Genomic DNA, 72,089 nt, shown 5'->3' with positions numbered 1-72,089 from the left:
CATGCCCTTGGACATTGTTCTTAGAGACAAAGGAACTGATCAAATCCGGCAAATCTTTGACGACATTTCTCTTTGAGTGCAATCCCCACATGTAAGAAATCAAGCACAAAGATCAGAGACAACCAGGATAGCTGAGCAATGACCTGTTGGTCAAACTGAGGTGTAAAAAGGAAAAGCGCAGGCAGTGGAAGCAGCGACATGGGGCCTGGGAAGAGCATAGGGATGCCATCCAGATATTTAGGGACAGCATCAGGAAAACCAATGAAGATGAACAGATGTGAACAGATGAACACAGCTTGGCAAGGGATGCAAAACTCTTACTAAAATTAAAGAATACTCTTACTAAAATTAAAACCTCAAATTGTGGTTCTTGTGACTTTCTTTCTCTAGATGAGCTTTTATTATTGTTTTCTAGGAAACATTTAGAACAATAGCAGGTGATCTTCCCTTATGAGAAAAAAAAAAATCACTATTTAAGATATAAAACTGCAACTGTTTAGAGTTCCTTAATTAATACAAAAAGGCCACTAAATGCAAGGTCATACTGATTTCTTTATATTTAAGGATGATTTGGCTTATATTGCCTTATGTAATTTTGTAATTTAGTCCTATGTTCAATTCTAAAGGAAGCTTTTTGTGGTCTTTTTTTTTTTTTTTTTTTAACCACTTTCCTATTTCTCAAAAATTAAATAATCTATAATTTTTTAAGGCCTGTTATCAAAAAGAAAAGCTATATGACACTGTGTTTATCAACTGGAAATCAAAATGCATTATGTGTATATGATATATTAATAAGTATGTTCCATTTAGTTTATGTTCTCAATACTTTATTATTTCTATGTGCCATGAAGAAAAAATGGTTAAATAATAGAATCCATTGTTTTCTTGATGTCAATAATTATTGTTTACATTCATTAAATTTTATTTATACTATTTTTATTGATATTTATATCTCATTTATTACAATAAAAGTAGGATAAGAGTAAACTAAAACGGAAATTTAGATAACTGTTTGGACTTCTGAAATGCAAATAACTCAAGACACAGTTTGCCTAGATAAATTTAGAATTTATCTAGGCAAAAGTAAGCTCCTACATTTGAGATAGTTACCTTACTTTCCACATGGAACAGCCAGTAGAGAGAAATCAGTACTTTCAAATTTCAGGTTTCAAATAAGACATGCAGAATAGCTCAGGTGATTCATTCGTTTACTGTAAGTTTAAGGTGATTAGATCAGATGTAGATGTCATCACCAGACAACTAAATTTAACTCAGATGTATCAGACCAAAAAAAAATAAACAAGTAACCCTTCATGTTGTCTATTACTATTGATGTAAACAATATTGATGTAAACAACAAATATAATGTAAATAAATTATATTTGTATGACAGGATGTGAAAAGTTACAGTGTTCACTTAAGTTACTAGGGAGAAAAATGAATAAGGAAAACCTGGGAACTCTATAGAGAAGAAAAAGAATTGAGGTGGTATTGCAAATATTGCAATACTGGTATTGCACATGGAATTATTCGTCACAGGCAAAGAAAGATGGGTTCTATTCAGTTCTATACTGAATCAACAAACATTATTTACCATGAAACATTTTCACTCGTTTCTAATCATGGTGTTGTTCCACGTAAAGGAGTTAGTCAGCGCTGCTGGTATTAATAAATCACCTTCATGGGCAACAATCTGCCTCTTAAGTGCTTATAGGTTGCTGACTAGACAGGACCCACTGTAGAATAAGGCCTAACAACTTTTCTAGCAAAGTTCCAAGGAAGTTTGGCTGTGAAGTAAGGAGTGTAAATATATGTGTGCATGTTTTGTTGTTTGTTTGTTTTGTCTGTTACAAAAATATTTTACAAAATTGTGGAAAAAAATATGTATTTTGACTAACTTAGTAAGTAGAAAACAAAACAAACAATAAAAAATATTATTAATAATAATAGTGATTAATTAATATAATTATTATTAATATAATAATAATTATTACAATATATTATGTATTATATTAATATATTATTATTTATATATAATATATGTACATTATATAATATATTATATAATAATATAATATTGTATAATTATTATTTTTATTATTTATTGTTTTGTTTTATTAATAATAATTATTATTATTATTAACAACAATAATAAACAACTAAAGAAACAACATCAACAAAAAAAAAAAAAAAAAGAAGAAAGTGAGTCTCCAACTGCATTTCATATCCTGAGCATTTCCCACCAGCTGAATTTCATAGAGGAGAGGTACCTCCTGGCAATTAAGTGCATTAAAATTTACTTCTAAAGAAATGCAAACAGTATTTGCTTTTGAAGTAAAAAGGTAGGTGTATTTGACATGATATTATTATTATTATTATTATTATTATTATTATTATTATTATTATTATTATTATCACAATTATCATTATCATTATCATTATCATTATCATTATTATTATTATTATTTTATATATGGTATCTTAAGACTAATATTCTAATTTAGGCCATGGAAATGCTGACTTTATATCTATCTTTACCTTACTGAATTAAAATCTAGTAACTCAACAGCACCAGCTTTTATTGTACTCTTGAAGAAGGATCAGGGAACTCTTTTGTCTTCCTACTCAAGTTCAAACCAATTTCAAATAATAGCTTTTTTTGTTAGATAGGTGTTCAAGGGTGTTTTGGTGCTGGTTTTAGGTGTTACTTTTTGCCTTTTGCCTTGTAAAAGCACTGATCAAATATTTAAGAAGGGTGATGAGCTGCAACCCACTAGTCCTCAGATGAACGTACTAACTAGTAGAAAAGAAAGCTAGGATTACACATATTTCTTCTGGTTCCAATGCATTCTCCTTTATTTTTTTTTTTTTTAATTTTTTTATTATTTTTATTTTTTTTCCTTTATGTTGGCTTAATACTACAGCCATATTACAATAAGGCATTATTTTATATTTTATAAGAAATGTGTGACTTGAATTCCTGTCCAGAGATACAAATTGAGTTCAGGTCTCTTATCTGATCATAGTAAATATATATTACATATATAAATTAATAAAAAAGACCTCTATATCTTTCCTTTGAAAAAACAAGTTTATGCTTCATCCATGAGGAAAACTATCTCCTTATCCTTCAAAAAGGAGAAATGTTAAGTTTTAATGAGTCTGTCAGAGTTTACTTTTGATACAGCCAAGTTTCTCTCTACTGTCAAGACCAAGGTATATGCATAAGCAGTATTTCTGGGATCTAAGCAACTTCAGTGTAAAACCGTAAAAACTTAGGCACCAACCATATCTCTAACCACCTAAATAAAGACTCATAATTTGAAATGCTTTGGTCTTTTGAAATCAGGAAACTTAAACCTGAGTGAGAGTCTACTGCTTTACTGGATGTCCCGGTTATTATTGTGAATATTTGATGCTCTCTTTTGATAATTCCCACTCTTCTCCTGGGCCAGTTTGTTTGGGCATCTTTATCTAGGTATGAATACCTAGATAAATACCTGCAAGTGTCCAGACTAAAAATATGAAGCAATTATGCATTGGTTAACACTGATAGGATCTAATAAGCTATGAAGCTAGGCCATGATGTGTCTGAACTCATGAATGGCACTCAATGAGCCTTCACCAGCTGGGCAGGCATCAGCAAGGAGGGAGTCAGTGATGACAACTCCTGGGAGCTGTTCTCTGGGCCTTTGTCCTGCCAAACAACACTGATGGCCTCAATGGCTAGAGTTACTAGCTAGAGTGCCCCCAGATAGCCTTCCTGTGTTTTTGTTTGTTTTTCTTATTGTTATTGTTTTTTATTCTCACTTTTAGATTGTTATATGTTTTGGTCCTCGAACTACTAACTTACATCAACAATACTACCTTTGTAATTTTATTTTATTTTATTTATCTATTTATTTATTTTTAATGTAGACTTGAGATCTTTCTATAGATTTGAAAAATTAATTTTGTGGAAACTGAAGTAACGACTGCTTTCATTTACACCTCTGTTCCTGACTGTTTGTTAAGGTATGTCCATTGCAAAACAGCTTGGCAAGTGACCCCAGACACTGCTACTTGTTGATAAAGAGAAATAGTGAAGAATAGGCAAAGTCTACAAGTTTCACTTGGTAGCTGCACATAACTCTTAGAAAATTAAAAAATATATAAACATCTAAAAACACTGAACTGTTCATCATATTAAGACTGGGAACATGTTCAGAGCTCAAAGCTCTGATAAGGTCGATAAGGCATGCATTGTACAGCAATCAAAAATTGATTATCAAACAGTAATGTTGGTACTAGGTGTCCTGTCCAAAAGGAAAATGGAAAGAGGAAATACAGATTTCCTCCTACAGATCAAACTATGATAAACACTGACACTGGGGCTCTCTTGTTGTAAATGTATAATTAAGGTAACTTCTTGCTCCAGTGGGAGTCCTGCACATGAGATTTTATTGGAGAAGCAATAGTGTAGCATTTTCATTCAAATAACATATGAGAGACCATCACCTGAAGTGTCCAGCACAGTCTGCAAAATCATATATGACATGTAAGGATACAAAACAGAACATCTCATATCTGTTAACAGACTGGACCATCTCCTAGATAAAATGCTCTCAAATTGTCTTTGCTAAAACAAACTATGAAGAAGTCCTGGGAGGTCTAATGAAGTCCTTACCATCCTCCTGTGTTCTTTCCACACAAATCTTCCAGTGTTCACAGTCCAATTCAAAGACAATTGAGGAGGTGGTTGTGAGGGAGTGCCTCAAAACCACCAGGAAGGCAAGTGTAAATGTAGTCTATAAAATTTCATCTTAGATTATTATTATTATTATTATTATTATTATTATTATTATTATTATTATTATTATTATTATTATTATTATTATTATTATTAAATATTTATTTATTTATTTATCTTTTTATTTATCTTTCACTTAATTTTTGTGGTGGTCTATTAATTTTTCCACGCAGACATAGACTTCAGTAAACCACTTAGACTCTGTGTATTTCTATCCCCAAAGCCATTGCATTTAATGGGAAATAATTCATTTAATTCCAGACAGTCACACCAAATGGAAGTAAACTACCCAACATGATTGCTGCTAAGTTTTTCATCTCAGTGTATTGATTTTAAAGCTTGTACCAATTTCTCCCAAATTAACCTTTTATTTTCTTGAGTTATATAAATAAATAATGTGAAACAAATGAAAGCAAGTGAAACCAAAAGGAGAAAAATCACTAGCACGGCTTTGAGATCCTGAGCAGACTATTCTGAGCTTTCTTAAAGGAAAATTACTTCTGTGTCTCTCATCTCATTTTGCTATTAGATACATCAGTTTTACTAATTCTAATAATATTAACCTGATCTGAATTTAACATGGATAAATATGAAAATTTAAGGCAGAAACAAACAGAAAATAAAAATACATACCTTCATCTGCTGGAAAGCATTTAGTTATATATAGTTCTCTGATAAGAGGAACTTAAGATGTTCATTACAAAATTGAATTAGTTACAGAATTTATGATCAAAACTCAAACTTAGCTTACATGTCTCCTGATATACCCTCGAAGAGCTGATTAGCAATACTTTATCTTGAAATAGTCACTGTCTACTGAGTACTGTGTCCAGGCACTGCTGTAAGTTCTAGCTATGAAATATATATAGATTACAATCAGAAATGTTCTATGACATGCCTGCTAGGGAAAAAAAAAAAAAGGAAAAAAAAAAAGTCAAATATTTTGGTATAATTACTCAATTACTCTAACCTATTTGTATTTAACTCAGTGCTGGATCCAAAGTTTTGCAACCCTTTTCTCTTTTTCTGAAGTGTGTTGCTACTGCAGGGTGTGGTAAAAGTAATTACACACTTCAATCATAAGAGACAGAAGCAGCAATATGAGAACAGTGGTATGAGAACAGTGGTTTAGAAAAACTTAATCATGAATAAAAAGGTGATTTAAAAAGTTGTAACGGTAAATGTGACACCAATGAGATTTGTGATGGCAAGGTCATCTGATTAGTCAGGGTCAGAGGTCAGGGAGACCTCACATTGAGTCCACAAGATTCAGAATGAAGTCCCTTTTGCCATCCAAACTTCAAGAAGTCTAGCTAGGAATATCCAAATTCCAGACTTAAAAGTTTAATAATCCTAAAGAATTATACACACAATCTTTTATATCACTTAACTAAGATTACAAAGTTTCAGCATGCTTAGCAAATTACTTGCAAAGTTTCAACAAGCTAGTTATTAGTTACTTACTGAGTATCCGTTACAGGTAAGGAATGACCTCAGAGAATAACATAGAGTGGTATCTCTCCCTTCTTCCAAGGGAAAACTGTAGCATGCAGCTTGCTGCAGTACAGGATAGCTCAAGGGGCTCAAGGGTTCAAGAAGAATGTGGAAAAAAACAAATAAAATAAAATAAAATAATAAAAAAAAAAAAAGGGGGGGGGGGGGGGGGAGGTGCCCAGGAGGTGGATTTACTTGGCTGGCCAAAACACTCTCACATTCTGTTTTTCTTCTCCAAATTACCTCAATTTTTCCCACTTGTTCATATCATCTGTCTGTTCTGTCTTGTTCTTATAATTATTTCCCTGTAGAGTCTGCAGCACTTTGCAGAATAGGGGTGGATCCATATTATTTTACCCTCTGGCTAATGTTCTGAAAGCTTTTCTGTTTCTGGCTCCACTTCAGGGCTTACAAACCCCATTTCCATTCTCATTTCTGGGGTCATTTCCAGATTTGCAACCACACTTCTGTTTACATGGTTATTACCCTAAGTGGGATCATGATTCCTCATGTTTGAGAATCTCTGTTCTAGGAACTACAGCAATATAAAGAGTAAATAATAATGAGGTGAACAAAGAGAATGAGAAAAATATCATTGGGAAAAAGAAAGTCATATCAGAAGACAGAGAATGAAACGGACAAATGAACAGGGAAGATGAATAAAAGTGAGTGCTTTGGAAATGTATTTCATATTTTAAAGTCCTTTTAAATTAGCTTCCAAAACAGTTGCATATCAACATCCACTAATATAAAATTTCTTTCATAGTTTTTACTTAGAAATAAGGGGCACTGCTTCAAATAGTTTTTGAATGATTAGAAAATTCTTGAAAGCATAGAATGCTTTTCTTGCACTATTTTGTCCTCTAGGTGAAATATCCACAATAAAACTAATTCCTCATTCCATTGCTTTTAGGAACAAATATACTGTATTATTTGTACTGTATTAATTGACATTTACTTTATCAACGCTTATAGTATTTCTGATTATGATCAGTCTAAAATCCTAAATAAAAATGTGAATCACTACTGAATGCCCCTATGCTATCATTTTCCTCAAATACTGCTGAAGGATAACTACAACTGAAAACATCAGTCATGTCAGCTTTTTGTTTGTTAGTATGCAAAGTAAATTAAAATATCACATTACTACAAAGAAATCTCAAATACCTCCAGTGCCAAAGATTATTTCAGGTATCTGAGTATTGATAGGAAATATGTTAAAATGATCATAAAAAAAGATGCCCACATGTTAATGGTTTTGATGTTGAGGTTTAATTGCCTTAGAAATACACAATAATATCTCAAATTTTTAGATAGTGACTTTACAGCAAAAAGTAATAATAATATTTAAAAAAAAATAAAAAAAAAATCCCTTGTTCCTATCAATTCTGGTGACATAATCAATAATAACTAGAAGAAATCTTTAAAATGTTGCCTACGCAGTTAAGACACTGTTTCACTTCAGCAAAATGCAAATCTCTTCATGAATGGGAAAAGTCTTTATCTTCCTTATATATCCTGAGAAAAGAAGGTCCTTCATATCTCAGACATGGGCAACCTGATCTCATGGGTGGCATTCCTGCCCATGGCAGGATGGATGGGACTAGATGATCTTTAAGGTCCCTTCCAAACCAAGCCAAGTTACAAGTGATACTCCTTCCTCTGCAAATTCTATAAACAGGTACCAGTCCGTATACCGTATGTGCGTATGACCTATCCTCCATTCAACAGCCCTGGAAAGTAAATCTGCCTGCCCATTCTGTGCACTGATCAGCACAGCTGGACATATTAAGACTATAAGACACGAAGTAAAAATCCATGATAATATGCAAGGATAATTAATTTTATTTATGCTTAAAAAAGCTAGTTCTATTATACATGCTGCTTCATTTAACAAAGCAACTGTGATCATGATAAAAGCATTGCCCAATTTACAAATGAGACTTCTCAGATTAAGTGGGTGAACACTATCTTGTCCTAGCCAAGGATGTAACATTCCTAGCAAAGGATTATCAATCCTTTAGTAACAATTAAGTAACAATTAAGTAACTTAAGTAAAAATTAAGTAACAATCGTAGCACAAGTATTGTAATATGAATGATTTACAAAATTATATTCAGCTCTGTCCATCTTGAGGTATTCAGATACTAAGAAATTAATTCTTTTGGCAATCATATGAACTAGACAAACAGCTCCATGTTACATGTAAGGAAGCTGTGGACACAGAAATAGGCTATGATCAGCCAGTCAAAAAGTATCTGAGGTTTTGCAGTTTCAGAAGCTATTGTCCCCTAATCTCAGATGAGATAACTCTGCAAGAACATTTGTCATCCATTATAAGTCATATAGTTTAGTTCCAACTCTCAGAAAGCTAAAATGATAAAAGTGGTGAGTGTGTTGGATCATTCACAACACATATGAAAGAATTTTAAGTATAGGGTAATAATTTCCATTTGAGAGACACTAAACTTCTGAAATAGTTCTAACCTGACCCTCTAAATTGATTTTGTATAATCTATATCAGGTTTTAACACTAAAATTAAGAATTCTTTCTTCTATCCTTCCCTTCCATTATTAGACCATTTAAACCACGTTTTTTTTTTTTTGTTTAGAAATATATATAGTATGCATTATATACACATATACACACACATATATGTATTATATATATGTGTGTGTACATATACATAATCTAAATAAAAAACAAAGTCTGAACTAAAAGTTGTTAAGTTATGAAAGCATCCAGAAAAGCTTGGAAGTTATGTTATGGTATGATATGCAGTATGCAGTAATAAACTAAAAATCACACAGAATTTTTATCATATAGTGTGTTTCTCCGTATTTGCAAAACAGGCCACTTTTGTCTAGCAGCTTATCACATACAAAATCACCTGTTTAATTTGGGGATAAACACTATTATTTAGAACTGAGAATGTGTTAGAGTACTTCAGTGTCCTGAGCTCAGATACAATATCTTTGTTATTACATCCTACAACTGCAAAATCTCAGAGGACAGTGGTAAATTCTCTTCTGTTAGTTTGTTATCCTTCAAAACAAGTTCAGGGTATAATTCATAGAATCATAGAATGGCTTCAGTTGGAAGGGTCCCTAAAGACCACCTAGTTCCAACCCCGCTGCCATGGAAGAGACACCTTCCACTAGACCAAGTTGTTCAAAGACCCATCCAGTCTGGCCTTGAACACTTCCAGGGATGGGGCATCCACAACTCCTGTGGGCAACCTGTTTCAGTGCCTCACCACCCTCATAGTAAAGAATCTCTTCTTAATGTCTAGTCAGAATCTCTCCTTTTTTTAGTTTAAAACCATTACCCCTTGTCCTACCACTAGATTCCCTGATAAAGATACCCTCCCCATCGTTCTTGTAGTTCAGTGGTTATATTGTGTTACTGGTAACTGTCTTGGTAACTTTTCTCCTGCAGCTAATTTTTGAATAAATGCAAAGAGAATATTTTTGTTTCTTCCTTTGTGTGTGTTTTGTTGGTGGTGGTGGGATTGTTGTTTGCATTTGTTTGTTTTTTGTTCTTTGAACTGTTCTAAGAACAGTTTCTTTTGTTGTTGTTTTTTAATCTGTTCTAAGACATTCTCATTCAGAAAACCCAAATATATGGTATAATTGTAATAATGTCCTCATTTGAGCATAAAAAAATCTGCTACATTTAACCCACATTTGGCTACAGTTCAAAAGCGAGTGAAGTAAAACTTAGGTATTCTTTATCCAACCCACTGGGGTAATTTAAATCTCAATTAACAGATGCTAGTATGTGACTTTGAGAACATTAGGAACTATTACTCTAAAAAAGAAGAAATAATGACTAATTTCCCGTAACAGTTTTAAATATGAAAAAAATAATATGTTAAATGTGTGATTTTGATCTCTATATAAAGACACTTGCAAGAAATTTATTTTTAAGATACAGATTATGTGTTGCAATATGTGTTCAGCTACACTTGTAGTTCTATTTTTAAGAAATCAACTGCAAAGTTGCTTGTACAAAGTCAAAGTTGCATTTCTAAGTGATAAATATTTATTTTATTTTATTTTATTTTATTTTATTTTATTTTATTTTATTTTATTTTATTTTATTTTATTTTACTTTATTTTACTTTATTTTATTTTATTTTATTTTATTTTATTTTATTTTATTTTATTTTATTTTATTTATTTTATTTTTTTTATTTTTTTTTATTTTATTTTTTTTATTTTATTTTCTATTTTTTTATTTTTATTTTTTTCCCCTGGGTATATATACAGACTTTGCCACTATATTTAAGCACTTTATACTTTCAAATATTTTTTCTTTGAGGCAAGAATGCCGCGTTCTCGCTGTTGTACATGAGAGACCAACACTGAAGCAAATTTAAGAATGTTTATATCTAATCATGGAAACATTCATGTTAACTACACTCTGCTTGACCAGATATGCAAAGTTAAATGGCTGCATAAGAATCTTGCTGAGTCAGGAGCTAAATGACCTGTCCAATGAAAGAAAATTTACATGCCATAAAGCCTATTTATTTTAGATACTTCTGTTATCCATCATCACTGGATCTAAGAGCCTCACAAATCTTAATCTCTTTGGTGTTCACTCAGATTTGAAATACTCTAGCTTATATTCAATGCAATATAATGCAATGTTTAGAGATAAAGCAAATTAATGTAGGCACTAAAATGGGGCTATACTGTTCCAAAGTCCAGAGTCATTGCTTCTCAACTAATGTCAATATTTGCCCATTGTCACCACTAGCAAATAACATCTGCATATTTAACTTTGCACTAGTGACTTTGCCATCTAGTAGTAAAGAGTAGATTCTATCCATGTAAATTTTTTACTGAAAAAGTTTTGTGATCTCTTGCTATCTACCTATAGGCTTAGATCTCCTTCACAAAAGAAAAACAAAAACCAACAATGAAAACAACAACAACAGAAAAACAAAACAAAACAAAACAAAATGAAAAACACTACAATGCCTTTCAGTATTTAAATTAATACTTCTTGTCAAGGTTGGTGACACAATGGTGTGTTTTGCTCTTTTGCTTGATGACATTGCTTTTTTTTTTTTTTTTGCTTGATGACATTGTCCACTGCTAAGAAATATTTTTTTGTGTTGTCTCAACCTGCTTTATTAAATAAACTGGTTTGATGAGGATGTCACTGCTTAGACAGCTGCTATTTCTCTTTTACATAATTTTCTTCTATTAATAGTTGAAAGGCTCATTACATTACAAATTTTTCAAAAGATATCCAGAACATTCCAGAGACTGGAAAATATAGAAAGCTGTAAAGAGTAATTATAAAATCTCCAATCTCTGGAGCAGGGGTTCCTGATTTTCTTTTCACTCATGATGATATATTTAAGAAACCATTTAATTTTAAATAAATTGAAATATGTTATAATAATAAGAGAGGAGACTGGCACAAGTTTCCCAATTCCTTCTCTAGCATATGAACTTTTCCTTTAACCTTGAGATACGTAATATAGACTACAATATACTGATTTCTAAGACCCAAGGCTATCTGGAAAACAAATATTGTTTCTTGACTGATTTTGAAGTTTGCTTTCATTCCATCTCAGCAGAAAATTGTCATCCTTTTGTGACAAGGTATTCTGAGATAATATGGAGACTTTCATGGAAAATCTCTCTTCCAAAGCAAGCGGTACAGATTCATATTATCACTTTGTCAAATAAACCTTTGTCTCTCCACAAACATTTTCACTCCAGACCTGTAGCTGATTTTGAACCATTCCTATTTGCCAGCACAATTTGTTAAAGATAGATTTTAAACTATTCAGATTTTCCTAGTAGTTAAAATAATTTAATCACATTACAATAACCTTTAAGTTTAATAATAGCTTGCTCCTCATTTGGCTGGTCTACAACAGAATGAAGAGAATGTAATTGTTTATTTTGAATTATTACTATATTTACATATTATAGTGTCAGATGTATACTCACATTTTTTTTTTTCTATTCAAGCAGCAATATCTTGCCACACAGCAGCAGCCCAGATGGGTTTGCCCCTGCACTGCCAGTTGTTTTGCTTCCATTGCTGTAACCATCCCCACAGGGCATTTGCTACCATCCATGAATCAGTGTAGAGATAGAGAACTGGCCATTTTTCTCATTCAGTAATATCTAAATCCAGCTGAATGGCCTTCACTTCTGCAAACTGACTTGATTCACCTTCTCCCTCAGCAGCTTCTGCAACTCGTTGTGTAGGACTCCATACAGCAGCCTTCCATCTCCAATGCTCCCCCACAATACGACAGGACTCATCAGTGAATAGGGCATATTTCTTCTCATTCTCTGGTAACTGGTTGTACAGTGGGGCTTCTTCAGCACGACCCATCTCCTCCTCTGATGATATCCCAAAGTATTTGCCTTCTGGCCAGTCCATAATCACTTCCAATATTCCTGGGCGACTGGGGTTTCCTATTCGAGCCCGCTGAGTAATCAGTGCAACCCACTTGCTCCATGTAGCATCAGGTGCATGATGTGTAGAGGGGACCCTTCCATTGAACATCCAGCCTAGTAGCGGCAGTCGGAGTTCTAGGAGGAGTTGTGCTTCAGTACCGACCACCTCCAAAGCAGATCGAACTCCTTCACATGCTGCCAATATCTCCTTTTCAGTTGGAGTGTAGCGGGCCTCAGATCGTCTGTATCCCCGACTCCAAAACCCCAGGGGTTGACCTCGAGTTTCCCCAGGTTCTTTCTGCCAAAGGCAGAAAGAAAGGTGGGGCCATTTTCCCTGGCTGCGGTGTAGAGCACATTCTTTACACGTGTTCCTGTTCGAACTGGCCCAAGGGCTACTGCATGAACTATTTCCTGCTTGATTTGTTCAAAGGCTTGTCGTTGCCCAGGGCCCCATTCAAACTCATTCTTCTTACGGGTTACTTGGTAGAGTGGGTTTACAATCAGACTGTAATTTGGGATGTGCATTCTCCAAAACCCCACAACACCTAGGAAAGTTTGTGTTTCTTTTTTGCTAGTTGGTGGAGACATAGCTGTTATTTTGCTGATCTCATCCATTGGGATTTGACGACGTCCATCTTGCCATTTTATTCCTAAAAACTGGATCTCTCGTGCAGGTCCTTTGACCTTATTTTGGTTTATTGCAAAACTGGCTTTCAGAAGGATTTGGACTATTTCCTTCCCTTTCTCAAAAACTTCCTCTGCTGTGTCACCCCACACAATAATGTCATCGATGTACTGCAGGTATTCAGGAGCTTCCCCCTGCTCCAGCACAGACTGGATCAGTCCATGGCAAATGGTAGGGCTGTGTTTCCACCCCTGGGGCAGCTGATTCCAAGTATATTGGACTCCCCTCCAAGTGAAAGCAAACTGTGGCCTGCACTCTCCTGCTAGAGGGATGGAGAAAAATGCATTAGTGATATCAATTGTGGTGTACCACTTGGTTGCCTTCGATTCAAGTTCATACTGAAGTTCCAGCATGTCTGGCACTGCAGCACTCAGTGGTGGCGTCACTTCGTTCAGGCCACGATAGTCCACTGTTAGTCTCCACTCACCATTAGACTTTCACACTGGCCATATGGGACTATTGAAATGTGAATGAGTCTTGCTGATCACTCCTTGGCTCTCCAATTGTTGAATTAGCTTATGGATGGGAATCAGGGAGTCTCGGTTGGTGTGATATTGCCACTGGTGCACAGTTGTGGTAGCGATTGGCACTTGCTGTTCTTCAACCCTCAGCAACCCCACAACAGAGGGTTCCTCTGAGAGACCAGGCAAGGTAGTCAATTGTTTAATGCTCTCTAAGGCAGCTATACCAAAAGCCCACCGGAATCCTTTTGGGTCCTTGAAAAATCCTCTTCTAAAATAGTCTATGCCAAGGATACACGGAGCATACAGGCCAGTCACAATATGGTGCTTTTGCCACTCATTCCCAGTCAGACTCACTTCAGCCTCCAATACAGTTAACTGCTGAGATCACCCCCCCCCCGTCACTCCATAAATACAGATGGGCTCTGGCCCTTTATAGCTTGATGGCATTACAGTACATTGTGCACTGGTGTCTACTACAGCCTTATACTTCTGTGCATCTGACGTGCCAGGCCATCGAATCCACACAGTCCAATAAACTCGATTGTCCCTTTCCTTCCCCTGGCTGGAGGCAGGGCCCCCCTAATCCTGGTCAGAATCTTCTGGAGAGCAAGAAGCAGAGACATCCTTGGCTTGGTGTAAGCACTGCTCTGCAACAATTAAAACATTGGGGTGTTATCAGCACTCTTCTCATCCTAAGCCAAAACATAGCATTCTACCAGCTACTAGGAAGAAAATTAACTCTGTCCTAACTGAAACCACGACAAATGTAGACCTCAACAATGTAGATCTTAATATATATATTTTTGCATTGTTTATAATTAATGTTTCAAAGCTGTGAAGTGCATCTGCTTATAATAATATTTTATAATAGTATTTTACTTATTAAATGGCTTTTTATGAATATGCTTAAGAAAATATACTTTAAAATATCACTATGTTTAATATAAAGTAAACCATCTATATCAAACCATTTATAAGATAGATGAGAGCCAGAATTGCTACTCTCACTTTGCTTATCCCCTTAATAATACAGAAGCTTCCAATTTTTTTTAACTATTTAACATGCCATCTGTATAACCTTATGTAAATATAGCAGAGAGAAAGGAGAAGAAAAATAAGTAACATGTATGAATGTATAGAATGATAACGATATAAAAAAATATGCAAGTTTAAATTGGCTGCATGCTTACATCAAGTGATATGGAGAAAAGGTCAGAAAGTCTAACCTCTTAAATTCTGGTGCTTGGAGATTAACGTGAAACAATCACTAAATCTCTGCAGATCTATGGACATCTGCATAGTCTCTTTGGCTCCCTCTGTCATTGGAAGGATGGTTGGCTCTGTGGCTACAGTGTTGTGGTATCCAGTCCATGTGATATTCAACAGCAGGCAGGAGTTCAAAATCACCTGACTTGACTCTGGTGCTCTGACTCTATTACATTGCCATGGCACAGGAACTTTAGTCACAACAGAAATGTTTGAAATCCCTACTACATTCAGTGGGGCAGAAGCTTGAGTGTTCTATAACTATTCTATGATTCTAAGATACCAGCCAAGAGGGAGAGAGAGAGAAAATTAAAAATAAACAAATGGAAGAAACAACCAAAACATTATTTTACTCTGTTAAAATCATAAATGTGAATATTGTAAGAAGATAATAAATAAACAAATACAAATCAAGCTTGGTTTATGTGGCTGGACAAAATAACAAAAATGTGTGTCTGTTACAGAAGAAATAAACAATATATTGTATTTTATTTTTCAGGAAAAAGAAACATGCATGCAGTGCTAAGACCAACTTTGAATCAATTTACCAGTGTTACCCAGTGTAAATAGGTTAGACAATTCCCTTAAAAGATTTTTAATTCTTGTTGATTTAAAGCCCTGAACTTCTGAATTTTAAGAATATAATGTGTACTGCATTTTAAGCATAAATAGTGCTATGGATATTAACATATCAGATAAGCATGTGTTTAGGTATTTTATTTGGATCCAAAACTCATGTTCTGTAGCTCTTTTAAGCAATTTCACCATTTTTCTTCTCAGCATGTTCAACGATGTGATTCAGTGACAGATCTTTTTTGCTGTAAGACCCATCAAAATAAACCTTTCTTGTCTGAATCATCATGAAGATGTGCACCAGTGGAAAAATGTAGCTATTTTCTATTTGTAAAAAAATTCAGTTATTGACTGCACAGGCAGAGCAAATAGGGTAGGTTCAGCATCCTGATCTTGTCATAAGGGTCCCCTTAAGAATGTGGAATTTTAAATTGATGGCAGTTTTGTTCTCTGCTTCAAGTGCTCCTTTTGTCTACTGGAGTCCTCCAGATCCTCATCTCTAAGAGGTATTCACAGAAGAAAACACTGACCTCTTACAGCTAATTTCCCAGGATATCTTCCTTAGGCGAAGGAAAGGGATGTTTGCTAGAGGACTATTCATAGTGGTTGATTTAGACACATTCTCTGAATAACTCTTCCAAGGACCTATCCTTGTCCCTTGACTACTGAGGAAGCCAAGGGAGATTAGCCTCATGAGGCTAGTTAGCCTTTATGATTACTGCCTGTAGCCTTATATTTTATCTATATATCATGAATCACAGCTAGGCCAGTGTTGTCAAGTGATGAGATTTGGACCATTAGTTCAGAAGACAGTAAATTATTTCTGCTTCAGGTAACTTTCTTTGCACCATTTCATGAATGACTGCTTAAGAATCACATGCATATTATTAAAAAATTATATATCATGCCACAGAGTTTATTCAAAAGATATAGTAATACACACTCTATATCATATATTTGTAATACTGTGTATCCACAAATATTAATAATTTAAAACTACCAAAAACATAAAATTTAGAACTATGGCCACAAGCATAAAGCAGAAGTCTTTGCTATTTTGTGAAAGGCATGAAGATCTGGAGCAGAGTCAAAAGCTCTAAGTGGCTTGTAATCTTCAGAATGTGAGAAGATAATAACTACAAGTTAAATTTTAGGTCTGGAACTGTACCATGGAGTAGGAGCATATCAGTTATTCTGTCATAAACCTAGAGAGTTTGTCAAAATTATATGTGCATTATAACTGTAGTATTTTCCCTAAGCTTCACAGGTGATAAGGGTGAAAAACAAAACAAAGCAAACAAACAAAACTATTTTCAAAGGGATATCTCATAGTTGTTAAACCAAACACTTTATCTGAAAGACTCTCCCCCAAAATGACTACTGTCTCATAAAAAAGTCATACATTGTGACTGACAAAAAATGACTTAAGATGCAGCTCAGCAATAGCAATTATCTATGTATTACTTATATAGCATTTTCTGTTTAAAGGTAGGCGTTTCATATGGATCCAATGAATAAGCTGTATGTTTACATACTTTTGAATATAACAAACTAGACTATATTGTATATATACATATATGTACAATGTAAAATTTATACACAGAATAAACTACCTTCTGTCATTTAGTGAGGTGGACAATGAGGTGGATTGACAATTGGCTGGATGGCAGAGCTCAGAGGGTTGTGCTTAGTGGTGCAGAGTCTGGTTGGAGGCCTGCAGCTGGTCGTGTCCTTATGAGGAAAGGCTGAGAGACCTGGGCCTGTTCAGCCTGGAGAAAAGAAGACTGAGAGGAGATCTCATCAATTTGTATAAGTACCTGAAGTGTGGGGGATGGAGGGATTTGGCCAACCTCTTTTCAGTGGTTTGCAGGGACAGGACAAGGAGTAATGGCCACAAGATGGAGCACAGGAAGCTCTGCACCAACATGTGAAAGAACTTCTTCACGGTGAGGGAGTACTGGAACAGGCTGCCCGGGTAGGTTGTGGAGTCTCCTTCTCTGGAGATATTTAAGGCCCGTCTGGATGCTTACCTGGGCAGCCTGCTCTAAGGAACCTTCTTTAGCAGGGGCGTTGGACCCGATGATCTTTTGAGGTCCCTTCCAATCCCTTCAATTCTGTGATTCTGTGATTCTGTGTCCCCCAAGGGTGTGTACTGGGTCCAGTGCCATTCAACTTATTATTGATGACCTGGATGATGGAACAGAGTGCACCCTCAGCAAGTTTGATGATGACACAAAGCTTGGAGGAGTGGATGATACTCCAGAGGGCTGTGCTGATACCCCAGGGTGACCTGCTGGAGAGCAGCTCTGCAGAGAGGGACCTGGGAGTCCTGATAGACAGCAGGCTGACCATGAGTCGACAATGTGCCCTTGTGGCCACTGGAATCCTGGGGTGCATTTGGAAGAGTGTTGCCAGCAGGTCAAGGGAGGTCGTGCCTGGAGTATTGTGTCCTGTTCTGGGCTCCCACATATCAGAGGGATGGGAGCTCCTGGAGCGAGTTCAGAGGAGGGCTACAAAGATGATTAAAGGACTGGAGCAACTGTTATACGAGGACAGGCTGAGAGAGCTGGGCCTGTTTAGCCTGAAAAAGGGAACACTGAGGGGAGACCTCATTAATATATGGGTGGGTGGGGAGGGGAGGGTGTCAAGAGGTTGGAGATGGTCTCTTTTCAGTTGTTCCCAGTGGCAGCACAAGAGGCAACAGGCACAAACTGAAGCACAGGAGGTTCTAGCTCAAAAAGAACAACAACAACACTTTCTTCCCCATCCTGCATATGTCTGCATTAAGGTTAGCAGTATGAAGTAATTGCCCAAGGACATATTGTTTTACCCACCTGGTTTGAGGACCATTACTAGCTCAGTCATCGGATATTATATTCCAGCATGGGACAGAAAGTACATCTTTTGCCCTACACTTGCATCAAACTTCATATTTCCATGGTTACATTACTGGTTTTTAAATAAGATTTTGGAACCAAAAGATTATTCTGTCTTTAAAAGTAAATGTGCTGAGAACCTCACAGCAGTTGGTAAATGTAAGAAATCTACATTCCACTAAAATATGTAATTTTCAAAGTAGTTGTTTAACCTAGATATGTAAGCATTATAAGAATTTTTCCATTGATGTTTTTCGCTAGTCATAAGAAAATCAAACCCCGCTAGTATCCTGTCAAACTACAGAACTCATGGAAGGAAAATTAAAAATAATAATAAAAAATACACACACACACAAAAGCAGCAACAACAACAGCAAGCAAACAAACAAACCAAAACCTTTTTACTACAAACATTAATAATTTGTTTGGTTCACTTGGAAAGTACTTTTCATGCCATGACACTGACAGAGTACTTTTACATTTAGATGCTGTATTGTAGAAACAAAACACAAATGTTAAAAATATTTCTTCTTTGGTTACCTATCATTTTGATTCAAATAGCTAACAACGTAGGCCATGCAACATTGTCAACCAGGGTCATACTGCTTTTTCAGCTGATCTTTCTTATTCTTGTACTTACAAGATATATGAAACAATTCAGACCATACTGTATGTTGATTGAGTCTATTTCTAATGTCTATGGTAAAAAGATGTTGCAGAAAAATGTACAGCGTTCACCAGTAGAAACTTTTTTTTTTTTTTTTTTCTGTTGTCAGAATAAACAATACATTATTTAATGAGAATGGTCACATTCACCTTAATCTCCTTGCATATCATACATCACATTGATTTTTATTATCAAATATCAAATTATGTTTTGGTATCAGAAAATATCAACATATTGAAAAGTGGTGTTTGAAAATGACAAAAAAAAAACACATCTTTTTACCAAGATTAAATGGCTTAGCTTACCCTTTGCATGTGAGATGGTCAGGAAAACAAGACTACTTCTAATTTCTTATTTTAGACAAAACAACTACAAAAATATCACAGTCCATACAAATGGGACTAATATTATGAGCAGGCTGACTGGAATTATATTTGCAAAGCAACCAGCTAAAGTGTTTGTACTGTCACATTAATTAATGTTCAGCATCTGTGCCAAGCAGGGTTGTAAAACTGTCTTTTGTTTCCAGTTGATATGCTTATATTCAGGATAAGAAAATAGGTGCCATCTTCTTCCCTGAAGAATAGCTTTATCTATAGCCACCTGAATTAGAGTTTATTTCCCCATAGACTGTAGAAGTTGAAGACAATATTCCATATTGGAATTTCACATTGAACTTCACAAGTGGGAGTAGTAAAAACATTTTTTTCTTCAACATGATCTGATAGCTTGACCTTTACTTAAAATGAAATTTACATAAATGACCTTAGTATTTTTGGATTTCATTTTATTCTCACAGTTTCTGTGCAGATTTTAAAATCTAGCTAATTCATTCTCTGTTTCAAGCTGTTTTATCATAGCCTGAAATTCTATAGGAAAATTGATTTACTTAAACGTAAGTCAAAGGTAAACAAGTTATTTGGAGTAAGTGCAATGATGAGAGTTTTAATGCAAAATCTAAAAAGACTGATAAAATTTAATGGTCTGCTCTACAGGACACAAATTCAGTAAGTTATATGTTACTGTATGTTAGTTACTGTTCCAAAAGTTTGCAAATGTTAAAAAAAATAAATGGAATTAATAATTGCTACTATAATTGACATTTCCTTCTAAACACTAATAACTTTGCAATTAAGTTTGGTTTAATATTAAACCTAGCATTTAAATTATCATATGCACTGTTTGGTAAATGATTAATCATTTCATATTAAATTATCAGTACTTCAGATATATAGAAGTTCCATCTGTGTATACAAAGAAAAGGTTTGACTATAACAGAAAACCTAACGAAAAATAACAGAATACTTTTGTTTCTAAGTCCTCTTTTACAAATTAAGACTGAATTTTCCTAACATCTGCCAAGTAATTGTAGATCTAATTTATCTGCATTTAAATCTTTAACACTGATGAAAAAAGTGCTCAGTCATCTCCTCTTCTGTTTGTGTTTGGCCTTCCATGGAATTGAATCCCGATCCTGCAAACTTTTCTGAGTTTAAGAGAAGCTGTCAACCAACATAACATTATCTGGACCATTTACTCAGAAAGCCAAGGATATGCGTAAACATTTGTAGATTCAAAGCTGCAAAAGTTCAAAATCAATCCATCTCTAATTTGTCAACATTTTGCTTAGTAGACCCTCAAACACTCAGACAAAACAACAAAATATGATGCTGAAACAAACAGAAAGGGGTGATTACAGAAAGTTTTAAAAACCTGTGCTAAAATAAATTTATATGCAAAGCAACAGAATCTTATTTGAGAATACAGAATCTATGTCATAATATGCTTGAAGATTCAAAAGTAACTCTTTATTTAGAAGTGTACATAAATTTTACAGGAGTGTTGAAGTTGTTTTTCTTGATCATGTGAAGTTCTTCCATGTTAGATGATATGAATGTATTTGTTAGCAGTTAAAATTGCATCAAATGAAAATAACTCTGAAAAGCGCACTTTTTTTTTTCCTTCATATTAGATTGCACAAGAGTGACGCATTCTTAAAAACATAAAGTTCTCAGATTTACAAAGCTTCAGTATCACAATATATTACCAGTATTCATGGAACAGCTTTGTATAATAAAAAATAAAAATTGTTTACAAATTTTGTTAATGACACTTTATTTTGGAGTTGATTTTACTTCTCATATTGTTGAAAAACTAAATAAGCTTATTTATCTTGTAAAAGGACAAGATTCTGTTCAACTCTATAATGCCTGTTTGCCTAAATTTGCATCAGTAATATACAAAAGCACCACCAGATATTTTATTTATGATCTTTATTAAATGTTGTGTATTTAAAATGCAATCAGGGTGGGTTGTTAAACCAAACACAGGCATTAATTAAATGAATAATATTATAGGATTTCAGGGTCATTAATTTTGTATAACCAATTATGGAGTGGTTACACCTGTACAATTAATAGTTCTTGTTGTTGTCTTATATGTCCAGCTATACTATCAGTTATAAGCAGCTTCATTAAGTTATGCAGTTTTTTATCAAAAATTGACTATTTGTCTGTACAGTCCTGACACCTCTAGCACTATCCCGTGCCTGTACTTGCAATGTATCTATTTTACATGCGTTATAGGCTTATGATGGATCACTTTCACATATGTTCTTATTCTAGTGTCTGTGTAGTAGTTTAACCCAGCCAGCAGCTAAACACCACAAAGCCATTCGCTCACCCTCCCCCCTCCCTCTCTGGGATGGGGGAGAGAAACAGGAAAGTAAAGCCCGTGAGTTGAGATAAAGACAGTTTAATAAGACAGGAAAATAACAATAACAGTAACAATAATAATAATAATAATAATAATAATAATAATAATAATAATAATAATAATAATGACAATAACAATAACAATAATAACAACAACAATAATAACAACAACAACAATGATGATAATAGTACTACTAATAATAATGTGTACAAACAAGTGATGCACAATGCAATTACTCACCACAAGCTGACCGATGCCCAGCCTAACCCTGAGCAGTCTGGCCCCCTCCCCCAGCTAGCCACCCCTATATATTTTTTAGCATGATGTCAGATGGTATGGAATACCCCTTTGGCTAGTTTGGGTCTCATGTCCTGGGTCTGTCCCCTCCCAGCTCTTGCTGCACCCCCAGCCTGCCCGTTGGCAGGACAGAGCAAGAAGCTGAGACGTCCTTGGCTTGGTGTAAGCACTGCTCTGCAACAATTAAAACATCGGGGTGTTATCAGCACTCTTCTCATCCTAAGCCAAAACATAGCATTCTACCAGCTACTAGGAAGAAAATTAACTCTGTCCTAAATGAAACCAGGACACTCTGACAATTCATTCTACACACCTGGTGTTTCTAAATATATATTTACACACATCTGTATCTGTAGCCCTTTCTGAACTACTTGCTATTGATATCTCACTACAGAAATATTAATAGTGATCATTAAAGCTGATTGCTTAAATTTGCTTGACTCTTTAAATTTGTTTTAACTCTTTGAGTTAAAACATAATTTATTAAAACATTGAATTCATTGAATTCACAGTACCAATGAAAATAATCATAATAATCACATAAAACTGAGCATGATATAATGGGTACTAAAGCAGCTGGCAGTTTAATGCTGTACAACTGATGTCCAAAACCTGCTGTTTCTCCATTATTAAATGGTTATACTTACATTCAAAACTCCTGTTTCTCTATTTTCAAATGGTTATATTTGTGTTCATTTCCAGATGATGAAACAAGAATTATATGACAAGCAAGAATTACATGGAAAATTAATGATTTTTTTTTTCTTTTACCACAGGACTAATTGAAAACATCCAAGGCAGGCATTTGTGCTACCTGACCAGTCTAAAACAAATATGTGCAATATAATTAACTGACTGAAGTCCCAGTCTTTGTTTCTTTTCTTCACGTTTATATCACTTGTTCCATAAAATAAGTGATGAGAAACTGTATGAGAAGTTCAATCTGGTTAAAAATATGCTCCAGTACCTCCAAGGTTAGGAAACCCTAAAGCCCTGTAGGCATTTGCCACATGATTCTTGCTTTTTACAAGGTGAGGACACCTAAGGTCATTAGTTTTTGACTCTCATTTAATAGGACTACTATATACTGTATATTAGAAAATATAAACTGCTATAGGTTTATAAACTAATATAGGTTTGCTACTACTCCCACTGAAATAGTCAGACATTTGCATGTTGACTCCAGTGGGAGTTCAATGAGATTCTTAAAATAATCCCTATTCTATTGTCTTTTTTTCTTTTTTTTTTTCTTTTTTTTTTCTTTTCTTTTTTTTTTTTTTTTCCTGTTCTCCTTTTAGTCACATTATCCTCCCAGTATAAGAAGAAACTGAAAATATAAGAAGAAACTGAAAAACTTACAATAGTGTAGGAGAGACACTGCTGATATTTTGTAATTTAAATAATTACAAAAATATTTAAATTACAAAAAAAAAAAAAACAAACCTATAATTATACATTAACACTTAATATGTCAACTTCATGTAAAGTCATAATTTTAATGCTTGTTCATTAGAGAGAATTAAGTTGACTGATCAAAAATGTTATCATGTCTTTTTGCCACCTTTCTGTTTTGTAAGTATTTATTTATTTTATGAATTTCAGATGTGTTTAACAAGAGTATACTTAAAGTGTCTTCTGCTTACATGAATCATTGTTAATTATAATACTAGTGTAGAAAATACACTGGTAATAATTATTAACAGTTCATTCACACTGATTCTGATCTCAGGAAAGGAATTAAGTATTTTTTTCTGTCTTTCTACCAAAGTTTAAAAAGTACATCTCATTCTCATTCCAGTTCTACAGCAGTAAGCACTGCAACTTTCCTATGTTTACACACATACATAACACCAAGCTTTTGCATTTTCCTCTAGTTTATAAAACAGAAAAGAATCTGAGCTTGAGACCAACAACCAGTGCTCCAGACTGACTTATACATGTAGCAGTGGCTAGTACAAGCTGGGAAGCATTCCCAAGTGGAGGGGTGGATACAGCTGCCCTATTTTGATGGAGTAGAGTTTAACGCATTGTGTGCAAGTAATGTGCCACTTTGTCTCACCATTAATGGATAGTACTCAGCCCGTTTTCAGTAATAATACAAATATATCTTTTACCATGACCACTAATCATGAGACAAGAAATAGCCCAAACAGGAGGGAACGGATTCCCAAAAGAGTTCTCCACAAATTTTGAAGACTTCTAAATGTAAAATGATATCTCCAAATCTAAAACCCAATTCACTAAGATTTCTGACTAGTTTTGAAGTAAGCTATCTTGCTCACCAAGAGACAAAACCTTTAGAGTCTGATCTTTTGGGCTGAGTTAAGAATTGCAGGATTGAAGAAGCTGGTTCAAGATTCCAGAAGCTCTAGGCAAAATATATGGAAAATTTAGCACCTTTAGTAGGACTCAGTGTACTTTAGATCTTCATTATAGTTGCCAAAGCAGGGTGTTAAATCTGAGTGTCTCCATTTAAGGTTAAGAAAAAGAAAGACACTTTATGTTGTGACTTATCTAATGTCTAGATTTTGAGGTGTTGAATTGTACCCTAGAAATTCTTCTTTTGCTTCACTGGTTATAAATGGAACATTTGTGACCAATTCATGTATCAATATCTACACTGAGTGTAACTCAAGTTTTTGAAGCTGAGAACTCTAAAATTTCCATACATTTTGTTACTTATTGACTTTGCTCCCCAAAGCTGACAAGAATAAAGAATAAGCTCTTGCACAGACCTGGCTGTGATTATGTTTACATACTGAGAAATAACGTGGCATTGTGAAAATACTAATTCATTTTGAGAACTTAAAGAAGTTTGCAATTTAAATTGAAATGATGTACCAAAGAGCTTAATTAGAATATTGGAAATTAATTGAAAATAAGAGCACACAAAATATGTCTATATAATGTCGAAAAAAAAAAATATATATATATATAAAAAAAAAAAAAAAAGAGAGAGAGAGAAAGAAAAAAAAAAAGAAAATCTTTTTGACGCAAGTGTTCACTGACGTTACAAATCTTTACTAAAGAAGGTGAAGAAGAAGAACCCATCTTGGGAATATGAATGTTTTAATTAAACAGACCATCTCAGTAGAAGCATAAGCTGGTTTTAGTCAGAGACATAAGATTTCATTTTGGTGACTGTATGATGATTTAGTTAAAGCTGTGACAACATTTACACTCCTGAAATATGGGTATTCTTTCCAGATTCTAAATCAGATTATAACTCAGTGATTTAAATTGTTTGGAATTTTAATTCTTCAGATAATTGTATTTTGCATTGCTTACATTATTTCATTTTTGAAAGATCTCTTTCTGACAATTAAAGTCGCTTATCAAGCAAATATGCATAAAGCACTGCAGAAGTATACTTTCTTTACAAAATATGAGAAAAAGAGGAAACATTCCTTTGTATTATATTTTTTCTAAGCAATCTATGGAACCTCTCTCCAGAAGAATTATATGAACTGGCACTATTTTGTGGAGGAGTCATTGCCTCTTTCCCACTGTGGCTCATTTTTTTTCACATAACATAATTCATTGTTTTGGAGCCTACATTACAGCCTTTGTTTGTTTTTAATGAGATTAATGTAAATGGGTTCATGCACTACTTGTCAATCTCTTGTCTCTTGTCCATCATATGAATGGAAGTTAAATTCTTGCATGCATTTTATACTTTAGCTCAAGCGGGAACCTTATTGAGAATTCTGATTTTTACCTTTAATCCCCAATAAATTGCTGGTCTCTCTAGAAGACAAACAGGTTTGCTAATCACTCTACCAAGACTCATTATATCACTTCACAGTTTCCAGAAGATTGGACATTCAATGTTGTTTTCACTAATGAGCATCCTTTAAGTACAGAAATGGATGCACCAAGGTTCAGTTATGAGGAAAACAATAAAGTAAAAAGAATCCTTTTGCTCATTCAAGAAACCCCTAGACAGTCTGGAGCCATGTTTTAAAAATATGTTGAATTACCCACAACTGGGGCAGACTAACAGAGCACCGCATTGTTGCAGGAAGAATAGAGAAAGAAAGTTTTACAACTACATTTTGGAAATAGTTATATTTTGGATGTTTTTCTAAAATTAAATCACTCAGCCTTCAAGAGATTATGTCATCCTACAACATGACTCTAGCCTCAAATATAGGCAATACTTATTTTTAGTTTCATTGCTCTACCTGTATCTGTTGGGCTCATTAGCAAACAAGAAATTTAGTCCTTCACACTCCCAGATCCTGTTGAAATGTTGTCTGAATATATACACTGCATTTGTAAATCCAGAGGAAAAAAAAAATACATAAGGAAAATGCCAATACAGCATAGCCATGCCAATATACTAAATACTGTTATTAATAATAACACTTTAAAGCCAGTTGTTAACTTTGCTTACAAACTCTCAATTAATTCACTTTTTATGGGCAATATACTTTGCCAACCACATGTTATCTAAAAGCTATTGTCATGTTGTGGCCTGGCGTTTAATCACTATAACCTTATGCCTATTACATGATTTCAATCTTCCTCTGACAGATTATATCATATTATTCAGAGATAAGTCTAAATATATCTTTCTCTAAAGCTCCATGTCTTTTTGAAGTATATAGTCTCTACTTGCAGCATATATGCATCTCCTAATAATGGCATTTTATGCATTTGTTGATAAAGAATATAATTTCAGGACACTAAATATTTATATGTGGTATAGATACCAACAGCTTAAACAATTAAAGCATGTAATTTTAACTTTATTTACAAGACAGATCTGGACTTAGGGTAATTTGATATTAAGATATTCAGCTGCAGAGGGGAAAATGTGAAACTATCCACAGAAATAATCAGCCGGCTTGATTATTATCATCTCCATCACAATTACATTCCATCCATATTCTTAAGTTCATAAAACTGGGACAGATCCTCAAGCTAGGTAAATCAAAGCCTTTTTCAACAGAATACATTTCTCGTGATAATCTAATGTACAGAAAATGGAATCCAAAAATAGTAGCGTCTCATTTTGTTTTCAGTCCTTCCCAAACTGCTTCTAAGATCAAACTTTTCTTTTAGGTGTATGTATAATTGTTACTTCTGCTGATGTCAGTGAGTCATATATGTGCTGTTGTTAATTTATTGAAATCACTAGAATTAGGTCAGTTTAAAAAAATAAAAAATGTGGGGGGTTGTCCAATAGAAGCATCAGCATGTCTTGGACAAACATTGCTGTGTCTTGGAGCACAACATACACTTGCAATGAACACACCACAGTCACATTCATGTGCCAATTGGATCCAAAAGGTTACTTGATTAACGGATGTGTGGCTATGAGTGAAATGTTTAGAATTACAAACATAATATATTTAAAATTAAAATACGTGGTTCAGCAGGTGTTGTGTACTTATTTTGCCAGATATAAATACATGTATACCAATAAGAGACACAAAAATCTTAGAAAGTCCTAATAATCAGTGAATTCTTAGGAAAATCAAGTCTAAATTCTTAGTGGTATGCTTCATCCTCACAGATCGTAAGAAACTTCCTTTTCTTACTGCCTCACCTTGACTTCTAAACCTTTTCTCTTTGCATTAACAAGATTTCTCATACTTTTTACATTATTCCTTCTCCCATACCTGCAACTGAAATTCCACTTCAACATCATTTACAATTATAGAACTTAAATAATGCAAGTAGCTTAGGAAAATTCCTTTGGAGGAGCCATGTATAGCCATACCCAGAGATCAGGGGACACTAGGCACCTGGATTCAATAGGGAATGCTATGGGGTATCTGAGTGGGGGGCAGCACATAGCATTTGGGGATTGCACAAAACTTATTATGGGATCTTTAAGGGAGGAACCAAAGACTGGGAAAATGATGGATCTAGATCATTTGGGGAGGAACAAACGTGAAAATAAGGATAAATATTGTTAGTCAGCATGTATGTCTGACCATGTCCTGTGCCTGATCAGTGCAGTCAGCCTCCCCTTCATATTAATCTCTGTAGGGACTACCTAATTTTGTGGGGAGGTGGGAGAGAAAAGTTTTGTGTCTGAATGCCAGCAATGGAAGAGGGACCACAAGACAGAGTGCATCTCTCCAATGCGTATGGGGGTCAACAAGTGGAAAGATGGGGTTGAGTTTTTTTTGGTTTGAGTGCATGTCAGTCAGTGCATAAACACTAGCAGACACCAAACTGGAGTCTCCAGTGAGCAGGATAAGAGTCTTTGGAGGCAGGTACTGGAGCTGCCCTACTTCTGGGCTAGATATTGGAGAGATCAGAAGCTCTGTGACTTGGCTAGTGAAGGACAAGGAGGTCTTAGCCAGAGAGTGGAGAGTCTGTGGGATCTGAGAATAAATTGGTATACCCTTTTGTATATGTGTGTCAGCATGAAGCAAATGGAAGCAAGATGATTCAAGGGTCTATTACTTAGTAGACTGTATTTTATGCTAACCACTGGGGGATCCATACCGTAAATGTAGGTAAGGGAGATTACACCAGCAATTAGAGTGAGGCTGTGGCTCTTGGGGGTTTATTATACAACTGCCTGCAACTGGGGATCCAGGGACCAGTTTTAAATTGATCTCATAATTCTGAACCTCCTGTAGTTATTTACATCAATACATTCTGAAAATGGCTGGCTTATACACGATGATAGATTAGAATAGCAAGTTTACACTTCCTTTGCACAGCAGACAGAAAAATGGAAAATAGCATAGATGTACTCATATTTTGTTCAATGATTACAAATCCAATTTACCATTTATTTTAATAATAGTAGGCAGTTTAGCTATTATAGTCTAACAGTTATTACAAAATGTACTTCTAGCAGCATCTGTACATTTTTATGCATCTAACATGCACTTGGGTTTGATGTAAACAGGTGTATCTCAAACTGCCCATGGATTCTGAGAGAACATATTATTTCATTAGTACTCTTGCAGTGAAAGCAGCCGATATTCTGAAGGTACATTAAATCATAAGTATTTTCAATAATGAAGTGCATGTGACCCCATGTATACATTTTACAGTGTGGTGATGACTACTGTAAAAAAAAATAATAATAATGGAAAAAAATAAGCAAACAAACAAACAAAAACACATAAAACCACAGAAACATATAGATATTGGGTGGATAGCATGCTCTCCCTTTGAGTTTCTCTGTACTGTTCTCTAGGAAAGAAAGAGAAAGGCAAAAAACACATTCTGGAAACCTAATGTACTCAGGTAATATTTAAAGTGTCAATCTATTTGTAATACCACTGCAAACTCGTAGCTATAAGGCATTTATGCAGTTCCAGTAAGGTATTACAAAAAGATAAAAACATGCTGTCATAATTGCTTAAAATATATGTTTGCCTTCCAACATACCCTTTTTTGCATCAGTACTCGCATCTGCAAACTACAAGCTTTTACACATAGCAAGTAGGAAAATATAAGAAACCATTTTAACTTCTCACAGTATTCTGACAAGCATGAAAGAAGATAGAGTCTGTCCTCAGCAGCGAAGGCTACTCTCAGAAACCTCCATGACAGAAACTGCATGTTCTCATGGGCAGGTAGCATGTAGGCTCCTAAGCAAGAACAAATAAAGAGCTCCATGTCACACTGCTCATTGTTCAGAAGAACAGCAAGAAAACATTTCCAACTTGCTGAGACTTAAGACAGTCCAGGAAAGTTCCGATTTCTTCTCAGTCCTGTTAAGCATGACTGAAAAATTATAGAGCTGGATAACCTTGCTTATTATGAAAAAAATGTGTCTTGGAAAATCAGTTCCACTCCATTCTGGGAAAATAACAAACCTTTAGGAAGAACCATTAATCTTCAAAATTCTTTAAAAAAGAAGTCAGCCTCCTCTATTACCTGTTCTGTTTGTTTGTTTTGTTTTGTTTTGTTTTTCCATTGCAACTTCTGTTCTTTGGGGGGAGGGTGGGGCTGGCAAAACCATTAGCTCACAGCTCTGTCCTGAGCACTCCTAAATCTGAGCACTTCTGTGGGGCCTCTTCTGTGATGAGAGGCTGGGCTTGCCCCGTGCTAGCCCCAGCTGGTTTCAGCCCACTCCAATGGCCCCCCACCTCAAGGCATGTCTGTGCCCGGCAGCCAAGATGTCAGGGCCTCTGGGAAATGTGTTTAAGAAAGGTGAGAAAAACACCAGAGCAAAAGTATCGAGGAACAACAAAGAAAGAGGAGAACGTTATCAGAGGGCACATGAAGGTCAGAGTGCTCCATGGCAAAGCACCTTTATCCAAATCACCCTATTAGCAAAGTGAATATTTTATCATGCTTTGCCAATGAAACAACTCAGGAATTTCTCACTATCCCTCCATGTGTTTTTCCTGCCACCTCAGTGTTCAGTATTCCATATTTTACTTCTCATGTTTATGGGGTCATAATGCACATTGACATGAAAACTAATCCTCCATGGTGAAGCAATAGATATCTATCTGCAGTTGGTTAAGATAGCCTTCACAGATTGTGACTGTGAGAAAACAGACTGGAGCATACTCATGATCTTGACAAAACACCTGTGGTTTAACTTTCCAGAGCAAAATGATTCCCATTGTCTCTTTTTCTAAGATAAAAGAAGCAAGTTATGAATGCTAAGGAAATAAGAAACATACTCTTAGACCCTGATCCTGCTAACAGTTCTGTATAAAACTAATGTTAAAACCATATATAGTCTCATGTATTGATGCGTAATGTTCTTCACAGAAAACTGAGACTTTGTATTTGACTGCCTAAATTACCATTTGCACCGAGTGCTTTCTCTCCAATAACTATTCTATTTTTAACTTATATTTACCACCTACTGTTTCTCAGAATGAAAAATTAGACTGATTGCATTTTTATATTACATCCATTTACAGCACTAGAACTATTGCCAACAGCTAAAGTGATTTTTAAAGATAAGGGTTGTGGAGAAGTAGCTCTTTAAGGTTATTTTTTTTCTCAGTAATGAACTTCTCTCCAACTGTCCTCCCACTTACTATTCTTTTTAATACCCCAATGAGAGAATTACTATTAATTATGGGATGCAGTGATAGAAGCAATGTAAAGTGTAACTGTATAATACAAATCATTATTATCCATAGATCAAGCTGTTAGTTGGGATTTATGTTAATCAATAGATGTGTATTACATAGTACCTTCTGATGTAAAACTGAGAGTATTGCAATATATCACACTCTTTGTTAATTAAAGGATTCTAAAACTTTCTTTTGAGGCATTCAGCTCCACAGAACACTGTCTTTATCATCTCTGTATCCATTAGTGATGTGGTTTCCCCTGTATCATGATGATGTCATAAACCAACAATCTTCATGAGGTTTATGACTCAGCTAGACAAATTCAGTTTAAACTCTATCACCAGAGTCATCACCCTGCTATGATATCTCATTTTCCTTGTTGATTTTTACTCAAATTGGCTTAAACTGTTAAATTAAGGAGCCAATTATGATTGCATTCATCTTATACAATAGTCCCTTTGTGTGTCAGCAGTCTATCTGATTTTAACTTACCTTTTAAACCATTAGAAGAAATTATTATTTTTTATTTGTTTCCTAGTTCTTTTAATTATTTTCAAATGTAAAAGTGACGGATATGAAACATGATGTGTTGTCAGACATTTTAATAGCATCTCCATAATTAGGTTATTGCTGTTTATTTGGCAATTTTCCCTTTTTGTCTCTCTGTATTATTGAATGTGGATGGTAAACAGAAAATACTTCCCATTAACAGTTTATGAAACAGGCTAATCAGACTGTGTAAAGAACTGAAAGAGATCATATAGGAAGGATATAGACAAACTTAGGATAGCACGTTGTTGGCTGGCCAATTGCAGCTGTATGTGTTCCAGTTTTATGCAGCAAAAACATACAAAGTCAACTGTTTTGGCTTAAGTGCCTTTCAGATAAGTTTTGTCTATTATATCAGAACAGGTTGCTGTTGCACTAGCAATATGTTATATAATTTATACCTGTTATTTATTACTTTTTTTACTCTGAAATATGGTAAGCAAATACATACTGCCTTTAAAAATATTCATACTCTCAGGCTGAGACAGTTACCTTCTCTTTTAAAAAAATAAATAAATAAAATAAAAAAAAAAAAAACATATTTAGCATACTGACACTGCTACTATAATTTCTATTTGACTACTTCTTTCCCTTTGAAACCTATGACTGATTTATAGTCTTCAAATTTTAAAGGGAACCATATTAAAGGTTGAAACCAGAAACCTTCAAATTAGATATTTCAACATTTTATTTCCAAATGTGAGGCACAGATATTTCTGTCTCATCATTCTGTAAATCACTTCTAGTTGTAAAAATTTTCATGTTGTCACCTATATGTTTTTAATAGATCTAGCAGTTACATCTGCTCTCCCTTTCCACTGTCCACTTTTCTACTACCTAATAATTTAACTGGGAAATTTACTTTCTCTGCAAAATATATTCTGAAATGCATAAACACTCAAAAAAGTTTCAGATTTGATAATCTGTACCTATTCTCTGTATATGTTTTAAAATGTATTTATTTTAATGTATTCTGATTCATTGCTCAGATTCTTTAAATTGGGCATTTCTTGTTCTTTAATTCTTTTTGGTCTGCTTCCTTGTGACCATTTCTGACCCAGTGTGTTTTTGTTTTGTTTTGTTTTGTTTTGTTTTGTTTTGTTTTGTTTTTACATTGATAGGGTTCTAGAGCCTGAACTGGATTGACTCAGAATGGGGGTTACCCAGCTTCTCTTTCATATAACCAGCCATAATCACAAAGTAAGCAAGATCTACAACCAATAAAGTTTTATTTTCCTCTTTTTATACCTGTGGTCTGTTTCTTACCTTCTCGTTATATTGTCTTTTTCATATAAGATTATTCTTTCTCCCATATCCAGATTCATAAGCTACTGTTTTCCTTCTGTTTCTTAGTATTTAAAATAGCTGTTTCCATGGTTTCCTTTTACCCTGTCTTCCATAAATGCTTCTCTTTTTCTTTGACAAATTCTAAATATGATCATGAAAAGAGATCATGGCAAAGGTCATACTAATAATTTTCCTGATATTTTTTATTCATGCTTAGTTAGGAGTGTCTTAAATTTATCATGATAACTATGATCAAAATGAGCTGGATATTTAATATGCCCTAAATATAAACCTCAGGTGCTTAAAAGAGAAAGAGATAGGGAAGGGCTTTTTCTAACTATGCCCATCAGCTGAGTAACAAATTTCTTGCTACAGATCTTAGCCTATGTTAGAATATGAGCATGGACTAAAGAATTATACGTTCACTATTTCATTTAAGTATTCTTGATCAAAAGCAATTTACACTATACTGTGCTCCAAAGCATTTTTTATGAAGAGTTATCATTATTGTATTTCATGACTAGATTCTGATTTGTAGAAAAGTATGTTAATAATGTTAACAAATAATGTTAAATTTGTCCAAAAAAATAAAAAAATAAAAAAATCCTGGAATACTAGAAAGGTTAGAGAGTCCTACCTGAGTTCTGTTAAATTCTGCAATTTCTGGTTAGGAGGTCGGGAAAGAAGAGGCGTGTATAAGATGTAGCAAGAGCCACTAGTGGTAGGTCATAGACATTTCATGTGGATATCATGCCAGAAAGGGGGAAAAGTGACAAGAAACAACTGTGATAAGGGAAGAGTTGTAGGATATTTGATTATTTGTCAGATTAAGGAAACAATAAATTGAATGACACAAGTGATAAGGGAAGAATCAATAAAGATGCAAATGTGAATCCCAGATTCTGTTGCAGTAAAGGAACTAAACCATAGCCAAGAGTCATTGGAAAATAGTTTGTATACATCTTAAAAACATATATTTGGTCTTGTAGCAGGATACCACTGGCAGTATATTTTGACAGCTGAAAAAAGGATAGGTGTCAGTTTTATTAGTTCAGGCTAGTTATGTACTGAATCACAGAATTTCCTAGGTTGGAAGAGACCTCAAGGTCATCGAGTCCAACCTCCAACCTAACGCTAACAGCCCTCCACTAAACCATATCCCTAAGCTCTACATCTAAACGTCTTTTGAAGACTTCCAGGGATGGTGACTCCACCACTTCCCTGGGCAGCCTGTTCCAGTGCCTCACAACCCTTTCAGTGAAGAAGTTCTTCCTAACATCTAACCTAAAACTCCCCTGGCTCAACTTAAACCCATTCCCCCTCGTCCTGTCACCAGGCACGTGGGAGAACAGGCCAACCCCCACCTCGCTACAGCCTCCCTTGAGGTACCTAAAAAGAGTGATAAGGTCACCCCTGAGCCTCCTCTTCTCCAGGCTGAACAAGCCCAGCTCCCTCAGCCGCTCCTCGTAGGACTTGTTCTCCAGGCCCCTCACCAGCTTCGTCGCCCTTCTCTGCACCCGCTCAAGCACCTCGATGTCCTTCTTGTAGCGAGGGGCCCAAAACTGAACTAAACATAATGCTGAAAACAAGGCTTATTTAATAAGCAGGAAACTCTTTTCTGCTGAGAGAAAAACAACAGGAAAAAAATAAAACTGCAATTCTACTTATTTATTTAACATTTTATTTATACACTTTCACAAATTCTTCTGACTGATAGAGAATACCTAGAATTTGTGTTTTTTGATTAGTTATGACTAATTATAGAAATCAAATTCTGTTTTTCTTCTATTTCTTGAATAGAAATGTACATAAGCATATCACGAGCAGTGTACTGAATGTAGTGGATTTTGTTAACATCAGTGGGACCATTCAAACAACACAGATATTCTGGCATGACTTTTAGCAAACATGTTACTTTATATGTTCCTTTTTTGATGTTGTTTTGTTTTGTTTTGTTTTTGTTTCTTTTTCATTTGTGTATACACTACTATAATTTGGCATCTAATTTTAGTGTTTTGGCATCTAACTTCAGTATCTCCTCAAATCATCATTTTTTCTGTTTTATATGAAGTGAAGAGCAAGGGGTATGAAAAGCAGAAGTAGCTTGAAAGAAGTGTGGTGTTACTGTTTATACAAACATGTAAAGTATGAATTTTGGGGAATGATATTAGAGCCATGTAAAAATTATAATAATTTGTCACTTGCATATGCAAGTTGGAGGCACTTCATATTTTAATTAATTAATTAATTGATTGATTAGATCCATAACTGGCTTGTGTTTTTTACTCAAGCAAATCTTCAAATCTTCTAGATTTTTTTATATTTTTTTTTTCCCTCACAATATCCTATATGTGCTTGAATAATTGAATAGCTCTTCCGCAAGCCTTCTAAAGCAAATATTTCTAGATGCGTGCAGATTATTTTGGTTATCTAGTGGCTTTCCTGATTGACATATAGAATACTCTGTGATTCCACAGGAGTTGTGATCTCTTGGGCTTAGTATCTTAACTACACCTAATTTAAAAAGTTTGTTTAGGGCCAGATTTAAGATGCAGCTTGGGTATTGTGGCTTTATACTGTTATTTAACTAGAAACCGTCATAAACCTTTGAAAAAGGAATTTTTAGATTTTCCTCATGTAGCCTACTGAGAAGATTAGTGTCTAAATAATTTGAAAGGAAATGCTGAAAGAAAAGAATGAGTTTATGTTTCTCTCTCTTTCTTGAATCTAGCTACAGCCATGAGATTCAAGTTTGTATGAAACAGAACCATATTCTTATAATAAAATTGCTGTGTTTAATGGCCTAAGATATATTTTAGTAGTGAGAGTTGTCACAGATTCATTTTGTAAGATGAGATAACAGAAATAACTCCTGAAAATTACCTACAGGCTTGAGACTATGCCCCTTAAAACACATGTCTGTCAGGTCACTGTTTGGACAGTCTGAGCTTTTTGAAACCTCTCCATTCCTAAGAGTGAAATGCAAACAGCAGAGGGATGCACCGAAGCTCTGCAATGTTCCCATTGAAAACAGACCTATGTGCAGACAAAGTAAAAAGCATTCAACCTATGGGGAATGAACAGTGAGAAATTTACTTTCTGAGTGGCCACTTGTCATGGTCTGGATAACTGCAAACATAACTAGATTCAGGTAGAAAAGTTGAAAAGCATTCCTTCTGAAAGGGAAAGTGACTGAAAGTGTCTGTCTTTCTTCATTGACTACTTACAAATTGTCAAATAGCACAAATATATATATATATTTTGTTTCTATTCCTGAAGGTAGATAAGATGTTAGACCTAAGTCATCCTTTTGTTAAAGATACCAGAATTCTGTTCAGAGAAGTTGGCCATCCTAAGTGCTGCTCTTGCTAGTAGCCACCTCTTCAACTCATAGGATAATATCAAGTCTATATCAAAAGAGATATGGGCACTGTTTCCTGTCTGCAACATAGACCCATATTTGTCAGTCCCTTCCTCTGCTTTGTTTTGTTTTGTTTTTCATTATTATTATTTTAGTTTAGTTTAGTTTAGTATTCAGACCTACTGGATGATTCATTCATTATGAATATTTCCTTACAGATTCTAACATCCTGTGAGAATATCTTGCAAATGTTTTAAAGTGCTGTGTTTGATCCTATTATATTATGTACATATATAACTTCATATTATATTCCTAATTTCACTTACACTAAGAACTGAGATTTGTCTGTCATCTACTATTGCAAAGAAAATATGTCAAAACTTACTACGATAAAAAGATGAAAAATAGTACCTAGGCACATTTACTGAACAATACGTTTATATGATTTGTCAATTTTAATTGCCAAGATCTTTCCCAAAATAAGGAAAGGATCACGCATGGACACATTGACAAAGAGTATCCCTTTTTCCCTAACCTAAATGAAGATAGAGAAAAAATGCAACTGAATTAGGAATCGGCAGTACTGTCATCCTTGTCTATAAGGATCACAGAATCATAGAATATCCCAAGTTGGAAGGGACCTCTAAGGATCATCGAGTCCAACTCCTGACACCACACAGATCTACCCAAAAATTCAGACCATATGACAAAGAGCACAGTCCAAATGCTTCTCGGCCCTCCTGGCTGCCAGAGCGCACTGCTGGCTTATATTCAGCTTGCTATCAACCCAAACCCACAGATCCCTCTCTGTGGGGCTGCTCTCCAGTGTCTTGTAACATGTCATGTATAGCCAGGGTTGCCCCATCCCAGTTGCAGGACCTGGCACTTGCTCTTGTTAAACTTCACGTGGTTGGTGATTGCCCAGCTCTCCAGTCTGTCCAGATCTCTCTGCAAGGCCTTTCCACCCTCAAAAAAGTCAACAACTCCTCCAAGTTTAGTATTACTAGCAAATTTGCTCAAAACACCTTCTAGTCCTACATCCAAATCATTTACAAAAACACTGAAGAGAACTGGCCCTAAACTGAAGCCTTGGGGGACCTCACTGGTGACCAGCCACCAGCCTGATGCAGACCCATTTACCACAACCCTTTGAGCCCTACCCGTTATCCAATTATTCACCCACCATGTGATGTTTTTGTATAGCTGTATGCTGGACGTTTTGTCCAATAGGATCCTATGGGATACTGTGTCAAAAGCTTTACTGAAATCCAAAAAGATCACATCAGCTGGTTTTCCTAGATCAACCAGATGGGTGATCTTATCATATGGATACACCAAGGAAATGCAGACACTTAATGTAACCTGACTGACAAGTTATTGTTACATTATAGCTGCAGGTCGATATCTGAGGTTTATTTGGCAACTGTAAAAAAGATTTTCATTTAATATTGTCATGTTACTTAGTTTTCAATCAAAGAAACAAACCAGTGTTACTACAGCATTACTACAACGAAGGATATGGCTTCAAATATACAAGTATAGATATATATAATCACACAAAATATAGATTGTGTAGGTGTTTTATTAGGTCAGCTAGTTCATCCCATAAGCACAAAGAGGTTGGCTATGTTTGTACTATTCCTGTGTTGTTGTTGTTGTTGTTTTTAATGTCATGATAGAGATCATGTAGCCTTTTTAGCAAATGTATTCTAGGGCTTCAGTATACTTAGCTGCAAACAAACAAACAAACAACAAACAACAACAACAAAAGGCATAAATTGTATTTGATTTAATGCAGGTCTATTACTTCTTAACCTATCCACATGGAGACATAGTGACACGGAGAGCAGTTTATTACCTTTCCATTGGCATTCTATATATAAGGGATGTAATATGTTCTCCTTTCTGTCTCCTTTTTGTCCAGATAAAATAACTCAATTTCTTCAATAACTTAGTAAATTATTCTCTGTCTTCAATTTGTGCATCTGATTATTTCCACCTCTTAAATGTCCTTGTAGAATTGCATCCTTTTTCAGACCATTTATTTCTTTTCTCAAAATTGTTCTGATTTCAACTGCAACGTACTTAAAAGAAGTTTGATGTCATCTGTAAATTTAATCAGTGTACTTGCCATTCCATCAGCCAGACTGTTAATAAGGTTGCTGAACATTACTAGGCCCATCACAGACTCATTTGGAATTCTGTTCAGTCCTTTCTTCAAGTTTCACAGTAAAACTTTTAATAACTGTTCTTTTTGTTTGGCTTAACAATCATCTTTTTTCTAACCTGATAGGAATCTTATGGGGAAAATATTGTAGGTACTATCAAAACAATTGCAAGAGTGAAATTATATGACATCTCCTTCTCACTTGTAAATCATCCTTCTTCATCCTTCAAACGTAAATGGCCAGAATGTGATCAGTTCTTGACAAATGAAAGTTAGTGGCTGTCCTTGAACCTAGTTCCCTTTGAAATGATTAAAACATTTGATTATTTCAATTTTTGCAACCATAATCACAAGACAATAAAACAAAATATTTGTATGACTAAATATATAGCTTTCAAGTACATATTAAAAATATGTACAATTTATACAATTGTACAATAGCAAATTTTCAGTAAGTGGTCAACCAGTAACTGGTCAACAACTTGCTCTCAACAGAGCAAAGTCAGGACCCTGAACTGTAGAAGAGAGAACTTCCAGCTTTTCAAAGAATTAGTGAATGAGATCCCGTGGGACATAGTCCTTAGGACAGAGGATTTGATAAGAGCTGGCAGCTCTTTAAGGATATTTTTCTTAGACCACAAGAGCTCTCTATTCCCATATATAGTAAATCAACCAGGGAAGGTAGGAAACCAGCATGGCTGAACAAGGACCTGCTGGTCAAACTTAGGTAAAAGAAAGAAATGCAAAAGAAGTTGAAGTAGGGACATATGGCCTGGGAAGAGTACAGAAACACTGTCAGGATGTACAGGGTAGATAACGATAGGACAAGGGGGAATGATCTTAAAATAAATGAGGATAGATTTAGGTATTAGGAGGAAATTCATTGCTGTAAGGGTAGTGAGGCACTGGAACAGGTTTCCCAGAGAAGGTGTGGATGCCCCATCCCTGGAGTTGTTTAAGTCCAAGTTGGATGGGGCCTTGACCATCCTGATCTAGTGGATGGCATCCCTGCCTATAGTGGGGGAAGGGGGGGGGGGGGGGTGTGTGGAACTAGATGATCTTTAAGGTCCCTTCCAACCCAAGCCATTCCATGATTCTATGATTCTATGACTCTATGATTCTATGACTCTATGATTCTATGATTCTACTATTCTATGATTCTATGACTCTTCTCTAAGTGTTTACAAAAGTAAAAGTAAGTGATTTTCTTTAGGAATTACTTAGGTAGCTTAACTATATTCACCTCATTAATATTGCTTCTTCAGATTGGACTGAAGTTGCCATATCAATTTTATTAAAGTGTTTTATATTGGAGGGGTTGGGAGAGAGGAAGATAATTCTTTAACTACTGTTTTAATTAGAGTATTTTGTGTAATAAGTGACTAAGCAAGGGAACAGTCGATAGCATTTTACATAAATCTGAATTCATTTCAGGTGCTTTACAAGAACGGAGTTAACTGAAATATTATCTTCAGATGTATACCAAACAGGAAAGTCATATTGCATAAAAAAAATATTTCTCTGTCTTTGATAAGAAAAAAAAAAATGCAATTCATCAATTCTGTCAAAGGTTTTCCAATAGGTTTTCTAAATGTTTAGGGACAGTTTGGGATTACATTATCATTTAGGAACATAATAAATTTGAAAAATAATTTCAGATATTCCACAAGTCGACTCATTGATGAAGTCCCAAATTTCATTACATGTAACACTGCTTGCACCTCAAAATTCTAATACAAGGAGATGATCTGCCTGTGTAATGTTTCAGCTCTCAGGAATTTCATCCTTTATATTAAAGGCTTTCAAATTGCCTTTCAGTATTTTCATCTGAATTCTACAGTAAAATGAGTTCTGTAATTGGATTTCCACTGTTTTTTTGTTTTTTTTTTTTTTTTTTTTTTTTTTTTTTTTTTTGCTTATTCTAAAAACGTTAACTTCAGTAAGGGAAACTGACTGTAGTAAAAGTAAGCTATTGGATAGTCTACTGTCCAGTACAAATTTGCTATTTATTCGTTATGCTTCTCAGAAATCCACACTGTAGATTTGAGAGCAGAAACAGCCCTTGAAATAAGATCATACTGGCACAGGACAGAGGATTAACTACTGAGGTGACTGCACTGGTCTGTGCCAAGCAACAGAATATTTCAAAAAATGTAGTGGTCATGAGTCATGCTGGATAGTACTCTTTAAAATTTTCTGCAGGAGATCAACTTTGCATTATAACCTAAGTTAGGTTATAACAAGAAAGTTGGTTTATAATGAATTACCAGTCCTTGCTCATTAAGAAAGCAGCTATTCACCTTGCAATCTTTAGTAAAACTTGACATTTAGATCAATGCATATATTTGTGTTTTCATTGTATTAAGAATTTTTATGAACCATACATTTGTGCTACATTTTTAATGCTAATGCAGTTTATAAATCCTTTCTGAATTGTATGCAAACTATTTTCTGTTAGACTAACACAGAAAAAAAAACTTCAGTCTCTTTATGGGAATTCTCTGAAGAGAATGGGAATTCTCTTGAATAATGTAATCTTGTTAAACTAGAATCATACCCATTTACTTATTCTCCAAGCTTTTGCTCTTTATTCCTAACTTTTTTTTTTCCATCAGTCCCTCTTAACAATATATTTCTTACTATAGCAATACAAAGATTTACAGAAAGAAAATAACTAAAAGTGGTGTAACTCTCACACTGAGTGCCTCAGATTTGCTGTACCTGCTAAATTCTGTACAAACAGTAAACAGTAAACATTAATAAGAGTATTAAGTCAATTGAACATCTGTAGGCATGCTGACATGCTCTAAAATTAAAAATATGGAGAAGGTAAAGAAATTCTGAAGCCTATAAGAACTGGAAGAGTCTGTGATGAAAAGCATCTTGCAAATGAGCTGACTTCAGTCAAACAACCCTTGTTATATAGGATTATCACTGTGAGCCAAAATATTGCAATATGTTCAAAGGACAATGCATTGGATTTAAAGAGGGACATTTAAAGCGCTGCATAACTAAACGTAGAGAATAATTTGTTGATATTAAATCACGCAGGACTCATACTCATAAGATGGGCGGTGGGGGGGAGAGAGGGCGGGGGGGAGAGGGAGAGAAGACTGGAGCCAAGAGATCCTATTGACTCCCTTCTCCTTTCTTCATCAGTTTAATTCCACCTTTCATATGCACTTGACAGAATAGGTACCCCATAATTAAAGCGTGCACTATACTATACACAAATCTGTCAAAATAGATGCTCTGCAACAGAAAAAAATCACAGTTTCCCTGAGTCACATTTTCCTCCTTAGGGGCACTGGATGAAATGCAAAAGTATGGTGGTCCTTACATGGAACAGAACCTAATCTTACAATCCAGCTAACAGATTGTAGGGTGGAACTGGGCCAATAGTTGGTGCTTGCTTCTGTGTGCCTTGGCATGCATTTTAACTGTGTTCACTACAAATGTTTTCATGCCTCTGCCTGCAGAAATATTTGAAAAATTAGTGAATGTTGAGAGAATATTAATACTGTGAAAGAAACAGAGTAGTTCCTAAAATTGCCTGGCTGATGCCTCTTCCACTTGAGAAATTAGTCTCATTAAATCTGAGAGTTAGAAGATGCCATGTGACTATTGTGGTTTAACCCCAGCAGACAGCTAAGTACCTCACAGCCGTCCTTTCACTCCTCCCCAGTGGGATGAAGGAAAGAATCAGAAAAAAAAAAAAAAAAAGTTAAAAATTGTAGGTTGACATAAAGTTAAATAGGACAGAAAATGAAAAGTATATTATAATAATACATTATATATATGTATATACAAAAAAAATTGATGCACAATGCAATTGCTCACCACCTGGTGATGGAAGCCCAGCCAGTCCCCATGTAGCAGTTGCCCAATCCCCACCAACTCATGAATGGCTTTGATATTTTCAGAATTGAATATTCCTTTTTCTGTTCAATAGTTCCCAACTGAAATAAAATAATATGGCAGAATCAAAAGTATAATTTGCCTATCATTTCTTTGAAATAACTAGTATTCTAATGTTTATATTTATAGTTGTAGTTAGTTGCCTGCTGCAGCTTATATTGCATTTTTGATATAATTTTATTACATAAAAAATACTAGTGCAGAAAGTTTAGTTCACAGAATCACTGAATTTGAGAATCACAGTCTACAACTTCCTTGTGAGGGGGAGTGGAGGGGCAGGTGCCAACCTATTCTCCTGAATTACCAGTGATAGGACCTTTGGGAATGGTGTCAAGCTGAGGCAGGGGAGGTTTAGGCTAGACATCAGGAAGAGGTTCTTCACCGAGAGGGTGGTTGCACACTGGAACAGGCTCCCCAGGGACATAGTCATGGCACCAAGCTGGTCTGAATTTAAGAAGTATTTGGACTGTGCACTTAGTAACATGGTCTAAACTTTTGGGTAGACCTGTGTGGTACCAGGAGTTGTACTTGATGATCCTTATGGGTCCCTTCCAACTCGGGATATTTTATGATTCTATGATTCTCTGAGATTGGAAGGAGTCCTTGTGACTTGCGGAAATCAGACTCTATAAGCTCAGAATGGTTATAAAGCAGGTATGTTTATTCTGTGCTGTGCACACACACTGGGTGCAAGGGGCTCCATCTAACTTGCACACCAACGGTTACTGGCAGTGTGCTTATATTAGTGGGACAAATACATATTCATTTCATTTCCCATAAGTCTCTTGTATTTTTATCAGGTCTCCGAAGAATCATTAATGTAGGTTCCCACCTTTATTTGTATGCGTACTGGAGTCCTTGGATGGTTGTCCAGCGTACTCTGGTGGACTTTTGTTGAAGGCCAGAAGTCTTCCTTGCTGCTAACCTTGTGGTCTTTCCTGTCTTTGACAGAGTTCAGCAGTCAAGCCAGTTCTTTCTGGTTCCATTATCTATGTATACAGTATTTTATTCCCTTATCTTTGGGTCATTATCATACAATTGTGCTAGCTAAGACCTAGGAATCAACATCCTTTATCTTGTTCCCTGTCTCACTTAAAGATTCTCTAGTCCCCTTGATCCAGTAGGGCCAACTACAACAGATTACTCAGGTCTATGTCCAGTCAGGTTTTGAATATGTCCAAGGGTGGAAACTCAATAACTTCTCTAAGTAGTTTGTCTCAGAGTTTGACCACCCCCACAGTAAAAGTGGTTTTTTCATGTATTCAAATGGAATTTCATATATTTTAATTTGGGCCCATCGTCTCCTGTCCTGTCAATGGGTATTCATGAGAAGAGTCTGGCTTCTCTTCTTCATTACCCGGACCTGGGTCAAGCACTCCAGTGCTGAGTGGATTGGAAGAATTGCTTCCAATGACCTGCAGAAAATGATCCTCCTAATGTAGCCCAGGATGCTCTTGGCCTTTGTCATAAGGCACATTGTTTGCTCACAATTGCTGGCTCACAGTTCTGTATTACCTGAGGGCTCACTTAGTCCCATCATCTAGGTCATTCAGTAAGATGTTAAATAATATTTGACTCACTATTTACCCCTGGGGTACACTACTGGTGACTGACCTCCAACTGGAATAGGTGTAGCTGATTGTGACCCTCTGGACCCAGCTGTTCAGTTTTCAGTCCAATTCACTGTGCATTTATCCAACCCTAACTATCTAATGGGATCCTTACATCCTTACTAACCTCAAAGTGAAAAATGTGCACTGCTCTCTCTCATCCACTGAGACAATCACCTTGTAGAAGTCTGTAAGGTTCGTAAAGCATGTTTTGACCTTCATAAATTCATGATAACTATTCCAGAGCATCATCTTGTCATTCATGTGTTTGGAAATGATTTCCAGGATTAGTTGCTCAGACACCTTTCCAGGAATCAAGATGAAGTTGATGGGTTTGTGCTTTCCCCGATCTTCCTTCCTGCCTTTCTTGAAGAGTAATAAGAACTACAATTGTTTTCTTTCAGTCTTCAGGAACTTCTCCCAGTTTCCATATTCTTTTGAAGATAATCATAAGTGGCCAAAAGTAGTATCATAGAAGCTGTTATTAAGAAAATTAGTTCTATTTAAACCAAAACCAGTAGAGTATCCTAAATTACATTTTATCTGTAGCTCAATATTTGCTTTCTATATTCACTACATAAAAATCGTAGGAGATCAGAGCAGGATATGTAGTAATAGCGGCATGTAGGAGTTTATTATCTAAACTCTCCTGTTTCTAAAAGCAAGAATTGTGCTTCATGTCATTCTAAATGCAGTAGTAATCTCATAAATTCTAATCCTTATTAATAATTCCAAGGCAATCTGTTACAACAAATCTTAGACAAAAATCTTGCCCATCTAACAACAGAATGAATACTCAAAAGCATCATTAGTCTTTTTCAAAGACAGTTTACTTTCAATGGCAGGTAAAAATATTTCTTCTCTCCCTCCCATTAACTTTCTGGCTCCACAATAATATTTTTTCTCTCTCTCCGTAGAAATGTATGCATTTCAACATAATGTATTGTTTAAGAGAATTGGATCCTTACATTAGCTAATGTAATGATCATTGATTGGCTAATGTAACCACCCTGAAAATCTATCCAGTTTCCTATATACAGACATGAAGGGTTACGCACAAGAATGCTGTTAGTCTGTGGTAAAGAAAAGGTGTCTACTCGTACAACTAACAGCATGGACAGCAAAGGTGACAGTTTGTTTCACGTCTCTTCATTTATAGATCTATTACAACTTTGAGTGGCTTTGAATAGCCAGTTATGAGTGCATAATCACCCCCAAATAGTCAGATATCAGGCTGTTCTTGACTTGATCCTTCCTGTTCCCTACAGATTTCTGTCTGTCCTCTAAAACCGTCTTTCACAGAATCACAGAATCACAGAATTTCTAGGTTGGAAGAGACCTCAAGACCATCGAGTCCAACCTCTGACCTAACGCTAGCAGTCCCCACTAAACCATATCCCTAAGCTCTACATCTAAACGTCTTTTGAAGACTTCCAGAGATGGTGACTCCACCACTTCCCTGGGCAGCCTGTTCCAATGCCTCACAACCCTTTCAGTGAAGAAGTTCTTCCTAACATCCAACCTAAAACTCCCCTGGCTCAACTTAAGCCCATTCCCCCTTACTTATTTCCTTTCCCATTTCCTTACTTAGGAGTTGCATATTTGCAGAGCTGTATAATAGATGGTCTTAGTTTCATCAGATTTCATGCAAGGAACTTCTGTTGTGGACATCACAAGCTGTCTTTGATTCTTATGTTGTGGCAGATAGGAACCTTGCCAGCAGCAGGGATCTCAGTTAGAATCATACAGGTGTTGATGAAGTTTCTGAATTATTAAGGAACACAATCAGGAAAATATTAATCAAATATAATGCTCATTAAGCAATATTAAAGGTTTTCTTAAATATCACATACAGAAACTCTGCCACATTATCAATAAGATTGAATTTTTTCCCATCTCTGTGTATTTTTGTCCTCCCAAAAATATAGATAGTAGTGTATATATAGACCATCTTCTGCTAATGCAGATGGTGTCTCAAGTAATGATAAACATATTACTGTATTTATCTCAAGCACCTTATTAAGATCTAATTCAGCTTAATACAGCACTATCTTCTAATTGCTCACTCTGTACCTATAATATGTTTTTGTTTTGTTCATTTTATTTCCTATATTTATTTCATATTTTTCTCAAGATCTACTAAGGAATACTTCATGAGTGAACTACAGACAAATTGTTTGAAGAATTAGATTCTCATTGTTAAAATAGAAGATTCTTTCTTTTCACCATCTTTGACTGTGATTGGGTGTCCATAGAGACTGTGTCCTCCATCCTGTGAAACTGCATTGTTTATGTTCCAAGAATTATGCAAAGCATAATTTAAAATTGGATAAATGTGATATTTTTAATGTTGTATATAAGCAAAAAATGCTGAATCAAGTCAATCTGACCTCCTTGGGTCTCAGGAATCCTAGTGGTGTCTTAAATCATCAGGAAAAGTATTCAAAAAATGCTTTTAATATGTTTTATGAACTGCATTGACAATTTACAGTTAAAGCAAGGAAAAGAAACAAACTTGGAATAGGTCAGAAAGTGAGGGCAAAAAACTATTAACAGCAGTAGACATAACACACACAAAATCAAGATAGAAAAAATTTGTCACATTTACCTTAGGTACTAATTGCACAGGGAATAGGCATTTTCTCATGATGTCCTGGTTTCAGCTAGGATAGAGATAATTTTCCTCTTAGTAGCAGGTATGGTGCTGTGTTTGGGATTTAGGATGAGAATAATGTTGTTATCACACTGATGTTTTAATTGTTGCAGAGCAGTGCTTACACTAAGCCAAGGACTTTTCAGCATCTTAGACTGTCCTGCAAGTGGGCAGGCTAGGGGTGAAGCAGGAGCTGGGAGGTTACAGCCCCAGGACAGCTGGCCCAAACTGGCCAAAGGGGTATTCCATACCATCTGACGTCATCCTGAACAATATATACGGGTGGCTAGCTGGGATGGGGGAGCCGGGATAGTCTGGGCATCAGTCAGCAGGTGGTGAGAAATTTCGTTGTGCATCACTTGTTTGTACACATTATTAGTAATAGAACTATTGTCATTATTATTTTCCTTTCTTTTCTGTCCTAATATACTGTCTCCATCTCAACCCACAGCTTTCATTTCTTTCTAATTCTCTCCCCCATCCCAGAGAGGAAGGGGTGGGTGGGTGAACTAATATTTCTGTGGTGCTTAGCTGCCAGCTGAGTTAAATCACAACACATGGTAAAGTCAGTTAGTGATTTATTTTTTTTTTCTAATAATATATTATTATTTTTTAAATGGAAAAAACAATCAAAACTTACTTTTGTATCTACCCTTGTCTCTGCATCTTCTCCAATATTTTACTGTCCACTATGGTAGCTATGTAATTTGCTTTTATTTTGGTTTATTTGAAAGCTAAATAAGCCCAAAGAGAACCAGAACAGAGCAAAATCAGAGACATACAATAAGTCAGCTGATAAACCTAAGTAGTAAAACTATGATAAAACAAAACCAAAATGCACACTGGCTGCAAGGCTCAGCAAATGGTCAACCTTCACTGAGCTTCTATTTTCGCTTGAGGAAATAGGACATTTTGGACAAATGCCTACCATTATTAGTTTTGTCAGCATCTCATCTGGTACCTCATTCTGGTCTCAAAGATCTGTTCTTGTCTCTGCTCCACTGAGTATCCAGTATAGCACACCGGAGTCACTTTCTATAGCTAACAGATATGCAGGTAACTATCAGATGCTCTCTCAGCTCAAACAGCCATCTGGCGTTTCTGTTTCCAGGTTCTGGAAGACACTTAAACTTATATTTTCCTACAGAAAACAAAGAAACAGTGGGATAAGGAAACCATGGAGGCTATACTTCTCAACAAGAGAATGGCATGGAGAACTCATAGGGACAGAAAAAGATTTATAATGCAACAGGGGAAAAAAATAAAGACAGAATAGTAGTAGAACCTTAGATCCCATGGGAAAAGTAATGATATTTCTTTACATATTGTCTTAATCTCTGTTACAGAACAGTTATAACATAGATTTCTGTTAAGAGCTCAGAAGTAAAAACCCTTGATGTAAAAGTTTTTGATGTAATGCTAGTAAGACATTTGAAAGGCAGCACTGCCCAGAAGCAGATCAGCCCATGCAACAGAACGATTAAAAAGCAAGCAAACAAACAAACAAACAACAAACAAACAAACAACAAACAAACAAATAAACAAAAAAAAACATATTTCCTGTCCATAGCGGGGCTCTTTGTTTCTATATGAACTATACTGATTCACTGTTATCTTTTCCCAATTTCATGGTTCATTGCTAAAAGAAGACTGGTTCCCACTTCATTGTCAAATACAAAATATGAGGAGTCCAGCTTTCCAAAGATAACAAATTGTCATTAGGTCTTACTGTAAGTACAAACACTAAAGGTACTGACAGGCGCACTGTTGTGGAGCAATTCCAATCTGTTACAGTCGTCCACTAATAGGGTGACCAGTAGTAGGTAAATGTATATTTCCTATCACTGTCAATCTTTGTTCTCTTAAGCAGATGATAAGCAGATTCAGCCTAAAAGCAAGGCAATATTATTTTATAATTCTGTCTCTTTCTATTCCACTATAACTGCTCCTGCTACACAGTAAGTACTTTGGGATAAGGATAACCTTTGGTGTATGTATAGTGCAAAATTTTGTGTTCTGAGACTGGGTCACTGAAGCATCACAATTATCATAGCCCAGAACAGTGCCAGGGATAGTGTGTTTGAGAATATGTTTCAGGTTCAGATATACCAGAAAGAATTGAGGTTCTTAGGCTATCTTAAGAGATATGAAAAAACTGAGAGGTTAATGTTGCCTGGGAAATCCCATTTCCTTTCTCATTCTTAGAAGACACAGATTCCATTACAAAAATGGGGAAAAACTGTAAAGACAAAATGAGAGCACTACAACTACAGCATAGATATAAGGAACAATAATTGGTCTCTACAGATAAGTGTTGTGGTTTCACACTGATGACTAACAACTTCACCACACCACTGTCTTATTCCCTGTCCTCAAAGGAACATGGGTTGAAAATATGACAGGGAAAAAAAAAAAAAAAAAGAGGCTCATGGGTTGAGGAAAACTAATGGGTGAGGAGGGGGTGGTTCACATAAGCAAAGACAGAGAAAGCAGTGATTATCTACTTCCCCACCAGCAAGTGGTTTGGCTATATCTTGGGAACCAGGGCCTCAACACACATAATAGCTTTTGAGAAAGACAGATGCTTTCATAATGAGAACCCCGCTTCTCTTTACCACTCCGCAGCATTTATGACTGAGTGTGACATCACATTATATGGAATATTCCCTTGGTTCATTTAGGTCAGCTGCCCTGGTCTCCTCTCCACCTTTTACCCCCCCTCCAGTCGTGGCAGTGAGAGGGAAGGGAGGGACAAGGAAAAGAGACTTGATGCTGTGCCAGCACTGCTCAGCAATAGAGGAAACATTGGTGCCTCTAGTTACAAATGCAGAGCATAACACTATATGGGCTGCTGTGGGGAAAGTTAACCCTATCCCAGCTAGACCCAGGACAACACATGATCTTTTAGCAGTCTGTTCCTTTCTGTACAATTTGCATTAGACTTTTCAACATGTCCAAAGTCTATTTGAACAACACCCTACTATCTTCCTGTCTCCTGAGGTAATAGAAGGAAAAAGAAAATATCATGTCTTTGATCCTCACATCTGTCATACAATCATAGAATCATTCAGGTTGGAAAAGAACTTTAAGATCATCAGGTCCAACATTTAGCCTAGTGCTAAAGTCTACCACTAAACCATGCTACTAAGTTCTACATTTACACATTTCTTGAATATCTTCAGGGAAGGTGACTAAACCAGTGCAATGCTGCACAGCCCTTTCAGTAAATTTCTTCTGTTATCTAACCTAAACCTTCCCTGGTACAACTTGAGGCTGTTTCCCCTCATCTTATCCCTCAGCGCTTGGGAGAAGATCCCTATCCCCACCTTGCTACAACCTTCTTTAAGGTAATTACAAAGTACAATAAGCTCTCCCCTGAATCTTCTCTTCTGTAAGCTAAACAACCACAGCTCCCTCAGCCACTCCTTTTCACACTTGTTTTCTAGACCCTTCACCAGCTTCATTGCCCTTCTTTAGACACGCTCCAGCATCTATTATCATAGCATTCATCATAGCAGTCTATGTAATCTATTTCATGTAATTACATAGCCTCGTGTGTGAGACACAAGCAACATATTATTACAAAGAATAAACAAAAGGAGTGATATCATAATTGTTTTCCAGAAGAGAGGAAATTTTTTCTTATTGCTAAAAACTGAAATGTTTCAATTGTACCAGATTCTTATACAGAAGTATTATTTTTAGTCATTGTATTTAAAGATTGCCTTAAAACTTTGGAGTGTCAAGATTCCATAAAATTATTCCACCCTTCCCCACAGAAAAAAAAAAAAAAAAAATATATATATATATATAAAATAATGAGACTGACATTTTTGGCTTCCAAAGGAAACAGAGTAACAGAGTTTTTAGACAGAATTGAATAGCTATTGAATAGAGGTGTAGCTCCTTGGGCATATGAATTTGCTTAGGATATTGAATGATTTTATACATAAATTCCACAGGCAAATGTTTTCATGACAGCTAAGTTAGTGAAAGGACTTGAACTGGGGCAGAACAAGAATCACATTCATATACCTCTATTATATATATAATTAGCTAAATTGTGCTGAGACTTTAAAGGTAAAATAAGAGAATGAAGATTACATATGTTTGAGAGGAACATATTTGACCTATGAACAGCTGGGGCCACTTTGTTTAGTAAACAACTTTGAGATGTATGCTATAATTCAAAAGTGGCCAAAACCAACCAAACAAACAAACAAATTTTAAGTTCATAAAAAGTGACATGACTATACCCTGCCCCTCAAACTTAGAAATTATAGTTAACCATACTGTTAAACTTCTTTAACCTCCAGATCAGGATGGACATATGCAGAGTCCAGAAGCTGTCCCATGTTAAATAAGAGTCAGTTTCAGCCAGTTCCAAAAGGATCTGCCATGGCCCAGAGCTGAGCATAAGCAATGTTACTTGCACTTCTCTCAGAGCACATTTAAGAAAGGGAGAAAATAAAAAAAAAATAAAAAAATCTGTACTACAGCATCTGAGAGAACAAGTGAGAACCAGGTCTGCAGATCCCAAGGTCAGTGCAGAAGGAGGGCAGGAGGTGCTACAGACACTGAAGTCCCCCTGCAGCCTGTGGAGAGGCCCCTGGTGGAGCAGGCTGCCCCCCTGCAGCCCATAGGTCCCACATCAGAGCAGATCTCCATGCTGCAGCCCATGGAGGATCCCCTAGTGGAGCAGGTGGATGTGGCCTGAGGAGGATGCAGCCCATGGAGAGCTCCCACAGGAGCAGGCCCCAGGCCAGAGCTGCAGCCCGTGGAGAGGAGTCCATGCAGGAGCAGGGAGGTTCGGGGGAGCTGCCACTCAGGGGGACCTGTGCTGGAGCAGTTTGCTTCTGATGGATGGACCCCATGGTACAGACCCATATTGGAGCAGTTCTTGGTGAGCTGCTGCCTGTGAGAAGCCCACGCAGGATCTGTTTGGGAAGTACGTCAGCCCGTGGGATGGACCCCAAGTGGAGCAGTGGCAGAGAGTGACCGTGAAAGAGCAGCAGAGATGAAGTGTCAGGGACTGACTGCAGCCTCCATTCTTTGTTCCTCTGTCACTCAGGGGGAAGATGTAGAAGAGGGTGGATGGGAGGGGTGAATGAATGGGGACATGGGGAGGGAGAGGGAGGAAGGTGTATTTTGTTTGTATTAATCTCCCTATGATGAGTGTGTTTTGCCCATGACAATATTTTTTGAGTGACTTCCCTGTCCTTATCTCAACTCTTTTTCTTGATCTCTTTTTAATTTATTTTTAGGAAGATCTATATAATTAATATAATTAAAATGTAATATTACTAACAAGGCAGAGCAGTGAGAAACTAAAAGCAAACTAAAAACACTGCAGTCAGTCTGTAACTTGTCTCCATCACTTCTTCACAATCACTGTTTTCCCCAGCTGTCTTCACTCTATACCCTACTTATATGGGTAAAACCACTGCATCCCTCTTCTTCAGGCTGAACAGTCTCGATCCTGTTTTACCTCATATCAGAGAGACTCCAATCCCTTAATCTGTGGCCCTTTGATGAACTCTGTCCAGTAGGTAGGTCCAAGTCTTTCTTGTGCTGACAAGCCTAGAACTGGGCACAGTACTCCAGCTGCAGCCTCACCAATTCTGATTAGAGGGAAAGAATCACCTCTCTTAACCTTCTGGCAATACTTTGCCTATTGCAGCCCAGGATACTATTAGCCTTCTTTCTGGCAAGGGCATGTTGCTGGTTCATGTCCTTGCCAGTTTACTTGGTGTCCACCAGAACCCCAGGGATTTTTTCTGAAAAACTTCTTTTCAGCTGGGATAAATTTTTATTTCCTATATGAGGTTTATAGAGTACATGAAAGAGCTTTTGAGTGTATGAGTCAATATGGCTTGGCTGATAGGTCACACCTTTGTGACATTTTATAGTTTCATCTTCTATTATAGTTTTGAATGCAGCTAAAAGATCACATACAGCATTCTGTGTTTTGTAGGTCTGTAATATCTCAAGTAGCTAGGAACACATTCATAGCAATCATATTATTATTATTATTATTATTTTATTTTATTCATTAATTTATTTATTCACTGGATGCCTGTTTTTCCCTCCCAGTCTTAAGTTCCATGGAACAGTTGACAAAGTTGATACTTCTCTGAATTATGAGGACTGGAGTAGATGGCCTCTGTTAGTTACCTTCAGCCTTAGTTTCTGTGACTTCCATAAATAAATTTCAACAAAAACAGATCCTCATTCCAGAGGGGAATGTGTTTTTCCCTTAGATCTTCTTGACCAGTAAAGAACTGGGAGAATCCTTCATTATCACTGTATAACATACTGAATACTGAGGATAGAACTAAATGAGATGTGTTCCTTAAAAGCAACGTATCAGTGCCCCATCTTGAAATGCATGTATAAATTTCTCTTCCTCCAGACTCTACCAACATTACACCACCCATATATATTTTTAGTTTCTTCATGATCAAGGTTACATAGCCAGTGTACCCATCTGTTTGATAAAATATAAATGTCACAAAATACATTTATATCTGGATAAGTGAAATATTGATCAATCAAGCTTAAAATGGTGCAATACAGTCTTCCCATTGAACTCTACTACTATACAGAATAGTTCTGATGCATCCACAAGTGTAATTCAGTTAATTAATTTCAAATGAATAATAACTAAATGTCATATTTAGCTGTATTTGCCATCAGATTATTTTATAATCAGATTACAGCCACCATACTGAGTCTTTTGGCTGTGTAAATTTTACTATATTTCTGTAACACAAAATTTATTTTGTGTCTGTAATGTAGCATGAGCTATGCTCAATTTTAAGTGGGAGATATCTTTAAGTATAAGCCATTAATGTCATTCAGGAAATATCACCGTTTAGTGCTCAACACAATGTTTGTAAAATGCTATCATCTAATGAATATAAAGCCAATAGTGACTCACAGCTCATTGAGCTCATTGGTATTTGTCCATGGGTCATTGACAGTAAAACAATTTGCATCTGCTATGATGTGTGAGTTTGGATACATATTTATATCCAACAATTTATTGTTAAATAGAAGAATTAAAATTATGCTGACTTTAAAGCAGAAAGAAATTCAGTTTAAAGGCAAAGTGATAGCATCATCAGAATATTACATCAGGAAGCTGTTAATATTCAGTACCAAGTTGCGTCTTACAATACAAAATCCATCTTATATTAAAGAATTTGTTTACTGAATTTGTTTACAAACAGGGCTTAAAACATATTAAACAAATGTTGTGACCCTGGATGACGGAACATATCTTATGGAACCAGCCTCTTTCTTATATTAAAGTAACCCCACAGAAGCCTGAAGTCTACTCATTCTCATTTAATGCTAAAAGCTCTTCTATTAAGCTGACTTAATGCACTAAAATGTTAGGATTTGCATCAGTACTCTTTCTAATTGAAAAGATTTCAGTATAAGATTTTAACTATTTAATTATTTATTTTATACAGTTTTATATCACAACTTAAAGTTATTAAATACCATATGATAATCAAAAATCTTACCTCAGACTTCAGTGATGTATAGAAACAAATGACTTCAGAGACTAATCCAGAGAAAGTGTAATGGCCTTAGGAAGTGAAAAACACTTAGATATGTAGATATGACAATTTCATGGACGCTCTAAAAGCTGAAACTACAAAATTCTATTATTTCAGATTTTCATAATTTTGGGGGTCCTCAAAATTTAGTGTAAGTGATATTCTGAACTCAAAATTCAGATTCTCTCAAGGAATTTGCCCTAGGGACTTCATGAAACATCCAAAGGTCCATGGCTGTATATTCCTACACTCATCCTCTACTAAAGAATTAGAATGGGAATATAATTTCTCAAATTTCAGTGTCTTTAGCTTTCTCCCTCACTTCCAGTTTCCTTGTATCTGCTGTCGCCATTCTATTTTAAATGTATATACCTTTTTCTAAAATTACACCTTCAGATAAGTCATTCCTCCTAGATGGCTCCTGAAAAGTAATGTTCTGAGTAATCCTGAGCCATCTTTTTTTTTTTTTTTTTTTTTTTCCAGCTCATCATTTATTTTCAATCCCAAACTTGATTGTTTACAAGCATGTATCTAACTGAGGGACAAAGCTGTATCATCAATACATCTCCAGGTAGAAAGTTTAAGTACTTCATCATAGCTATCTGTATAGCAGTCTGAAAAAGCATTCTGAACAACTTCAAATATTTACAAAAAAAAAAAAAAAAAAGTCTGGCAGAAAATAAAAAATTAATTTTCTCATTCCTTCTCCTGAGCTTTACAGATAAAAGTAATATCAACATTCTTCACTGAAGCCCTCTTTTTAAAGGTTTATTCATACAGAGAAAAAAAATCCCCTCTAAGCTAAGATTTTTCTCACAGGTTTCCAACCCAGATAGGAAATAATTCTCTAAAATCTAAACTATGACTGCCTACTAGAAGTGAGTTTACTGTTGCATTTCTTTTTAATGCTCCAAACACACATGAGAAAGATTTTGTTTTGTTTTGTTTTTCACTTAACTCCATCTATAAAAGCTGGAGTTATAAAAAAAAAATCTCATTCTATGCTCTTAATTTTTGAGTTTTATTATAATTTCTGTTTTAACAATCATAATAAGCTAAAGTTTGCATGGTGTTCAGTAAATACACATCACTGATCACCAGTTACATCTTTTTCTTTTGTTCTTATAAACTGTTTCTGCTGGTTTTAATAATTACTTTTTTATCATAGTACTGATAATACATTTGACCAAAACAAAGTTTTAGATTCAATCAGGGTACCTTTATTTTTATGCTTGAATATACTATCAAGCAAGTACTGACCTGCCTTCTTAGAATACATTTTTCATATGTATAAATTACTTTAGGGACTGAAGTGTAGCATTTATACTTCCATCTGCCTACTAGTCAAACGCTCCTGGACTCAGGTAAGTATTTTCTCCTGACTTCATTTATACAATCTGAATCTTTCACAACTCACAAGATAATGAAAGTTTTCATAGTCAAAACCATGTGAGGGTTTTAGTTAGCTCATTTTCCTGATTCCAGGAAACTTCTCATTCTACTTGATTCTGTCCGTTCCCTGAAAAAAAAAATAAAAATAAAAATAAAAAAAAAGGAAAACATATTCTTTTATACTTCATCACAGAAATAGAGTTAAGTGGTATTAAGTGGTATTGCAGTGCCACATCCACTAAGCACACAAATATCAAAGAAAAATATAGGTATATTGATAAACCATACTTATACCTTATTTAACAATTAATTCTTTGTCAACTCATACCTCTCTGTAATATTTACGTACTTAAAAGTATGCGTATATAGTGAGTTGTATTTTGGTCAAGCTCAGTGGAGTTCCCTCAGATAAAAACTCTATCCTGTCTTCTGTTTTGTATTTTTCTTTACTGAAGTTAATGTTTCTAGCTTTCAATCATATACAAAGTTTTGCAGAATCAGTTCTTTATTTAATATACCTACTTAATTTCTTCTAATTTTAAACATATTTTGTTAGAAATTAAATCATGCAGATAATTCAACTTTATTTAAAGAAAGTTGAAGCTACATAAAATAATTTTAAATTTTATCAAATCTGTAACATTTGCTCTTATAAAAATATAAAACACAAATAGGTCACATATATTTCTGTATTTTTCAGTTTGGAATTTATATAGTCCTATAATGATTTATATACATGTATTTCAAAAGGCTTTTTAATTCAGATATTTAAATATATTTCATACTGATCTTCTTAATACTTACATAAAAATTTTACATGCTGTAAAAATGCTAAGCATTCCAAATAAAATCATAAAATGTGTATCATTGTTTCTCTATTGTGAATTAGATCTTATGCAGAGCAAAAAATGTGATTACTTTGTACATATTCTAAGTTATAATTTGAATGATATTATTCTTTTATTTTATTATTATTAGCAGCCAGGAGGGCCAACCATATCCTGGGGTGCATCAAGCATGGCATTGCTAGTCAGTTAAGGGAGGTGATTGTCCTGCTCTACTCTGCGCTGGTGAGGCCTCACCTTGAGTACTGTGTGCTCTGGGCACCACAATACAAAAAGGACATTAAACCATTGGAGAGTGTCCAGAGGAAGGCGATGAAGATGGTGAAGGCCCTAGAGGGGAAGACGTATGAGGAGCGGCTGAGGTCACTGGGCCTGTTCAGCCTGGAGAAGAGGAGGCTGAGGGGGGACCTCATCGCAGTCTACAACTTCCTCACTAGGGGGACTGGAGAGGCAGATGACCTATTCTCTGTAAACACCAGTGATAGGACCTGCAGGAATGGCGTTAAGCTGAGGCACGGGAAGTTTAGGCTAGACATCAGAAAGAGGTTCTTCACCTAGAGGGTGGTTGTACACTGGAACAGGCTCCCCAGGGATGTAGTCATAGTACCAAGCCTGTCTGAATTTAAAAAGTGATTGGACTGTGCACTAAGTAACATGGTCTAAACTTTTGCATAGACCTGTGTGGTGCCAGGAGTTGTACTTGATGATCCTCATGGGTCCCTTTCAACTCGGGATATTCCCTTCCCTTCCCTTCCCTTCCCTTCCCTTCCCTTCCCTTCCCTTCCCTTCCCTTCCCTTCCCTTCCCTTCCCTTCCCTTCCCTTCCCTTCCCTTCCCTTCCCTTCCCTTCCCTTCCCTTCCCTTCCCTTCCCTTCCCTTCCCTTCCCTTCCCTTCCCTTCCCTTCCCTTCCGTCACAGATTTCAGAATCCAGCACTGGATTACAGAGTCTAACTAACAAAAGACTGAGTTAAGCAAAGAACATTATCCGCCTACTAAGTATAATTTGAAACATAAAATCTGTCTATTCTCCAAATTATTGCTATATTCATTTTTTCCTCTATCATGCAATAGTTTTTCACTTCCTTAATAAATTGTCTACTACTATAATTTGCCCTTAGTTGTCATTTGGCCTTAGATCTGCCATGTAATACACAGAACCAGCCCAATTTGATTAAAGAGTTTTAATGTTTTAATGATTAAAATAGTCTAAACGTTTTTTTTTTTGTTTTTTTTTTGTTTGTTTGTTTGTTTTTTTTTAATATATTTATATGTTCAGGGTAAAAAAAAAGAAACAAAAAGTCATGCTGTCTAAAAAATCTAGTTTTTTTTTTCCTTTTGTCCTCCTCAAAGCAGATAAAATTCATAAATGTTTTTTAATATATACATAGATTGTGACACAAACTGAGATGACTCATAGAAAATCCACTCTAAAAATAGAAGGAATTTACATTCCCACTCCTAACTACTTAGTGTATCATAGGGGACATTTTACCACTTATATTAAATAATGTTAAAATATCTTGTCAGGAAGGTTGTTTTAACACAATTTAAATATTAATGATAAATATATATAAATAATGATGGACGGTTAACTTTTAAATCAAAGTCTTACTTTGATTTAAAGTTAAAAAGTTAACTTTTTAAATCAAAGAAAAGTTGTGCAGCAGTGTTTTGCTTTGTTGCTGACACATCACAGGAAAGACCAAAGACATTTTAAAACCAATGAGTTTTTTTTTTAATTATATGCACTGGTAGGATTACTGACACAGCAGCAACCCAACAGCTGAGTTTCTGCTCCTATGTATCCTTTTTATTGCAGTTGATAAGGTACAACTAGTGCAAAGTAAAGTTGTAGGCCAGTAACCAGCCTTATACATGAGGGGTTAATACTGGCTTCAGTCCTGTTTAATTTCCTAATTGTTCTGGACTAATGATCTGGATGATGGGGCCAAGTGCAAGTCTGCAGATGACCCAAAACTGTGGGTAGTGGTGGATGCCCCAGAGCACTGTGCTGCTTTCCAGAGGCACCTTGACAGGCTGGAGTATCCAGTTTGGGTTCCTCAATACAAGAATCATAAACATACTGGAGAACAGCTGCTAAGAAAGTCCAAAAGAAAAAAGAAGAAAAATATTAGTTACGATAAGTCAAATCCAGCAGTCTTTATCTTATCCTTTGTCAGGTACTACTGACTGCCTTGCTTTTTGCCTCTCATAAAAACAAGAATAAGAATAAAAGAATAAGAATAAAAGAATCTTCTGTAAGCATCACAGTCAACACAAATACTTTGTCATTTCTTGAGCCATTTTTACCCAGACAGCAATTTTTCCTTCAAAGAAAATCAGTCTTTCAACTGCACAATTTCAACTATGAATCTGTTACACCAAGAAGATAATAAAAAATAGAGGCTTTTTTTTTTTTTTTTTTTTCTCTCTTTAAGTATATATTTTATTTTGAAATATTCTGTAGCATAAAAGAAGTATTAGCAAATGCAAGCATATGTTGCCAGAAAACACACAAATTATGAACGAACTCATCCGTGACTAACTGCATTCAAAATTGGACTTGGACTTGGCAGACCATGCCCAGTTTAATGCCATTTGGTATGCTTAAGGTACTGTGCCAGGATCTACACCACAAGGGCACAGGTTAGTTCCAACTTGTGTTTGTTAGCCTTCCTAATATCTGTAATATCCTATGGCATCTCAAAAGCCAATGGATACTGACATCTGGGTAGAAATCAAGTTCATTCTGTACCCTGTACAAAATTTCTGGGCTGAGTGCTAAGCAAAATTTTGATTTCCCCTTCCTTAGCGGTGTTGAGATCATGCATCTATATCATAAGGTGCACTGATGTGGTAGATTGTTACCTCATCTACAGAACAGTGTTAAGCCAGCTTTCATTTGTATCTATTCAGTAACTCTCCATGGCCAACCAGACAAAAGATCTTTTTCCTCTACTCAACACCAGTGAGACACAGCTGTAGCACTGGTTCCAGGTCTAGGCTTCTGAGTACAAAAGAGACATGGAAATACTGGAGGTGATCCTGCAAGGGGCCACAAAAGGGATAGAAGGATGGAAGCATTTGTAATATGGTGACAGGCTGAGTGAGCTGCAACTGTTTAGGCTATAGAAGAGGCTGGGCTCCAGGCTCAGAGGGAATCCTATCAGCGTGTATGCTGACATGATGCAAGGAGGTAAAAAATTGGAGCTAGACTCTTCTTGCTGGTGTTCAATGTCAGGACAAGAGGCATATTTAAATACAGTGATTCCATTTAAACATAAGAAAAAATAATTACTCTGAGGGTGATCAGACACTGGAATGGATTGTCCAAATGGATTATGGAGTATGAGTATCTGTGGAGATACTCAAAACCAAAGTGGACATGGTTCTGAGCCAACTGCTGTAGCTGACCTTACTTGCACGAGAATGTTGGACCCTTGCTTGTGCGAGAATGTTGGACTAGAAAGTCTCCAGGGATCCCTTCCCCTCCAGGGAACCCTTCCAACCTCAGAGATTTTGTGATTCTGATTTTTTTTCTTCCATTAATTGTCAGTCTATACCAAAATTTTTAAGCTTGAAACACGTACAGCTTCCCAGGGCAAAGAGTTTAACAGCTTGACAACCCACTGAATGAATAATCACCTTCTGTTTTTAATCTATCTCCTCCTGGCTTCATCTAATGTCTTTTCACTCTTGTGTTGAAAAAAAGCAATAGAAAATCAATACCTACCTTCCCTGACCACATTTTCCATGCCATTCTTTATCCTATAAACCTCTGTCAAGTCATCCTTCACTCGCATTCTGTTCATAATGAAGAGTGTAACTTTATTTAGTCCTGCGTTAGTCACTCCTCACACATAAGTAATTTAATACATTTGGTCACACTTTTCTGAAGCTTTCCATTACAATATATCTTTTCTGAGGTATAGGATTCCAAAATGTGAATTCAAATAGTGACATAATTATTTTCAAATTATTTTTAATATAAAAAATATATTTTTTCTACTGCTACTAAATACCGAATTAATGTTCATATGGAAAAATTTATCTTAAGCACCAGATTACAGACAGAGTTACAGTGGTCACCTTGGAACAAACAATTTCATATGCAAAGTGTTGTTGTTGTGTTTTTGTTTTTGTTTTGTTTTTTTAATTGTTATAATGAATGTCACATCTTAATAAGCATATAAACATATTGCCCATTCAGTACTAGAAGAACTTTTTGTGATTCTTCACAAGGTAACCCCTTGTACTTACTATCATGAATATAATGAAATACAACAGAATACAGTACAATAGAATAGAATAAAAATAAAATAGTTCATTTAGAAGTGACCTACAAGATCATCAAGTCCAATTGAGTGAGAATTTCATGGCTAACCAACAGTTAAAACATATTATCCAAATGCCTCTTGAACACTTGACAGGCATGAGGCATCAACCACCTTTCTAGGAAGCCTGTTCCAGTGTTCGATCACCCTCGTGGTAAATAATTTTTTTCCTGATATGTAATCTTAATCTCTCCAGCAAAGCTTTGTGCCATTCCCATGTGTCCTATCATTGGTTATTTTGAAGAAGATACCAGCACATCCTTCTTAATTTCCCCTCAGGAAGCTGTAAAGAGCAACGAGGTTGCATCTTAACCTCCCTTTCTCCCAAACAGACAAACAACGATAATACAGAATCATCAGAAAATTTGTCATTTCACACTTGACAAAGGTCACAACAACATATCTTGTGCAGGTAACTGTGAATCTTCCCTTTGAACTCTCTCCACTTTGAAAACTGATCATGCATTTTAATCTTCCATTTTCTATCTTGTAACCATGTGAGGAACTTTGATTCTGCTCTAATGCCTCTAAAGTTTTTCTAAGCTTCTTTCCTTGTCAAAAGCCTTTCAGTAATCTAATAATACATGTAATGAGATTGTTCCTATTCTCAAGCTTGTTGACTGCTTGACAAGGTAAGTGGAGCAAGACTTAATTTTCCAAAAACACATGCTCATTTATTCCAGTATTCTGCATGTATCCACAGAGCAATTGCCTATTTTCTTTATCTACTAGTTCAACAAGTAAACATTAGTCTTACATTAGCCTTCACTGGAAATCTCAACAAACATTTTTACCAAGGAGCTTCATTTTGGTTTGTATAGTACATATCCTACATATAAGGAAGAAATATATTTAACTCTATAGCTGGAACAATCAAGCTGCAAACGAACTGCAATTAAACAGTTATATGCATAACATGAGATTACTAGGTGAGATGGAACATTAATGGATGCTCCAGGAAGATAATTTGAATCTCTGACTAGACAGAATCAAAGTAATACTTAAGTTTTCATTACACTTTCTAGTAGAGAATTATTTCACAAATGTTTTACCTGTTTTAGATCTCTAATAACTTGCGATATGCAAGGCATTATTAATCTAAAAGTACATGACTCATCATTAGTGGTTTTAAAAGTACATGTTTTCCTTTCAGATGTAAAAGGAAAGCACACATCATTGTTCTGAATCACTTTTGCTCTAGTCTTGTAAATGGACAGTGTCAAGTTAATCTGTACTCTACATGGAAGAAGGACAGAAAAGAGACCAGGTTTGGCACACAGTGTAGCATATGCTAAGTGTCCTCTGATTCATTAGGCAGAGACACAGAGTTTCCAGGAGGTGTTAACCTATATATATAATTAAATCAGGTTCAATTTAAAAAATAAAATAATAACAGTACAATAATTTAGCTTTCTGGCATGTTGTAGTATTTCTTGTTAATCTAAACTTTCATTTAGAACATGTACTTTGCAATGGGTTGTTCGATAATTCAAAATCTAACCTCTGTTAACATTCAAATTTGCAATTGGTTAATCGCTCTTACTATAGTTGTGCACGGAGGTCTTCATCAAGAGACAGCCCTGATTTTCCCATGTACTGTGCTACATGTACATAACCTGCACTTTTTCTCAAAGAGAAGGTAGTATAAAAGGGAAGGAAAATGTAAAGATGGGATAGGAAATTGATGCTTTAATTAATGAAGAGAGGAATTCATATCCTATATCTTTCACTAGCTACAAGCTGGGTAACTGTGTAGGATTCATCCTGCATCCATTTCCCAGCTGGAGCAATGGGGCGTTCACTATTGTTTGCCTGTTGGTGTAACTTACCTGGTCATTTAGTTTGGGTGATAAACTACCATAACTGCCTTTCAATCAGAGCTTTCCTGTCATTGGAACTTAAGTTTCCCCATAGAGAAGAAAAGATTAAATGATTTTAATGAGTGTCCAAACCTATTCTTAATGTAGGACCAGGACATGGTTGTAGAATACTCTTTGATTTAGTTTAGTAATATTCCAGATTTCAGCATTTTAGATGCAACTACTGCAAATTTCAGCTTCAAACTCCTGTACCTCAGTGATTTGACTTTAAAAATCATTCTTGTCTGACTATGGGTTATAAAAGTGATTATTCCAGAAACAGATGACTTTCTAGCACATATGGTCTGATTATCTGTTTTTGTTTGTTTGTTAGTTTGTTTACTGTTAGTTTGCTCATTACAAGTTTAAGTACTAAGTGACAACTGCATAAGGGTGCAATAGCAGACATGTTCAGTTTAATAGTCAACTGGAAAAAATGCAAAAAAAGTCTACTTTTGGCACAGCAAAAATATGAAAAGATTATTTCAGTTTAACAAACTTTTTTAGTAATCAGGAAATATTTAATTTGGGAATTATTTAACATGTCTTTTATAAGTTGATCTATTTTAAGAAGAAAAAACCCTTTTAATGAAAATCTAAAATTTATTTAAAAACTTAAATGCTTTGACATTTCTTAAGTGAAACATTATTTTAACTCAAAAACAAACAAAAAAAATCAGATAAAAAACTATTAAGTAAGCCTATTCTTAGAAATAATGTTTTGAATATTACAATAGAGCTGTTAACTAGAATGTTCAAATGTGAAGAAAGTAAAATGCATTTCTTTATGCATGAGGAAAAAATCTCACTTCCCTTTCAAGCCAAAGCAACTCAGTTAACAATATCTGGCACTTAGTTTGGGCTTTTTCAACTCCCAATAGCATTTTTTATTTTTATTTTTAATTACAATTCTGATGAAAATTTAATTCAGGAAAGTAATTATTTTGCTTGTTCCCTTGCCATCTTAATCTGTCATCTGACAATGGCTCAGCATATTCATCACAAGGGGTCAAGCATGGGTAATGAAGCAGTTATGAGCTCACTGGCAGCTACTGCGCCAGCATTGTTACTGAAATGCAGTCCAATCCTCTTATTACAGTTGTCTATATTAGGGCAGAGATTTTATTTGTTTGTTTGTTTGTTTGTTTGTTTGTTTGTTTCCAGAGCTTCTGTCTTAGTTGCATTATTATCATTCTCAATACTACTATAGGTGCTTTTCCTCAAATCAAACTAAGAAGGCTTACTTTGACTACATGTCGAGAGAAACTCTTTGTCTCAAAGAGCATGCAAATAAAGGATAGAAAGGAAAATGATCACTCTACTCATGGGATACTGAGGAATACTTAGCTTCAACATTCTGCCAATCTTCTTCTTCTAAAAAAAAAAAAAAAAAAAAAAAGAGAAAAATTTTATATATATATATATGTTTACAGATCATTTACACCAACATTCCTGACTGATTTAATTAAAAGAAACTTTTCATGCCACAGAGCTATTAAGCAGGGAAAGATTACATCAGGAGATATTTGTCTTGTAGTTTGAGTTGTAGTTTAAGATGGTCTGTGTAAGATACAGATCCAGCAATGATTTCCTCTGAGCTGAGGACAGTACATAAAGCTAATCTTTTTATTCCCTAATCCTACTACTCTTTTGAATGATGTTTTTTGAAGAAATGGTTTTGAAGGACATGTTACTTTAGAGGCACTTTGTAGTCCAATATTTATGAATGCTGTATATATAGCTGTGTAACAGTATTGATCAAGATTCAAATTTTCTTTTGAACTTCTAATCTTCAAAAATTAGGGGATTTCAGAATGGAGTTCTTACACCTTTCTGAATTACTATTTGTGTAGTAATTGGGGTGGGGAGGGAGAAAGACTACTTGAAAGGCAAGGACAGAGCATTCTTTAATGCTTCATCTGAGATTGCAACTGAGTTACCCCTTTTACTTAATCTTTTGAAAATAGTGAAATATTTATTGTCCAAGTACTGCAATGTGAAAATTCTACATTAATGCTGATTGTAATAATAATAGTGCTTTTAATTTTTTTGTTGTTTGTTTTACATCAGAGTTTACATGTATTTAATTTCATATTTATATATATAATAATCTGCCTTATTTTGGTTGCAACTAGCATTCTGTGCAGATGGTCAAGATGCTTAGAGCATAAGATGCATTCTTTTAGTAGTTTCATTATCTCTTTCTCTTTGCATAATATAACAAACTATGCCTCACAGCAACTCAAAATAATCTAATATAATTTCATTTTCAGTTCAGTGAAGAAATCTTATTCACTTCCATGAAGGCAGAAAAGGTATAGAAAACTGTGTGTTCTGTTAAAATTTTATACATCTTCTGCTTCAATATCTTATGTACTATGTTCACTACCCTTCAAGGAAGCAACGTTAGGAGATACAGTTAACAGGCATGACAGTGTGGTATTTTCCTGCTCTTGATGGATACTAGCCATTATTCTTTATTTTTCATGGTCTTTTGACTACACTATTAGCTTCTTCAGAGGACTGAAATAACTAGTCTCCTTCAATGAAGGATTCCTAAAGGAGACAGAATGTGAGCTTCTCCTTTCCTTGGAAGCTGATCGTAGAATTGTGAAGATGTCAGACATAATTAAGATGAATGATGATGAATCCATCTAAATGAATGTTATCTTTGTAATTTTAACATATTTTCTATGCTGTTCATGAGTCTAATAAGAACAACTCAAATGTACATCTTCTTAGCAGGATTCAAAGACAAAATTAAATGCACAAAATTTTAAAATTGCTGCTAAAATCACAGAAGTGCGCATGCCTTCTTCAGATATAATCCTCTCCTTCCAGTCTTTTCAATATAAATTTTCAAGGACCATATTTTATGATTTAGTACTTAAATGGGATTTACATAAGTTATTATATCAGATTTTTGCATTCAGCAAAGATAGTAAAAAATGTAGTTAGACCCTCAGGTGCACTAACAACTCATTAAAAAGTCCGATCTACATGAAAGACCAGAAGGTTTATCTGGTGAACTACAGGCATGTTAGTCAGACCTCAGTGGAAGGGAAGGTCATGGATTGTCTTGAGTGTTATCGCACAGCACATACAGGACAACCAGGCAATCAGGCCCACTCAGCATGGGTTTATGAAAGCCAGGTCCTGCTTGACTAACCTGATTTCCTTCTATGACAAGGTGACATGCTTAGCAGATGAAGGAAAGGCTGTGAATGTTGTCTACCTAGACTTTAGTAAAGTTTTTGACACTGTTTCCTATAGCACTCTTCTGTATAAAACTGGCTGCTCATGTCTTGGACAGGCATACACTGTCCAACTGTCTGGGTGGCTGGGCCCAAAGAGTTGTGGTGAACACAGTTAAATCCACCTGGAGGCAGATCACAAGTGGTGTCCTCCAGGATTCAGTACTGGGGCCAGATCTCTTTAATACCTTTATCAGTGATCTGGATGAGGAAATCGAGTACACCCTCAGCAGGTTTGCAGATGACACCAAATTGGACTGGTGTATTGACCAGCATCAGAATAGGAAGGCTCTACAGAGGGATTAGGATAGGTAGAATTGATGGGCCGAGGTCAACTGTTTGAGGTTCAAAAAAGTTAAGTGATACACTAAGTGCACTTCAGGCACAATAACCCCATCAAATGCTACAGACTGGGGGAAGAGTGTCTGGGAGGCTGCCTGGCAGAAAGGGACCTGAGGGTATTGGTTGATAGCTGGCTGAACAGGAGCCAGCAGTGTGCTCATGAGGCCAAGAAGGCCAACAGCATCCTGGTTTGTATCAGAAATAGTGTGGCCAGCAGGATTAGGGAAGTGGTTGTCCCCCTGTACTTGGCTCTGGTGAGGCTGCATATCAAATACTGTGTTCAGTTTGGGGCCCTTCACTACAAGAAAGACACTGAGGTAATGGAGCATGTCCAGAGAAGGGCAATGAAACTGTTGAAGGGTCTAGAGAACAAGTTTTAAGAGGATCATCTGAGAGAACTGGGGTTGTTTAGCCTTGAGAAAAGGAGAGGGAAAGCCTTATAGTTCGTTACAACTACCTTAAAGGAAGTTGTAGTAGGGTGGACATCTGTCTCTTCTCCCATGCAACAAGAAATAGGACAAGAGGAATTGGCTTCAAGTTGCATCAGGGGAGGTTTAGATTGTATATTAGGGGAAAAAAAAAATATTCACTGGAGGGGTGAGGCATGCAAACAGGCTGCCCAGGGAAGTAGCTGAGTCACCATCCCCGGAGGTATTCAAAAGATTTGTAGATATAGTGCTTGGAGATATGGTTTAGTGGTAGACTTGGTAGTGTTAGGATGATCTTGGAGATCTTTCCCGACTTAAATTATTCTATGACTGTGATTTTATGACTATTTCTTTGGTCAGTTTGGGTCAGCTGTCCTAGCCATGTCACCTCCCAGTTCCTTGTGCACCCCCAACCTCCTCTCTGGCAGGGCAGTATGAGGAGCTGAAAAGGCCATGACTGTGTTAAAGAGCTGTTTTGCAATGGCTGTTGGTGTTATCACCATTGGTGTTATCACCACTATTTTCATCAAAAATCTAAACCGCAGCATCATACAGTCATCTACAAAGAAAATTAACTCTATCCCAACCAAAACCATGGCAAAGAGGCAGCTTGCAGTAATCACAAAAGGTCAGAAAAACAGACTAATTTTTTCTTCTGTTGTCTTAGAAACATCTTGCTTAAAGTAATGACAACTGATTTTTGGTAATCCAGTTTATAACACATTTATTGGTGAAAATAAACTAAGTTGTAATTTATATGAAATGCAAGACAAAATTTGGTGATACAGAGCTATGAAGTTAAAGCTGCACTAGGAACAATTTATCGCAAAGGAACATGCTGTAAACCTTTTCTTTATGAACTTACCTAGGGAAAAGTGTGAAAAAATAAAAATCTGGGTAATGATTTTAAAAAAAAAATAAAAATATCAGCTGTCATAAAAAAAAAAAAAAAAAAAAAAAAGGACAGAGAATAATTTTTGCTATGGTTTTAATAGATACAATTAAATGTATCTTTTCCTCTTTATCTGATTAAAAGGACATTGTGGCAGTAAGAGTAAGGGTAAGAGGCAGGCAAAAATTTTCTAAATGGCCCTATTATAATGGAGAGCTACTAGTGTCTTTAAAATTGTGGAATTCCAGGCCAATTTTTCTGCTCTTAGAAATGGTCACAGTATGACTGTCTTACTCAGCAGAAGTGGATCCCCATAGTCAATATTTGAATTCTATTTTTTTTTATTTTGGATGTGGAAATCTTCATTGCACCTAATGAAACCAGGCAGAAGTTCTTCAAAAAGAAACAAAAAAGTTACAGCAGAGTAGAGCATCAGCATGTACCAGGTGGTCTGTGGTACCTGAACAGGTATTCAGCCTCAGCATGCAATCTCAGGAAGATACAGATGAAAACTTCACCTCAGTGGGGGATTCTGTGGTTCTGATCAAAGAATCACAGAATCACAGAATTTCTAGGTTGGAAGAGACCTCAAGATCATCGAGTCCAACCTCTGACCTAACACTAACAAGTCCTCCACTAAACCATATCACTAAGCACTACATCTAAACTTCTTTTAAAGACCTTCAGGGATGGTGACTCCACCACTTCCCTGGGCAGCCCATTCCAACACCTCACAACGCTCTCAGTAAAGAAGTTCTTCCTAACATCCAACCTAAAACTCCCCTGGCACAACGTTAGCCCATTCCCCCTTGTCCTGTCACCAGGCACATGGGAGAACAGACCAACCCCCACCTCGCTACAGCCTCCTTTAAGGTACCTGTAGAGAGCAATAAGGCCGCCCCTTAGCCTCCTTTTCTCCAGGCTGAACAAACCCAGCTCCCTCAGCTGCTCCTCGTAGGACCCCTCCAGACCCCTCAACAGCTTTGTTGCCCTTCTCTGGACTCACTCAAGCACCTCGATGTCCTTCTTGTAGTGAGGAGCCCCAAACTGAACACAGTACTCGAGGAGCAGCCTCACCAGAGCCGAGTACAGGGGGACAATCACTTCCTTAGACCTTCTGGCCACACTGCTTCTTCTACAATCCAAGGATGTCGCTGGCCTTCTTGGCCACCTGAGCACACTGCTGGCTCATATTCAGCCGACTATCAACTATCACTCCCAGGTCCTTCTCCGCCAGGCAGCTTTCCAACCACTCATCTCCCAGCCTGTAGCTCTGCTTGGGGTTATTGCGCCCCAGGTGCAGGACCCGGCACTTGGCCTTGTTGAACTTCATGCAGTTGACCTCAGCCCATTGGTCCACCCTGTCCAGATCCTCCTGCAGAGCCTTCCTACCCTCAAGCAGATTGACACACGCACCTACCTTGGTGTTATCTGAGAACTTACTGAGGGTGCACTCAATGCCCTCGTCCAGATCATTGGTGAAGATGTTAAAGAGGACCGGCCCCAGCACCGAGCCCTGGGGAATGCCACTAGTGACTGGCCTCCAACTGGATTTGACTCCATTCACCACGACTCTTTGGGCCTGGCTATCCAGCCAGTTTCTAACCCAACGAAGCGTGCGCCAGTCCAAGCCAAGAGCAGCCAGTTTCTTGAGGAGAACGCTGTGGGAAACGGTGTCAAAAGCCTTGCTGAAGTCAAGGTAGACCACATCCACAGCCTTTCCCTCATCCACCAAGCGCGTCACTTTGTCATAGAAGGAGATCAGGTTCATCAAGCAGGACCTGGCTTTCATAAACCCATGCTGACTGGGCCTGATTGCCTGCTTGCCCTGCAAGTGCCCTGTGATGACTATCAAGATAATCTGCTCTATGATCTTTCCTGGCACTGAGGTCAAACTGACAGGCCTATAGTTTCCTGGGTCTGCCCTCTAGCCCTTCTTGTAGATGGGCGTCACGTTTGCTAGCTGTCTGTCGACTGGGACCTCCCCCAATAGCCAGGACTGCTGATAAATGATGGAAATGATGGAAAGTGGCTGAAAGTGTGCTGATGATGCACAGTGGGTCGTTATTTTACAATACTGTCTCATGTGTCTGGACTGTAGTATTTTTGTTGTTGTTTTGTTCTTTTTTGTTTGTTTTGTTTTGTTGTTTGGTTGGTTTTGAATCTACCAATAAGTTCAAGTAATTACACGAATATAATTTTTGGTTTTGTCTAGGGACCAAGAAGAAAAGGCATACAGGGGATTTCCTAATGACTCAGGGAGTAAAAGTTTTTTTTTTTTTTTTTTTTTTTTTTTTTTCTGTTAGATTTAAAGGCTCTAGTTTCACTTCCTGAACATGATCCAGCTAGAATCAGTGTTGAATTCATAAAAGTACTTCAGAGTTAGCCTACTGATCAATACTGAAAAATTTTGCAGATAAAGTAACCCACTGCTAGATGACAGTATAAAATATTTATACTCAGATGTCACCTTGATTTCAGTGGGACAGTTTACATCAAATAGATCTCGTAAGTGTTTAGGATCAGCCCCAGGCTCTGTCTCTAATCTTTGGTTAGGCATAATCAGTGTCTCACACTCAGAAGTATTAAGATGTTTTTCAATTGCTGTAATGTTTGAAATAGCATACGTTTTTTATTTTTTTTTAATCTTGTTCCTAAGAATTATAGACTAAGATTAAGGCAAGGTTGTGAGCTAAATTTTAAATAAGCACTGAACAGATTGCTCAAGGAGGGTGTGGGATCTCTATGACTGAATGCTATGAAAAATAGATAACACAAACAAGTTTTGGTCTAGCTGATCTTACCCTGAGACAGGCGGATGGGCCACATAGCTTCTTGAGGTTCTTTCAAGAACTAATCTTTGTGATTCTTAAACACCCATGCAGAAAATCAAGGAAATATAAAATACTTCTTACTCCACTGACAGGGCTGCAAACCTGTGGACTGCAGGGCATTGAAGAGAACAATGCCTTTGGGTCAGTGATTGTCATGAAGAAGCAAATAACTATCACAACTATAATTAAGTTCTAGGTTGCTTTCTCCCTTGAGCAGGAAAGAAACAGAAAATTTATTTCAGTTCTGTATCAAAGCTAGTTTTCTAGTCCAGTCCTGAGATACAGACTTATTCTCATTGCTGGTATGAAACTTTAAAGTTGTAAACCATCCCCTAGAAGAGGACTGAGGATATATTAAATAATAGTTATATATGGCTTTATAAAAGATGAGAGTAGATATTTGACTACATCTGAAATCAGATTTATGGAGATAGATGATTAGGAATTAAGATATGTACAGTGTGTCAGGTATGGTTATTATAAGGTGAAATGGCTTTTAAAATTGATAGAGCCATGATCAAACAATGTGTGTCCAAAAGAGTTAAAGAAGTAAGGAGAGAAACTGAAGAAGCTTTGGCAGACATTTTTATATGCTTCTGCTCTTCAAAATAGATCAAGTGAAATCTGAGAGGACTGGAGAGTAGCCAACATAATGCCATTATTTTTAAATGGCCTAAGGAGAGACAAGGGAGGTAAAGACTCACTAACTCATTGGAATTCTCAGAGGATATGGCTGTCATCCTAGACAAAGAAGATATGCACATCACGTGCACTTTCAGAAAATATTCAGCAAAATTCCGCATTGTAGCTACTGCCCAGGTAGTGAAGTCAAGAAATGAATTAGAAACAGATGTATTAAACTGAATGGAATAAAATGGCTATAACAAATAAATGCTGAAAGTAGAAAATAAAGTTAATGAGAACGTTTTTGACCAAGAAGCCTGTATAAAAAATTTATAAATGAGAAGTGAAACAGTTAAACTTCTAACTGCACTTCTCCTTTTCAAGAGGCTTCCCAAAGGAGGTTATTTGTTTGAGAGTGACTTGTTAATGTAGCTCCTTTCAAGTTTGACATATTTGTAATGCTATTGTTCTTTCTGCTGCTGTCAGAGCTCCCCCACACACCACCCTTCCTCACTGTTAAAACAGGTGAATTTTCATTCTCATAAAAACATTTTCCTGTCATCCCTATAAAAGAATTACTCTTTATTTGCACCATGGGGAGCTGCAGCATAAGGTTCCCACTCTGTACTTTGAGACTGTGGGAAAAAAGCTAACAATTCTGTATCTATACCTATCCAGTTCCTGACAACATTATTGATATTACCAGCAATGGAACAATTAATGGAAGAGGGTCATGCCATAGGCTAAGGTCACAAATAAGCATAGCAAATAAGCATATTACATTCAATTATTATCTAGCAATAACCTTTGGTAGGAAGTCAAGTTAGGTCTAGATTAGCAGGAAAACAGGAAAAGTCTCTGAATTGGATTACTAATTCCCTACAATTGTTA

The sequence above is a fragment of the Aythya marila genome, assembly GCF_965140915.1.
Source record: "Aythya marila genome assembly, chromosome: 3".
NCBI classification, from domain to species: Eukaryota; Metazoa; Chordata; class Aves; order Anseriformes; family Anatidae; genus Aythya; species Aythya marila.
This window is presented reverse-complemented; position numbering follows the sequence as displayed.